General features: G+C 38.2%; 3 protein-coding genes and 2 non-coding genes across 7 annotated transcripts; 3 read left to right on the top strand and 2 right to left on the bottom strand.

The window, feature by feature from the left end:
* Positions 1 to 14,333: 14,333 nt before the first annotated feature.
* LOC136234555 (small nucleolar RNA R71) lies at positions 14,334 to 14,440 on the top strand. Its single transcript, XR_010691425.1, has one exon. It is a non-coding gene; the product is annotated as a small nucleolar RNA R71 (small nucleolar RNA).
* A 10,868-nt stretch (positions 14,441 to 25,308) lies between these two features.
* On the bottom strand, positions 25,309 to 26,060 carry LOC136233646 (UDP-glycosyltransferase 71E1-like). The gene is made up of 2 exons (XM_066023369.1): positions 25,570 to 26,060; positions 25,309 to 25,525 (listed from the first exon to the last, which is right to left on the bottom strand). The coding sequence occupies exons 1-2, from the start codon at positions 26,058 to 26,060 to the stop codon at positions 25,309 to 25,311; spliced, it is 708 nt and encodes a 235-aa protein (XP_065879441.1).
* A 656-nt stretch (positions 26,061 to 26,716) lies between these two features.
* On the top strand, positions 26,717 to 30,535 carry LOC136233911 (thymidine kinase a-like). Of its 2 annotated transcripts, XM_066023638.1 has the most exons (4): positions 26,717 to 27,174; positions 29,108 to 29,252; positions 29,595 to 29,716; positions 30,188 to 30,535. In XM_066023638.1, exons 1-4 carry the CDS (start codon positions 26,885 to 26,887, stop codon positions 30,435 to 30,437), a joined length of 807 nt encoding a protein of 268 aa, XP_065879710.1. In that variant the 5' UTR covers positions 26,717 to 26,884; the 3' UTR covers positions 30,438 to 30,535. The 2 variants fall into 2 exon arrangements, 1 of the variants encoding a protein (XP_065879710.1); XR_010690985.1 differs by lacking the exons at positions 26,717 to 27,174; positions 29,595 to 29,716; positions 30,188 to 30,535 and adding exons at positions 27,181 to 27,775; positions 28,145 to 28,776 and having other exon boundaries at positions 29,108 to 29,242.
* A 10,455-nt stretch (positions 30,536 to 40,990) lies between these two features.
* LOC136234115 (uncharacterized) lies at positions 40,991 to 45,112 on the bottom strand. Of its 2 annotated transcripts, XM_066023881.1 has the most exons (15): positions 44,967 to 45,112; positions 44,768 to 44,855; positions 44,611 to 44,657; positions 44,053 to 44,142; positions 43,873 to 43,926; positions 43,683 to 43,760; positions 43,520 to 43,588; positions 43,279 to 43,434; positions 43,076 to 43,202; positions 42,906 to 42,943; positions 42,580 to 42,669; positions 42,383 to 42,487; positions 41,625 to 41,807; positions 41,353 to 41,462; positions 40,991 to 41,252 (listed from the first exon to the last, which is right to left on the bottom strand). In XM_066023881.1, exons 1-15 carry the CDS (start codon positions 45,000 to 45,002, stop codon positions 41,177 to 41,179), a joined length of 1,347 nt encoding a protein of 448 aa, XP_065879953.1. In that variant the 5' UTR covers positions 45,003 to 45,112; the 3' UTR covers positions 40,991 to 41,176. The 2 variants fall into 2 exon arrangements, with proteins under 2 accessions (XP_065879953.1, XP_065879955.1); XM_066023883.1 differs by lacking the exon at positions 44,967 to 45,112 and having other exon boundaries at positions 44,752 to 44,855.
* A 75-nt stretch (positions 45,113 to 45,187) lies between these two features.
* TRNAV-CAC (transfer RNA valine (anticodon CAC)) lies at positions 45,188 to 45,261 on the top strand. Its single transcript has one exon. It is a non-coding gene; the product is annotated as a tRNA-Val (tRNA).
* Positions 45,262 to 72,089: the final 26,828 nt, after the last annotated feature.

Raw genomic sequence — 72,089 nt, 5'->3', positions numbered from 1 at the left:
GTTGGAGCCATTTGATTATAGGTAAGGGGTTTTGTAAAAATATCGGCTAACTACTGTTTCGAAGGGACAAAAGGAGTATACAATAAACCGTTTTGTAAATGCTCCATCACAATGTGACAATCAATATCAAGATGTTTTGTTTTTTCATGGAACATCGGATTCTCGGCAATATGAATTGCTGATTTGTTGTCACAATAGAGTGGAATTGGCTTAAGAATGTGAATTTTGAATCCTTCAACAAGTAAGTCAGCCACTTAACTTCACAAGACATAGTTACCATGGACCTATACTCAGATTCTGTTGAGGATTTGCTAACAGTAGCCTGTTTCTTCACCTTCCACGAAATTAAAGAATTCCCAAGAAAATACAGTATCCACCAACAGACCTCCTAGTTTGCTGACATCGAGCCCAATCAGCATCACTGTATGCTTTCAATTCGAATGTTGTTTGTTCTTCATTAACTGGGTAGTCACTATCACAATAAGCTCTTAATTGTAAGTCTGTACTGCTGGGATAGAAAATCTATATAGAAGCAGTACCTTTCAAGTACTTGAGAACATGGATTGTTGTATCCATATGAATTTGAGTAGGAGCTTGCAAAAATTGACTCAATTGTTGAGTTACATAGCATATATTCGGCCTAGTAAACCCAAGATAGAGTAACTTACCTATAATTCTGCGATATTGTTCACAATTTTGAATAATATGATTGTTCATGTGAAAATTAATGCCATTTGGAAACGGACTATTGACAGGATTAGCATCTTGCAACCCTGACTCCTTTATCATATCTTGTGTGTACTTATGATGTGTAAGTACCAATCCTTATCTTGACCTTGATAATTCTATTCCCAGAAAATACTTCGCCAAGCCTAAATCTTTGATTGTGAATGCATTATGTAATGATGTCTCGGCATTTTCTATCATCTATTTAGAAGTTCATGTCAGTAATATGTCATCAATATACACAATAAGAGCAATAAAATCATATCCATCTTCCTTGGTCAAAAGACAATAATCGTGAATGGATCAAGTAAAACCAAGAACAATCAATGTAGCAGTGAATTCCTTATTCCACTGTCGACCTGCTTGTTTTAAGCCATAGATAGATTTGATTAATCGACAAACTTGACCCTTTGCTGCTTTATGATAGCCTTCAGGCGGACTCATATACAACTCCTCCTCGATGTAACCATGCAAAAATGCATTGTTAACATCGATCTGATATATTTCCCACCTTCGATGTGCTGCAATCGCCAAGAATAATCTCACAGTTACCACTTTAGCTACTAGAGCGAAGCTATCATGGTAATCAACACCCCATTCCTAGTTATATCCTCGTGCTACCAACCTTGCTTTGTATTTGTCAAGACTACCATCAGCCTTATATTTAACCTTGAAAACCCATCGGGAAGAAATAGCTTTTTTGCACTTAGGCAAAGTAGTTAATTTCCATGTACCATTACTTTCTAAAGCCTTCAACTCAAGCTGCATAGCCTTGATCCAGTTTGGATCCTTACATGCTGTTTTATATGTAGTAGGTTCTGGCATTTGTGCAACATTACTAAGAAAAGCACAATGATGTGATGTAAAAGAAGGTAAAACTGGTACACTAATTTGAATAAAAGTGCTCACATCATTGATAATAAAATCACGTGTCCAAGTTGGTGGGTGGGCCGATCGAGTGGATCTGCGCAAAATTAGAGGTTGAATAGGTGAAGGACTGGTTTCTAGTTCTGTGAAACACTGAGATTCATATTGGTAGAAGGAGATGAAGACAATGTAACTTTTGTATTATCTGTGGATAACAGAGGAGAAGACATTGATTGTATCTGTGTTGAAGCAGTCTGCATCCTATCTGTGGATGAATTCAGATGGGACACATGTGGTTGTTGCAAAATTAATTCTCCACCACTTGTATTAGTCTCAAGGAAAGGAGAAAAATTAGTAGAAGGATTAATAGGTTGCAAAACTGTATTTTCCTTAAAAGGAAAGCATTCCTCATGAAAGATGACATCTCTTGACACCTTAATTTGCTTATTCTCCCAATCATACATCTTGTAGCCTTTCTGTCCCACAACATATCCTAGAAACACTCCTTTAAAAGCCCTAGGATTGAACTTATCTTTCTGTGCCAACGTATTCTTATAATACCCCAAACATCTAAACACTTTAAGACGACTCAAGTCTGGTTGCTTTTTGTACAAAACTGTATATGGACTCTACCACTTCAAAACCTTAGTAGGTAACAAATTTATAATGTGTGTAACTTGTAAAATTGCCTCACCCCAGAATTTTTTTGGTATTTTAGATTGAAACAACAACGCCTTTGCTACTTCATGCAAGTGTTTATGCTTACGTTCTACCACACCGTTTGTTGTGGGGAATAAGCACAACTTTTCTGGTGTAAAATGCCCTTGTTTTGGAACAATTTATGACACACTGAATTAACAAACTCAGTTCCATTATCAGTTCGGATGATTTTCACCCTTGTGTTGAACTGGTTTTCAATAAAAGCCTAAAACTGAGCAATATTGTCAGCCACTTGTGCTTTAGATTTCAATAAAAATGTCCAAGTACTCCTCGAGAAATCATCAACTATTGCCAAAAAAACAAGAAGCACCAGAAATAGAAGCATGTCTATAAGGACCCCAATATCCATGTGAAACAACTCAAAAATTTTATTGCTCCTAATATCACTTACAGGAAAAGACAATCTTTGTTGTTTGGCTAAAGGATAGATTTCACAGTTGTTGTTACAATTTTGTCCATGAACTATATCTTCTATATGGTTTAACTTTTGTTATGAAGCATGACCAAAACATAAATGCCACAAATTATTAGACAAAGCTACATCAACATGATTTGTTGTTACATATAAAATCCTATCTGGACTACAATATGTTGCTTTCCACTTCTGAATAGTTGCCAATGAGAAAGATCCCTTATTCAACTTGTAGAGACCCTTGACCAACTTTCCTATAGCTACAATCTGTTTAGACTCCCGGTCCTGTAAAACGCAACATTGTTGATAGAATACCACATATAAATTGCAGTCCTGCAAAGCAAGTTGAACTGAAACTGTGGTAAATACAACTCATCTTTTAATTGTACTTGTGGCTGCAATATTACCGTTCCAATACTATGAATTCTTTTTCAAGCGCCATCTGGTAAATATACAGATCTTATAGCTGTTAAATCTTGAATTTCTGAGAACATGTGTTGTTGCCCCCAGAATCTATTACCCAATCTTTGCATGTAAAGAAATTCAAAACAGGATATAATGAAGTCTTACCGGCAAATCCTCCGAAGGCTGTAAAGTCCTCTGTTGTTCCTGAAGTGCTGCCATCAAAGGATTTTTGTTGCTTCATGATTTTGTTAACTTCATGTTGAATCAAAAAAATTAAAAAATTTAGGAACTTTATCAAAACAACCATATGACTCCACCTACTCATTGTTGAGCGATTTCCGCAAGTGCACGGTATACGCTTGTAGTAATAAAAGATATCGATCCCACAGGAAACGTTTTTCAACAAAAACTTATTTTGAATCGGTTAAATTTACTTTTAGGTTTGTAACATGGAAAAATCGTTTAATCGGTTTTTGGTTTTGAAATTGCTAGAATAAGAATTAGATTAGAATATGAAGATGTTAGAAAGTATCTGATTAAAAATGAATTTGCAAAACAGGAACGTTTTAGTATTTTAGAAAAGTAAACAAGTATATTTGTTTGCATTAAGCAAAGAAAACAACTTTAAACTTTGTACGAATTATAAAAATGAAATAAATGACGGAACCTCTAATTAATTGGCTTTGAACGCGACAAAACCCTTTCGGGATAGTTGCCCTTAATAAAATTAAAACTCTTTCGAGATAATAATTTGCCTAAGTGTTCAACAAAGTTTCCTTGTAAAGATTTTGGATTAAATACGTTTTAATAAAAACACCAGCAGTCACTTTAGTGGATTGGTTACCATAAGTGCTGCATAAAAATCTATCGAATAGAACGGACTTTATTAGATGAAATATAAATTGATACAAGTTTACAGAGAACATGGAGCATTGAATTCTTCGACGGCGTGCAAGTGAACAGGTTGTCAATCCTTTCCTTGGGTTTCGTTAGAGTTTGTCAGGATCAGGGGCGAATCCTCTACTCAATCTTCTCGTTGAATCTTCGTAATAGAGACTGGGTCGGTCTACTACCAAAATGAAAACTAAACTGGAACAATGTCTAAACGTTACTGAGTTTGTTATTATTTAGTAAACAATGTGTGTACATCATATTGCTTTTGAACATAATCTAAATCTAACTTCTGAATCACTTGACTCGGAATTTCTGCATAAATTCTACACTAATCTCTTTCTTCTACACATATAACATTATATTTCAACTCTCCATCAACTCTTTATTTATAGATGTTGAAGAGTCTTGATTGAAGTGTCGTGTCCGTTGTGAAGGATCGTGTCCGCTGCGAAAGGACGTCTTTATCCACCCGAACGATCGCGTTTCATCGAAAACGAAAGTGTGTAACTAGGCTTCTAAAATCTCTTGCTCGTACCGAGAATATTAAATTCTCTACCGAGAATGGGGGAGCAACAATTTGTACTTCGGACGAAGGGAAGGAGGGCTGAGGGACGCGTGTCGCGACCGTGAATATTGGGGGCCGCGGTCGCGGCATGGAGCGTTTTTCACCTCTTCGGCTCTCGTTCGTGTCCTCGACTTGGCGTTATTAATTTTCGTCGTCTTCGACTCCTTTTGTAGGGCTTTTCTTCTATTTTTGAGCTCTTTTTACTTCTATTTGGATTTTACCAAATATTTATGTACCTTGCAAGAAAGAAACATATTCGGGAGTAAAAGTATTCTAAATAGGTATAAATAGCATAAATTCGTAGCAATATTGATGTAATTATTGATGATATTTTAGGTATATTTTTGGCTTAACAAATCTCCACACTTAATCTTTTGCTAGTCCCGAGCAAAATTTCACTGAATTTATTCTTTAACTAATCTTTTTATGAAAATAAAACATATATCTCTGTATTACCTTTTAAATTAGTTAAGCCGAAAAGACTAACTTCGCATGTCAAATTTATACGCAAAATATCAAACTAACTTCGTATAATATACGATATATCACTCGTCTTGTATTTCCAATTTTTTAATTGAAGCATTCGGGACGATATAAGCACGCATGTTATTGAGTTTTTCATCTCAAAGCATTTCAAAGCACTAAATTTCCTTTCCCAAACCTAAACTAATATATAAGATATATTAAATGAATAAGTTCTTAATTTAAAATTTTTTTGCTTGGTTACGCCCGAAATAAGGGTGGTTTCAACCGTAACCTTATACGTATTTTATTGTTTTGTGTTTGCTTAAGAGGTACCGACCATGCCATGGGTGGACGCAATCGTTACTTTAAACTTAAACACGCTTTATTTTTCTTTAAACGTTCCTTCCATACCTCGATTGTGATAAGGTTGGTCTCAATCGTGGCCAAAAGTAAACGGTACTTAATTTTCTTCCCTTTCATACCTTGATTGTGATAAGGTTGGTCTCAATCGTGGCCAAAAGTTAAGAATTCAACTAATTGATTAATTAATATGAATTATAAAATTGAAATTGGGAAAAAGAAAGATAGCACATTCATCCTATATTGACTTAAAATTCAACATGTATTATGGCTAAAGTTTCCTTAAAAACTTCAATTGGTGTTAATGTAAGACGAAATCAAACCGAGCTAAAAATTGTTAGTTCAATTTAATGCTTATAAACCTAATTGAAAACTTAAAAATAAGATTTATTGTATCATGAATTGCATGATATAAAATAGAGATTAAAAATAAAGAATTTATTTAACTAAAATACATTTACTAGAGACAATTTTACTTAAAATCGTAACGGAGATTTGTGAAAAAATTTGAAAAATATTACCCGTATAGAAATATATTATTTCTATTGATAAAGATAACATAAAAATAATCATATTAACTTATGGTTAATTTATAAACATATGAAAAATGTAAAGTTAATAAAAATAGCGTTTTAAACAAGTTTATGTTGCAAAATACGTTGCATTTGCATATAAATGATTCGTTGCATTTGTTATTTGTTTTGCAAAATAATATCTTTGTTGCATTTATTCGTATACGTATAGAAATTGATATATGTATGTCTCCTCCCACACTTAAATTGGACCATGTCCTCATTGGTGCAAAAATAATGGAGAAAACATAAAAAATAAATACGAAATAAGGCATATGAAACAAAGATTGAAATTGTAGCAAATTAAACATTCAACATAAAATGAAAAATGGAAAATTGTACCAAACATAGGAAAATTAAAATTGTACCAAATATAACAAGATAAAAATAAAATGAAAGGGAAACAACCTATGCTTGAGGTGGGGAATCGGGAGGTGTAGGTGACGTCTCCACATTGCGGCGTCGGAAAAAGGAAAGCATCCGATGCCGAGTCGATCGATGTTCACGCCTCAAAAGGTTGAGGTTGTCATTCATCACCATATTGTTTTCAACCAAATCATCAATTCTCAAGTTCATTTGACGATTGTTGGAATTGATTTGGTTCAAAATCCTCCGCAAATCTACCGGATCATCCTCCGTTTAAGGTGCTTGGGGTTGTGCTTGAGCCGGTGGTTCATCCTCCTCGCCTTCCGCCTCTCCGTTGCCGTCGGTACCTACAAATTGAGAACTTGAAGCGCCACCACCCATAGTGCCACAAAGATGGGCAATACGGGAGGCATACAAAATAAAGACGGGAGGTCCTTGTGGAAGCAATAAATGAGCTCGCTCAAGAGCCGAGATATCCAAAAGTGGAACATTCCCATATTCGGCCAACTCACCCCGTGCTCCCAACACAATAGAGGTGATAAAATTACAAAGAGGGATCTGAATGGTACTAGCCCTCGAAGCACAGAACAAATTATCAATTAAAATACCAATGCTATCAATCCGCAAGCCTTTAAGCAAGCTATCCAAAATGTACAAATCCCGAACCTGAATCTTGGAACTCTCAACACGACCAAACAAGGAGAAACTCAAATACTTATGAAAGAAGAACACACAATTGTCCTTAATCAACTTGCTTGAAGTGTTTTTCGAATTAAAATAATCTTGGTCCGAAAGAGTTTGCCAAACCGCATCATTATCAAAATCTTTAGGCTTATCATAAAAATTAGAAGTAGGGAAACCAAACATATTTCCCATTGCTTCATAATCAATGGTGTATGTGAGGTTTGTGTAAGAGGTAGGTTTATATAGGGTTGTATAGGTAGGTGAATAGGTAGAATAGGAATAGGAATAGGCAAAATTTGGTGTCAAAATCGGATTGAAATGGACATATAATACGCGTGTCGCGATCGCGAATGGAAAAGCCGCGGCCGCGGCACGCGAACTTCAGGCAATTTTCGCCCTGAAAATTGGCCGAACTTGCTGCTCATACCGAGAATAATTAATTCTCGGTAGAGAATTGGTCAAAATGGCCAATTTGGGTACCTAATGACTTGGTTTGTGCATTTTTGTTGGTGGAATGGTTCCTGAATGTAATATTAAGTGTTCCTGCACTTAAAAACTAAAATAAATGACATTAATTGCAAGGAAAACCAAAGGTTTTACCTTAATAAATTGAATTAAAGTATAATAAATTGGTTATGAAGAATTAATGAAACGTAAATGTGCATTTATGCATATAAGTTAAGAGAACCATATTAAATGCATAATAAGTGCATGTTAATACATATGAATTGAAATGATAAAAAGATAACTTAATTCATTGGAAATAAATTGAGTTATAAATAGAATTAAATGTGGATATATGTGTGGAAAAATAGAAAACCATATTAGTTCATGTGAATCCTTTTTATCTTAATTTGAGTAAGAATAATTAGAATCGACCCATATGAAATATGCTAAGTATAGATAATGGATCAAATGGATAAGTCTAATAAAATTAAGAATTGAACTAAATAAGATCTTTATTATATTAACATACGTACAAATAACGAAAACAAACCAATAATTAATACAAAACAAAATATATACAAAAATAAAATGAAAAACATAAACTATTCTACATATTCATCCCTATCAAACGGGATATTTATGGCCTTAATACGATCAATTTGAAACTGCACGAAAGTTTCACGTTCCGGTGCAGACAAAAATTGAGGCCCTGCTCGAAAGACACGTTTTACAAGTCCTTCGTGCTCGAGAAACTCATAGTCAATTGTCGGGAAGAATTCATCATCACTCCAGGGAACATCAATGGTACCCTTTGAACCGAGAATTATTCCACAGATTATATTGCCGAACCCAATCTTCTTATCTTTGGATCGAGAAGCGGCGACAAGACCCTCCATCAGAATCTTTGAAGAATCTACTGCATTTCCCTGGAATATATCTCCAAGGACATAAAGATCTGTGTCACGGACCACACTACTGAATGTGCGACCGAATAAACTGTGACACAGGAATTTGTGCAGATACAGCATGGAGTTGGAGCGAAAAGAGTGATTATAGGCGAGTTTTGAATTGAATCGCCAGAATCCAGTGAGCATTCTCCAAACATCTGTGGATGTCATGTCTCTTCCAGGATGACGTTTGATTGTATCCCTCGGGGGAAAACCAAACCAAGCATGCAACTCGGGATAGCCGAAAGTAAAGATTTCTCCTTCCCGATGAAACCTGAGACGTACTCGTCGTTTATTAGTGAAACGCACGGTACAAAAGAATTCGAGTATCAAGTCACCTATTATTGGAAATCGCATTTGGGCGAATTTTGTCCACCCTAAGCGCTCCATATAGCGGCTCATGTCATCACTAATTTCAAGTTGGTTGTTAAGGAATTCATCCATATACAACATTCCGGTGAAGAATTTGTAACGGAGATTCCAATAACGCCTACCTTCATCGTGGTTGAAGATAGGAAAAGGCGCCCCATATCGCTTGGATAAGTCTGGGCGTTTGTTGATTGAGGCAGCATTGTGCTTAGATGGTTTGTATTTGGTAGGCATGGTGCAAAGTTTGTGTTACTTTAGCAAGAACGGTGTTTGCGAAGAAAATCAGAATTCTGACAAAAATGAAAAGAATTGTAACAGAACTTGAATCTCCTAGGATTAATTTATAAGAGTTGAAGATGAAAAGAGGTGTTGTTTTAATTATGAAAAGGTATAAAATTACACCTTTCGGGAATGAAGAAACTTAATGTTTCATTTGCCAAGAGGTTCGCGGAAAGGTTAGAGTGTTTCAGACCTGATAGTGTAGGAAACACGCGTGTCGCGACCGTGAATGTCAAAGCCGCGGTCGCGACACGCTGATTTCCTTGCGGAAATCAGGCATCGAAGCTACCTCCCGATTCACGGTAGAGAATTTAAAATTCTCGGTATGAACAGAGAAATCCGAACCTGTTTGGACTATTCTTAAAAAGGGGATTCTCGGCAGGGATTTCTAAATTCTCGGTAGAGAATTGCCTGAAACTTCAAATTCATCTTAATTTCCTAAAAATTAAATCTAAAATCATAAAATAGAAATATTTTATGCATTTAAATCATAACATAAAGTCATCTAATCATAAAAATGGCATTTTGGAAAAAATAAAATAAAAATAAAATAAAATAAAATAAATGAAGAAAAATATAAAAACAATAAAACAAAATAAACTGTGTAAGATAAACTGAGTAATTTATACGTCAGATAATCTTGTTACGAATGGAATTTCAATTTGTGAAATATTTTCGTAATAGATTTTACATCAATTACCATTAACTTTGAATCGAACTCCGGTAGGACCTTCCAGTTCTAAAGAACCATAATCGAATGTTTTGACGACTAAATATGGTCCTAACCATCTGGACTTAAGTTTTCCTGGAAATAAACGAAGTCGTGAATTAAATAACAACACTTTATCCCCAACATTAAAGTGTTTGACTTTAATTTTGGCATCGTGCCATTTTTTCACTTTTTCTTTATAAATCTTTGCATTTTCGTAAGATAGATGACGTAACTCATCTAACTCATTCAAATTGAGCAAACGTTTCTTACCTGCTTGTTGTAAATCAAAGTTAAGTTCTCTAATAGCCCAATAGGCTTTAAGTTCTAATTCGACTGGCAAATGACATGCCTTCCCATACACTAAGCGGTACGGAGTCATTCCTATTGGTGTTTTAAATGCAGTACGGTATGCCCATAATGCATTATTGAGTTTAGAAGACCAATCTTTTCTAGAAGATGAAACTATTTTCTCAAGAATCCATTTGAGTTCTCGATTTGATATCTCCGCCTGACCATTTGACTGAGGATGGTACGGCGTTGATACGCGGTGGCGTACTCCATATTTTTTCATAAGCGTTTCAAAACTCTTGTTTATAAAATGAGTACCGCCATCACTAACGATAACTCTTGGACAACCAAATCTACAAAATATATCGTCAAGAAAATTAACGACAACTTTAGAATCATTCGTCGGGGTTGCAATTGCTTCAACCCACTTTGAAACATAATCAACGGCAACTAATATGTAAGTTTTACCATTGGAAGGGGGAAAAGGTCCCATGAAATCTATTCCCCACATATCGAAGACTTCAACTTCTAATATGGTTGTGAGGGGCATCTCATCTTTCCTTCCTAGATTTCCTGTTCTTTGGCACTTATCACAACGAGTAATAAATGAACGGACGTCTTTAAACATCGTAGGCCAAAAAAAACCGCTTTCAAATATTCTAGCTGTTGTCTTGTTAACTCCATTATGTCCTCCATAAGAGCTAGAATGGCATTCCGACATTATGGATTCATATTCATTTTCACCAACGCATCTCCTAATTATCCCGTCACCAGAAGTTTTGAACAAAAAAGGATCTTCCCAAAAATATTGTTTAATATCGAAGAAAAATTTCTTCTTTTGTTGGAAATCTAATCCTTCCGGAACAATATTGGCTGCAAGATAATTAGCAATATCTGCATACCAAGGTGACATGACACTTTTTATTTGATAGAGGTGTTCATCAGGGAAATCATCTCGTATACCGATAGTTTCACCTATAGGACCGTTTTCATCTTCAAGTCTCGATAGATGATCGGCGACAAGGTTTTCTACTCCCTTTTTATCTTTGATTTCTATATCAAATTCTTGCAATAATAAAACCCATCTAATTAGACGTGGTTTTGCATCCTTTTTAGCAAATAAATATCTTAATGCTGCATGATCAGTATAAATAATAACTTTTGAACCTAATAAATATGACCTAAACTTGTCACATGCAAAAACTACGGCTAACATTTCTTTTTCTGTTGTGGTGTAGTTTAATTGTGCATCAGACAGTGTGTGACTTGCATAATAAATTACATGAAGTTTCTTATCTTTCTTTTGACCTAGAACACATCCGACAGCTAAATCACTTGCATCACATATAATTTCAAATGGTAAATCCCAATCGGGTTTAGCAATAATAGGTGCACTGACTAAAGCAGTTTTCAATGTTTCGAAAGCTTTAACGCATTCTTCATTAAAATCAAAGGTTGAATCTTTCATGAGTAGATTAGTGAGTGGTTTGGAAATTACAGAAAAATTCTTAATAAATCTTCTGTAAAAACCGGCATGTCCTAAAAATGATCTTACTCCCTTAACAGTAGTTGGAGGGGGTAGTTTCTCTATTACTGAGGTTTTTGCTCTATCTACTTCTAATCCTTTTTCAGATATTTTGTGACCTAAAACAATTCCTTCGTCAACCATGAAATGACATTTTTCCCAATTTAATACCAAATTTGTTTCTTCACACCTAGACAAAACTTTATCCAAATTTTCTAGGCACGAATCAAAAGAATCTCCATAAACTGAAAAATCGTCCATAAAAACTTCCATGATATCTTCAATGAAATTATTAAAAATCACAGTCATACAACGTTGAAATGTTGCAGGTGCGTTATATAGACCAAAGGGCATTCTTCTATATGCAAATGTTCCGTAAGGACATGTGAAGGTTGTTTTATCTTGGTCATCCGGGTAAATGTATATTTGAAAGAATCCGGAGTAACCATCAAGAAAACAGTATAAAGCATGACCAGCTATCCTTTCGATCATTTGATCAATGAAAGGAAGAGGAAAATGATCTTTCCTAGTTGCTTTATTTAAATTTCTATAATCTATACAAACCCTCCAACCAGTGGTGGTTCGCGTAGGTATTAATTCACCTTCTTCATTCCTTACAACTGTTATGCCGCCCTTTTTAGGAACACAATGGATTGGACTAACCCATTCACTATCCGAGATAGGGTAGATGATTCCATTGTCCAGAAGTTTAGTAATCTCATTTTTTACTACTTCTTTCATATTCGGATTTAGGCGTCTTTGCCTATCCTCTTTAGGTGGCTTATCTTCTTCTAAGTGAATTCTGTGCATTACGATGCTCGGATTAATACCTTTTAAGTCTGAAATTTGCCAACCCATACTTCCTATCCTATTTCTAACAACTTCTTTCAATTTCTCTTCTTGGACTTGTGTTAATTTGTTAGAGATAATAATAGGTAGAGAATCGCCTTCGCCTAAGAAAGCGTACCTCAAATGAATTCTTTAAGTTCTAATTTAGGTGGAACTATAATTGAAGGCGGAACTGGTCCATCTTCTCGAATCAAAGGTTCTGGGTCCTTATCTTCTAGTTCCTCACTCATTATAGGTTCTATTATTTCTTCTTTTTGAACAATGTCATTTACACATTCTTCAATTAAATCAAGTTTCATACAAGCGAAATCCTCCATAGGATATTTCATCGCTTGGTTCATATCAAACTCAATCTTATCATCTCCTATTCGTAAAACTACTTTCCCTTCCGACACATCAACTAGAGCACGTCCCGTGTTCAGGAACGGTCTACCAAAGATTAGCGGACAATTTACATCATAAGCAAAATCTAAAATAACGAAATCGGTAGGAAAAATAAATTTGTCAACTTTAACTAAAACATCCTCAATTATACCGTATGGCCTTTTAGTGGTTTGATCCGCTAATTGCAAAACCATATTGGTACGTTTGATATCTTCTTCTAAGCCTAACTTATTAAAAATAGATAATGGCATCAAGTTAATGCTTGCTCCTAAATCACAAAGACAACTTGGGAATTCAATATCTCCCAATTTACATGGAATGGTAAAACATCCGGGATCCTTGAGTTTTGTGGGCAAATTACTTGACACAATCGAACTACAATCTTCAGTTAGTGAAATGGATGAAATTCCTTCCCAACTGATTTTCTTTGAAATTAAATCTTTGAGGAATTTACCATAATTTGGAATTTGCGTAATCGCATCTATAAACGTTAAATTAATATGCAAATTCTTAAGTTTGTCTAAAAATGTTAAAAGTTGTTTGTCATAGTCCTTATTGCGGACTTTGTGTGGAAAAGGTGGTTTGGGTACAAAAGTTTTTGTACTAGAGTCAATCGGTGCATCTTTTTGTTTTAATTTATCTTCTTTGGGCTTCGATAAATCAGTTCCAGGTAAGGTCGAATTTCCGGACATTTCCGGGCCTAAGTAATTTTTCCCTGAACGGAGAGTGATAGCCTTAACATGCTCTTTCGGATTTTATTCCGTATGGCTTGGAAGACTTCCCTCTTTGCGGGATGGAATTGATTTAGCGAGTTGTCCAATTTGAATCTCCAAATTATGGATGCTGGATGATTGGTTTTTAATAGGCTGATCGAATTTATTCTCGATCCGTTTAAAACCATCGTCGTGATTACTTATTTTTCCGCTCATAGCATCAATAAATTTGTCGATTTTAGAAGATAAAGTGCTAATCGTGTCTCTGGATTGATTTTGATAATTTGTAATACGATTTTGATTAGCATTAACATTATTATTGTCTCTCCAGTTAAAGTTAGGATGATTTCTCCATCCAGGATTATATGTATTGGAATAAGGGTTATTATTTTGGTTTTGCCCTTGGACAAAATTTACCTGTTCAATTTCACTCATACCTTCGTAGTCCACATCTGTTTGGATTGGTTGACCATTAGGATCACACGGTGCCATAAACCTATCAATTTTGTGCGATAAGGCAGAAAATTGGGCTTGCAACATCGCTACTGGATCAAGATTCATTGTACCTTTAACTAATGAAGTAGTTGAGGATGATGGTTTCGCTGATGGTACGTGTCCACGTTCCGCGGGCCACATACTGCTGTTGATTGCCATTTCCTCCAAAAGTTCTCTTGCTTGGGCAGATGTTTTCTTCATGAATAACCCTCCAGACATAGCGTCCAATGAACCTCTAGTTGTAGGATTTAGTCCATTATAAAATGTTTGCATTAAAAGTTCAGCTGGAAATTGGTGGTGTGGGCATAAACGTTGAAGTTCTTTAAAACGTTCCCAAGCCTCATAAAGAGTTTCACTATCATTTTGAGAAAAAGATGTTAACTCTTTAATGACTCTTGCGGTTTTTGCTAAAGGAAATTTTTTTGATAAAAATGCTTGGGCTAATTGCTCCCAAGTCTCAATTGATGCGGCTGTCATAGAAGTTAACCATTCTTTGGCTCGATCCTTCAAAGTAAAAGGAAAAAGGTGAAGTTTGATTGCTTCTGCAGTTACATCAGTAATTTTAAAAGTGTCACAAATTTCTAAGAAATTTGTCAAATGGGTATTAGGATTTTCGTTAGGTAACCCGTAAAACGTTACATTATTTTGCAACATATTAAGCAATGCAGGTTTAATTTCAAAATGATGTGCATTAATTTGGGGTCTAACTATACTGTTTGTTACACCGGCCACTCTTGGCCTAGCGTAATCCATAAGTGTGGCCATAACTTCTGGCTCGGTAATTTTAGTTTTTATTGGGGTTTTGTTTTTCTTTTTCTTTTCTTTCTTGTTCTTTTTAAGAGTTCTTTCAATTTCTGGGTCAATAGGATCTGGTGGCGTGCCTGAACTTCGAGAACTGCGCATGAACTTGAAATTTCGCACGAACCGAAACTACCTACAAAACAGAACTTGAAAAATAAATATGTTAGTAATTGAAAATAAATAAAATGTAAAAGTTTGAATAAGTATGAATAAACCTAGATTCGTAATAAAACACGAAAAATTTCAAATTTTGTCAAAAATTTTGGCGTTCCCCGGCAACGGCGCCAAAAACTTGTTGAGCGATTTCCGCAAGTGCACGGTATACGCTTGTAGTAATAAAAGATATCGATCCCACAGGGAACGTTTTTCAACAAAAACTTATTTTGAATCGGTTAAATTTACTTTTAGGTTTGTAACATGGAAAAATCGTTTAATCGGTTTTTGGTTTTGAAATTGCTAGAATAAGAATTAGATTAGAATATGAAGATGTTAGAAAGTATCTGATTAAAAATGAATTGGCAAAACAGGAACGTTTTAGTACTTTAGAAAAGTAAACAAGTATATTTGTTTGCATTAAGCAAAGAAAACAACTTTAAACTTTGTACGAATTATAAAAATGAAATAAATGACGGAACCTCTAATTAATTGGCTTTGAACGCGACAAAACCCTTTCGGGATAGTTGCCCTTAATCAAATTAAAACTCTTTCGAGATAATAATTTGCCTAAGTGTTCAACAAAGTTTCCTTGTAAAGATTTTGGATTAAATACGTTTTAATGAAAACACCAGCAGTCACTTTAGTGGATTGGTTACCATAAGTGCTGCATAAAAATCTATCGAATAGAATGGACTTTATTAGATGAAATATAAATTGATACAAGTTTACAGAGAACATGGAGCATTGAATTCTTCGACGGCGTGCAAGTGAACAGGTTGTCAATCCTTTCCTTGGGTTTCGTTAGAGTTTGTCAGGATCAGGGGCGAATCCTCTACTCAATCTTCTCGTTGAATCTTCGTAATAGAGACTGGGTCGGTCTACTACCAAAATGAAAACTAAACTAGAACAATGTCTAAACATTACTGAGTTTGTTATTATTTAGTAAACAATGTGTGTACATCATATTGCTTTTGAACATAATCTAAATCTAACTTCTGAATCACTTGACTCGGAATTTCTGCATAAATTCTACACTAATCTCTTTCTTCTACACATATAACATTATATTTCAACTCTCCATCAACTCTTTATTTATAGATGTTGAAGAGTCTTGATTGAAGTGTCGTGTCCGTTGTGAAGGATCGTGTCCACTGCGAAAGGACGTCTTTATCCACCCAAACGATCGCGTTTCGTCGAAAACGAAAGTGTGTAACTAGGCTTCTAAAATCTCCTGCTCGTACCGAGAATATTAAATCCTCTACCGAGAATGGGGGAGCAACAATTTGTACTTCAGACGAAGGGAAGGAGGGCTGAGGGACGCGTGTCGCGACCGTGAATATTGGGGGCCGCGGTCGCGGCACAGAGCGTTTTTCACCTCTTCGGCTCTCGTTCGTGTCCTCGACTTGGCGTTATTAATTTTCGTCGTCTTCGACTCCTTTTGTAGGGCTTTTCTTCTATTTTTGAGCTCTTTTTACTCCTATTTGGATTTTACCAAATATTTATGTACCTTGCAAGAAAGAAACATATTCGGGAGTAAAAGTATTCTAAATAGGTATAAATAGCATAAATTCGTAGCAATATTGATGTAATTATTGATGATATTTTAGGTATATTTTTGGCTTAACACTCATCTCCACTCAAGTCTAAAGGATTGTCTATAACATCCTGAACCAAATTTGCATTCTGTTGAACTTCATATTTTTTTTATCATTCTTAGGGTCCCTTGGGCCTTTATACCAATCTGGATATCCCTTGAGTTTCAAACAAGTGTCCCTCGTATGACCAGAATTTCTACAATACACACAATATTTATCTTCTTTCACCCACTTTTTCTTGCCTTTGTATGAACTGTCTTTTCCGTTGTCTTTATTATAAGAAACTACATGAGAAAATTCTGGTTGAACACCATCATAATGGATCTCTCTTTATTTTGCTACTCGTTGTATCATAGCAAAGACTTTCTTTATGGTAGGAATGGGATCCATGATTAAAATTTGTGATTTCACACCTTTATACTTCTCATTCAATCCCATTAGGAATTGAATCACCTGATCCTCATCATTAAAAGTTTGGGCTTTTTTAACAGCATTACAACTGCACACATGTGCTACATTGCAACAACAAACTAGTAGAGGTCTAAGAAAAGATAATTCCTCCCATAATTTTCTCAGTTTATTTTAATATAGCAAAACAGAAGAATCTCCATGCACTAATACACCAATTTCACGCTTAATCTGATATAGCAATGAACCATTATTTTCACCAAAATGATCCTCAATATCTAACTATGGATTCCAAGCAGATTTAGCATATATAAAAGATTCCACTAAATCACGTGAAATTGTGTTTAAAATCCAGGAAATCACAAGACTATCGATCTTCTTCCATTTTGTATAATCAATAGACGATCTGTCTGGAACTTCATCACTATTTATGACTTCAAGTTTATCTTTAACTTCTAGGACAAGAATCATACCTCAACTCCAAGATAAGTAGTTGTTGACAGTTAATGGCGTACTTACAAGTACCAGTCCTGGGTTTTCAGGCTGTGTAAAAGTCATATTAAGAAAATCATTGAAATTGCAATTGTTGTTCTCGCGATCGTTGGAATTGCGATTGTTGTTCTCACGATTACGATCGGAATTTGAGTTAGTTTCCTGCTCTGGATGATTTCCTGAACCTTCCTTGTTTCTCTGTCCATCATCTTCTCCAGTTTGTAATGCATGTACATAGGTTCCTCTCACCATTAAAATGAACTTAACAAAGCTCTGATACTATGTAAAATCAGTAGATCTACTGATTAATGAAGGAGAGAAGAATACGAGAGAAAGGAAATAATGGAAACAAAACAAAATTTCATATTTACTGAAACCGTAAAAAATACAGTTTGTACTACTTTACTATTTATACATTGTATTGTTGAATAACAGCAAAAGCCAGCTAAGCTATAACAGAAAATATCTTCTAACTAACAAATACATTCTTCAACAGTTTTGCATCACGTGTATATTTCCAACAATTACCAACAAACTTTTCTTCTTCTTCCATTTCTTTCCTTTTCATCCTTTCTCCGGATGAGGACTAACTTTTTGTAATTTTTTTATATCAAAATGAAGCTATCTAAACTCTAACATAACTTTTGGAGTGAGATTTTACATTTTTTAATAACCATAGAAAATTCATAATTCTTGCTGCCCTTCTCGTTTATCTGTATTTTGATCATTATTTTGCAAAATAGACTCTAGAAAATGGATTTGAAGTCTAAAGATTGATGAGCTACACCAAAAAAACAAATGTGCGAAATCCATCGAATTTTCAACTTTCCAACGGAATATTGTAAGAAATACAGGTGTTATAAATGGTTTCTCTCAAGAACAAAAATTTTGTTGGCAAGACAGTTATTTCGGTAATAAAGGGAATTTTTCTCGTAGTACAAAATACTACAAAAAATTATTTCAATATATATTGTTTTGAGCAACTTTAGTTATTAAACTTTGATCAATTAATCTGGTGAGAAATTGATCAAAGTACCCCAAAAAAAACTTTGATCAATTTCTCACCAGATTAATTTCTATAAATTATAGAAGTGTACTAATTGTATAAAATTTATAAAATTAAATTGAGCCATATCTATACTATATATAATAGCGGAAGTAGAGAGAATTTAGAATAAATGTTTAGAAACTTTTTGGATGAGTTAGCACCCTAAGCAAAGAAAATAAATTAGTTAATAAATGAGTCAATGAGTTTTAATTATCTCTTTTTTTTTTGGTAGGATAGGAAAAGAAAAACAAACAAATAAAAACGCTCAATTCGGGATCAGCCTAGGAAAACTGACCCCCACCACATCCTCCAAGATCATAGAAGAGATGAAAACCGGAAGAGAAGAAAGGATAGATAGACCCAACATTCCAGAATGCCCTTCCATCACAAGACGGTCTGCAACGCGATTTTGTTCCCTATAAATATGAGCAAAGCTAATAGAATCAAAGGATGAGCCAATCCTTCTAATGCCTTTGATTAAGTTAAGGTTATTTAGGCAAATAACATTGCCCACATAAATCATTTTAATCGCTTTTAGGTTATCTAACTCCACAAGAAGCTTTTTCACTCCCAGATTCTTTGCTAACTTCAGGCCGGAGAAAATCCCCCAAAGCTCTGCAGAAAAGGACGAACCTATACCCAAATTCTGAGAGAAACCAGAAACCCACCTGCCACCATCATCTCTAAGAACTTCTCCTGCGGCAATTCTGTCGTCTCTAAGACAAGAACCATCAGTGTTGAGCTTAATCATACCTACACTCGGCCTACACCAGCCTAAAAGATGGACCTCCTTCCTTTGAGACACCCTAGTCAATGGATCTTCAACAAAGCTCTCAACCAAAGTACTAATCTTTTTGGAGAAGAAGTCTAAGACGTTTGGCTGAGAAACCACTTTCCCCCAAAAAATCTCCTCATTCCTCCATCTCCAAATCTGATGGCAAACCACCACAAATAAAAGAACACCCTGAATCAGATCAGGCAGAAGAATTCCTTTAATCATATCTATAAATCAATCAATCTCTGAGTGGGCTAAAAAAGAAGAGAGCACCTCCCTAGGAAGAATACTCCTCCAAACCTCTTTACTTTTCTCACAGTCCCTGAGAGCATGGCACAAAGTCTCTTCATACCCTCTGCATCTGCAACAAGCTCCAGACTCCACTAGATGCCTCCTTTTTCTATCCGAATTAGTAAGCAATCTATTCCTAGCCCTAAGCCAAAGGAAACTTCTAATACGGTACGACACTTTTAAGGCCCAAATCGTCTTCCACACCCCAGGGGACGAAGAATCCAAATCCTGATAGAAAGCCTGAAAAGCAGATTTACAAGAATAGGCCCCATTGTTTGTCAAAGACCAACAGTAACTATCTTTATCCTCAATTTGACTACTAATCTGAACACCTCTAATAGTAAGGAGCGATTCCAGACTGAGGTAGGAATCAAATTTTGCCCAAATCCACTCACCCTCAGAATCCACCACATCTAAAATCCTCTAGTCCTGAATGTCCAACGAAGGCAAAGAAGTACAAACCTCCAATAAAGGCTTCTTACCTATCCAAATATCCTTCCAGAATCTGATGGACCTACCATTACCCATATTCCACCCAATCCCTGAACAAAATTCAGCAAAAACCGCACTAATGCCTTTCCAAAGAAAGGAACAATTAACCACTTTATCCTTAGGACCCCCAAACACCTTATCCTTCCGATATTTACCACATAAAAGCTGAACCCACAGAGTTGAAGGAAGCTGCCACATTCGCCACAGGAGCTTCATTAATAAGACTTTATTATTATCTTTGGATTTCCTAATGCCCAGACCTCCCTTATCTTTTGGTTGACAAACCTCATTCCAAGGAACAAGGTGGATCTTCTTTCCCTCCTCAGCTTCCCCCCACAAGAACCTGCGATTAATTTTATCTAGATCCTTAAGCACGGGCTCGGAAAGATGACAAGCCTGCATAATGTGATTGGGAGTCGCACAATTGACAGATTGAATCAACGTAAGACGGCAAACGAGAGAGAAAGAGTCTTAGATTTCCACGTGGCGCACTTCATATTAGCTTTATCCAAATTATCTTTAAAAGACACTTTAGACACTCTCTCACTATGGAGGGGGATACCCAGATACTTCCCGAGAGAGCAAGTTAGAGGAATTCCCGATAGATCACTCAACCTTTTACAAACTCTCTGGTTCATATTCTTAGATCACATCATCCTGGACTTCTGGACATTTAGCTTCTGACTAGAGGCCGAGCAAAAACAATCAAGAATATCCATAATAATACTTAACTGCTCCTCATTACCTTCCATAAAGATCAGAACATCATATGCAAAGAACAAGTGAGTAACCTGGGGACAGAACTTATTGATAGCCACCGGGTGGAATTTCCCACTCTCAACAGCATCATGGATCAGGTGAGACAGTCTTTCCATTGCAATAACAAATAAGAAAGGGCTCATTGGGTCCCCTTGACGGATACCCCGGCCAGGAGAGAATTCCTCCGACATATCCCTATTAATCAACACTTGAAAAACAGGAGAAGAGATACAAACCTTTATTAACCTTCTCCAATTATCTGGGATCCTAGCTCTTTCCAGACTCTCCATCAGAAAGCTCTAGTTAATGCGACCATAGGCTTTCTCAAGATCCAACTTAAGAGCCACAATACCTTTCTTTCCCTTCTTGATCTTCACAGTGTGAACCATCTCCTGGGAAATCACCACATTATCCATTATTTGTCTTCCAGGCACAAAGCTTCCCTGATTCTGACTAATGATCTCAGGAAAAATGCAACGGATTCTATTAGCCACAATCTTTGTAATAGTTTTATAGAGAACATTACAAATACTGATAGGCCTCATATGTAAGAAAGAAGAAGGCTTCTCAACTTTAGGGATAAACACAAGAAGGGTTCTGTTAACCAGCCCAATATCCTGAGAACCATTAAAAACACCTTTGATGAAGTTATAAATACCTTCCTTCACAACCTCCCAGTGCTTATAGTAAAAACCAGCAGGCAGACCATCAATCCCAGGAGCTTTAGTAGCCCCAATACTAAAAATGGCTTGGTCAATTTCTTTCAGGGAAATAGGGTGGAAGGCTTCCAGACTTCTATCCTCTCCAACCATAGGAAAAGTAGCAACAGATTGAGCCTTCTCCAGATCAACAGGTTCCTCTTTAAACAGGTCCTTATAGAACTCCAGGGCCAAGCTCCGAATGTCTTCGTCCTCATAAACCCAATCACCATTAGAGTTCTTAATAGCATCAATCCTATTCCTCTGCCTTCTAATGATGGTAGAGAGATGAAAATACCTGGTATTTCGATCCCCATCTCTGATCCAGGCTTTCCTAGATTTTTGAAACCAAAGAAGCTCCTCCTACCTCAGCACAGCTTCCAACTCCTTCTGAAGGGTTTTGAGAAAACCATCCAAACTATGATCGAATCTAACCTCCAACCTACGCTGAATGCCCTCAATTCTAATTAATAATTTATTCTTCCTCCTAATAATATGCCCAAAGACATTTTTATTCCACCCCAGCACATTCTTTCTGAATCCTTCAGCAGCTTGAAGGACATTCGAGTCAGGCTTCCAATTATCTTGAACGAATTCCTTAAACTTAGGATGAGACTCCCAAGCCACCTGATAACGGAAAGGTCTCTCCCCCCTAGGACGATTGCCTCTCATCAGCCTGAATAAGATAGGACAGTGATCCGAATGACGGAACGGAAGATTTAACACAGAACCTTCAGGGAAAGTGGATTGAGCTGAAACATTAGCATAAACTTTATCCAGACGAACAAAGGTACTGTTGCGCTTCCAGGTGAACTTATGACCAGAGGCCCCTAGATCAGAAAGCCCACATAAATCCATACTCTTCTTATGGTTAAGGCAACGGTTAACATAATGATGTGAACCCCCTCTCTGATCACTCATAAAAGCAATATCATTAAAGTCACCAGCCACAAACCAAGACTCAGAAATGTTAACACTCATAGAGTAAAGAACCTCCCAAAGCCGTTTCCGATTGGCCAGGATAGGGTCAGCATACACCAGAGTAACAAAAAAGGAGTTATTACCAGAAACACTCACTTTACTATGAATAAACTGCTTATCCATGCTAATAATATCGAAATGAACACGATCTGGCTTCCAGAAAAGCCAAATCCCACCAGCTCGGCCAGTAGCCTCCGATCTAACACAATTCCAGTTCCTAAACTTTTTAACCACCTCATCTGCTTTATCTCCACTAACCTTAGTTTCAATTAAAGCAAAACAAGAAGGATTAAATTGTTTAATTAAATCATTAACATAGATACGGGTAGCCTTGCTAGCCGCACCTCTAACATTCCAAATTAACAAATCCATAGATTGGAGGATAACTGACCGCATCAACAAACCTAAGCCAGGTATTTATTAGGGGCTCCTGAGAGCCTAGCCGAGGTACCCGCATGCCCTCTCTTATCTGGAAAAACCATAGTGTTCTGGACACTTTTTTGCTTTCCCTTTAACTTTTTCATACTAGTTTTGTTAACTCCCATAGTTTTCCCAATACCAGGATCACCATAATGACTAGGAATACTAACCTCATTAATCTTCTTATTCCTTTGTGAATCCAGAGCCAGGGACCTCACCTGGGCTTCACCTTTGGAGACAAAAAGAGGGTTAACAGTTTCAACCACCTTATTAGATGGTTCAACAGATTCCAACCCTGGCATGCTTTGATCAATATGCTCGTCAACCTGGTCAGAGTCTTGGGTTTCCTCAATAGTCAGGCCCCAAATCTGGATCCTGAAGTGAAACCTGAAGCAGCTCCAGAATCCTCCCGCAATTTGGGGATAGGCTTCTCCTTGACACTTGGACTAGCAATAGGATTTGGCAAGGTAGACTTCATATTCCTGTTAATATCAGGAGGATGATTTTGAACAACTGACGAATTTGTCCTTCGTCTAGCAGACCTCTTTGCCACCATCCAGGGCCCAAAATTTCCCCCATCACCTTGGATCCCTTTAGTTCTCCTAGTAACACCCTCAACTACCTCTTCTAATACCTTTTCCCTCTTAGGGCACCCCTCCTGAGTATGACCATACATACCACAATCATAGCATATATTATGTAAACCTTTATACTCAATAAAGTACACCTTGTTATGAACACAGAACTTTGACAACAAAGGTTTTGCAAGATTAATATCAATACAAACCCTTGCAAACTTGCCTCTAATGGCTCCAACTGTAGTTTTGTCCACATGGTGGACCTTCCCAACCAGACCTCCTATTAAGTAGTTAAAGCTAATTCTCTTCCCAAGCACTGTTACAATTAAAGAAACCTTCCACTTCTCCCTTAGCTCCCGCTTATCTGCTGAGGAGAGCCTAATCACAGGATAAAGAGGATCGTCTTGTTCACCATCCTCTTCATCAGATTCAGAGTACACTTCATCAGACTCCCCTTCCATCAACACTTCCTCCATACAAGGCTCCTCCTCAACCACCCCCATTACCGTATCTCTCCAAGAACTTTTCCCTATCCCATTCATATCAACCCTAGAACTGGGGGAAACCGCGTTCCCCTGAACCTGAGTCCCACACTCCTCACCAAACCTACCCGACACCCCTTTATTAAACTGGATCTGTCCCGAGGCAGCCTGCACCACTGCCACCGCCCCAATCTACACAGCACCATTCCTGCCCGGAGAGTTGCTGCCCGCGCCGGCACTCAATCCGCAGTGCCTAGCAGCGCCGCCGACGCTCAATCCGCAGTGCCCAGCAGCACTACCGGCGCACAACCCGAATTGCCCATCATCACCGGCGTATGGCTCGGAACGCCCAACATCACCCCCCGACAGGGGAGGCGCCTTACCCCAGCGTCGGCCACTATTCCAGATCCAGCCGCCCTTGCGTCCCCCCCTAGCCGCACATCCTGAGCACTCGGTGCCACCCTAACCCCCATCATGCCCTCCCGCCCATCAATCCCTAGCCTCCCTGTCGTGCCGCCCAACACCTCACCCGACACCCTCCCCTTCTCACACCCCACATCCTCCTTCAACCCATCACCCCTAGCGCCCCTCTCCTCCAACCCGCCCTTCCCATCCCCGCCAATCCCCTCTACCCGATCCGCCCAAGCCGCTACCGACACCACCCCCTCACCGCCAGTCGCCCCCCTTTCCATAGATCTCTCCCTTACCCTTTTCACCATAAACCCTAGCAGAGAGAGAGAGAGAGAAAATTGAAGTCTGTCTCACTTCTTAAATTAGTTTTAATCATCTCTACATTAATATAATATTTATTGTCAATTGCTAGCTTATTAATTAAAGTAATAATATAAAAAAAGTAAGAGTTAGGTGAATATGAAAAAACACAAAGTCAATAAAATTCAAAAGTTAGAAATAAACTTATATATAAAACATGGGTAAATTTCATCAATGATGTACAACATTTGCCTTATTTCACACTTTGGTATAAGGTAATCACGACCTTCAATTTGTCTCACTAGTGTATACGAACTTATAGATGACCTCTCACTATGGTGTACAGCCGGTAAAAATGACCGGTCAACGCTCGATCAACACGCCACCTCACTATTTTTGTTCAAATAATTAGTAAAGTGGGACCCACAAATTTAAAAATAAATCAATTTTATCATTTTCCTCTTTTACCCTTATCTCTCCATATCTTTTATTATGTTTTCTCACTTTCTTTCTCACTCTTCAAATTTATTTATCTCTCTAACCCCTCTCTCTCTCTAAATTTCATTCCCTCTCTAGCTCACCTCTCTCTCTCTAACATCTTGGCAAGTTTTAACATATCTTTCACCTTGTTTCTCTCATTTTCACTATCCATTACACTTCTAACACCCTTTTCAACCTCTTCCTTTCTAATCTCACCATTTCTCCTGTAATCCAATTTTAGCTCCACCACGATTTCCCATTCCTTCACCAAATTGAAAGCATTAAGCTGCTGCTCTGCATATATAGGCAAGGTCGCAATTTTAGCTCCACCGCCATTTCCAATTGCTTTTCCGCTGACGGAAATCGTATACACCACAAGAATTTATGACTGCTCTCCTCTAACCCCATAGCTATTTCTTTCGGTTGTTTTTCATCAAACGACCCTGCACTTCTGAAACATAAGAACACAACAGATGATTCCGGCTGATCATCTAGCCATTTCATTATCTTATCCCATTCGGATTTATCCATCTCCGGGTTTGGATGACCCGTCAGGTTTAGCACCGGTCCAATCGGGTAAACCTTTGGGTAATTGCCCTTCTTATATGACTCAATTGCATAAGATTCAAGGTCGGTAAATGTATTAACTATTATACCTTTAACTCGGTGAAATCCTTCAGCGATTTGAATATAAGCTTTATAACCGCCATCCTTGTTAAACGCAACAGGAGGCAAAACTTTCGACGGAACAGGATTGCGAAACCCTGGAATTGAGATTTCAGAGTCGGAGATGCTAAACTCTTTGGCGATATATTGATGATGAGAAGGGGGATAGAACATTAGATTCATTTTTATTTTGAAGAGAGAGAGAGAGAGAGAGAGAGAGAGAGAGAGAGAGGAGGAGGTGAGGTAGAGAGAGAAAGAAATTTAAAGAGAAATAAATTGGAAGAGTGGGAAAAAAAGAGAAAAAAAGGGATAAGGGTAAAAGAGAGAAATGATAAAATTGATTTATTTTTTTTAATTTGTGGGTTCCATTTTACTAATTATTTGAATGAAAATGATGATGTGGTGCGCTGACCGGACGTTGACCGGTCATTTTTACCGGCTGTACACACAGTGGGAGGTCACCTATAAGTTCGTATATATTAGTGAGACAAATTCAAGGTTGTACCAAAGTGTGAAATGAGGCAAATATTGTACACTATTGATGAAATTTACCCTATAAAACATAATAGATAATATTTCACTATTATATTTATTGGTCACCAAAAATCGAAGTCATCATTAACCTTTAATTTTGATTATATATTAGTTTTGTTTTTCCTACTCTTATAATATAATTTTATAATTTTATTTTTACTTTAATGTAACCCCTAAATAGTGTGTAATTATAAATTATTTTGTTAAAAGTGTTTTATAGTTGGAAGGTGTTTTTTGTTTTTTGTGATGAGGTGCCATGGTGGTTGAAAATTATAGATGGTCTAATGAAGTGTAGTAGACAGTAAATCATAACAAGCTGTTGGTCTTTAGAAACCCTTAAACCCTTCCTTTCTCTGTCTTATTAGTCTTACCCCTAAACCCTAAATTTAGCAACCATGCCAAAAAATTCCTTCCGAATCCGTTAATCAAAGCCCATAAATCTCTATTTTCTCTCTGATTCACTCCATCTCTCAATGTTAGGTGCTATTTCAAGGATGAAGTCTCTGATAGCCCCACCCTTTTCCCCCTTCTTTTCTTTGGCATCCAAACTTTCCCCGCTTCCAACAATTCGCAGAAATCCTATTGCTCTTCCACTTAAAACTCCTGCTATGCTTTCTATCCTTCCATTTCAGAACCGATGTCTCCAGTCTAAATCTTTTCCCTCTTCCTCTTCCGGGGAGATTCATGTCATAATTGGCCCCATGTTTGCCGGAAAGACCACCACGCTTCTCCGCCGTATGCAGTCCGAAAGCGAAGATGGCAGGTTTTTATATCTCCTAGCTATTTTCTGCTGATTTACGATTTGGGTTAGGATAAAGACTTGGTTTCTATTTTTGTTTTTGTTACTCTGTGAGCTTGGCTTATGTGAACGCTATTATATGCCTGAATTTCTAATGTGACAGTATCATTTGTATCTCTTCTTCATTGCATTTAGTTTAATGAGTGATAATTTGACACTTTTTAATGGGATTATCACTGGTTGAGAGATATTGCCAGCTTTCAGGTTAACCGTTTCCTTCAATTGGATAAGATGTTAAAATGTCTTTGTTTATGGGGGAGAATGAGAGAAGCTGTGGGGTTATTATGGCGCATGGGGTCAGAAGTTGACCATGGGACCTATGCCCTTTTGTTGCAAGAATCTATATTCAGGAAACAATATAGGAACGGAAGAAGAATCCATGGGCAAATGGTCATCGTTGGGCATGTTCCCAATGAATACTTGAAGACTAAGTTGTTGATATTGTATGCAAAATCTGGGGATTTGAAGTCTGCACATGTATTGTTTGATATGTTGATTGATAAAAGCTTGATCTCATGGAACGCATTGATTGCTGGATATGTACAAAACGAACTTGAAGAAATAGGTATTGATCTTTATTACAAAATGAGACGATCTGGTTTAACTCCAGATCAATATACCTTTGCATCATGTTTTAGAGCATGTGCTACATTGGCAATGCTAGAACATGGTAAGAAGGCCCATGCTACCCTGATTAAATGCCATTTAAGAGATAATGTTGTAGTCAGTAGTGCCCTCATAGATATGTACTTCAAGTGCAGCAGTCTCTCTGAAGGGCATAAAGTCTTTAATAATTCATATCAAAGAAACGTTATTACCTGGACTTCGTTAATATCTGGTTACGGCCAACATGGAAGAGTTGCAGAGGTTTTAGAATTGTTCAGTAGGATGAAAGATGAAGGTTTCAGACCTAATTATGTTACTTTTCTTGCAGTCATTTCTGCTTGTAGTCATGGAGGTTTGATTAATGAAGGTTGGGATTATTTCACATCAATGAAAAGAGATTATGGAATATGCCCTAGGGGGCAACACTATGCAGCCATGGTTGATCTTCTAGGTCGTGCAGGGAGATTGCAAGAGGCTTATGAGTTTGTTTTGCATGCACCTTGTAAAGAACACTCAGTTATATGGGGTGCTTTGCTTGGGGCTTGTAGGATTCATGGAGACATGAATCTTGTAAAGATTGCTGCAAAAAAGTACTTTGAATTGGATCCAGAAAATGCTGGTAAGTATGTGGTTTTGTCAAACACCTATGCTAGTTTTGGGTCTTGGGACAATGTGGCAAAGGTTAGGAGTATGATGAAAGATTCAAGAATACTGAAAGAGCCGGCTTATAGCAGGATTGATGTTCAAGGAGAGTTGCACTGCTTCCTAATGGGTGATAAATCTCATAAAAAACACGAGGAGATATGTCAGACAATTAGTAGAATGATGCGGATTTTAAGGGATTCTGGCTATGTTCTTGATATAGACGAACATTAATTAGTCAAGAATATTCATGTTCTTTACATTTTAGGTGTCAAATCTCAGCTGTTGAATGAGCTTCCATGTGATGCGTGGAATTAGGTTGGTAATTTTGCACTCCCATGTACATTATTTGCGTGTTCTTTGTTTGACCCTTTCTTTCCAACCTTAGATAAAGGCATTGCCATTAGGTTTTGCTCGACCGTAATTTATGTAATTTCTCAGTTGGGTGTTGTCTTTTGCCTGTACTTTAGTGGGCACTTCAAAGATTCCATAGTAGCACCATATAAGTCTGGCTTTAAGCAATTCCAGCAAGAAACATTATGACTTAAACTTGCCTTTTATTAGAATTTGGAAGACATAAGATTGTATTCCAATTTATTACCTTAGTGTTCATTTTTCTTTTCTTAGATTCCCCACCTTTTCTTTGCAGAAATGTCGCAATCATAAAATCTAGCAAGGACACAAGATACTGTTTGGATTCAATAGTGACACATGATGGGGTGAAGTTGCCATGTGTACCACTATCCAAGCTGTCATCATTTAGACAAACAATTGGCAATGATGCATATGAAGAGGTATGTCAATGCCAAATTATGTGTAGAGAATGATATTCAATTGCAGATAGCATGCACTAGTTACTATCTGAATATTCACTTTCCCTTTTCTTTCCCTGTTTCTAGGTTGTAATTTCTGTAGGCCATTGTTTGGTATTGTCATAAATTTCAATTCGAATTCACATGTTTGAAATAAATACACGAGGATATAGAATCCATTTTTTAGTTGGAGTTAGTTATTTCAAGTAAAAGCCAATGTGACTAAGGTTTGATTTTAGTGAACTCATTGGAATATTTTTCTTGCTAATTTCCCGAGTTTGATTGGTAATCTAATCTCGACTCACAAGTAACATATTGTGACAGCTAGATGTGATTGGCATCGACGAAGCACAATTTTTTGAAGACCTTTATGACTTCTGTCAAGAAGCTGCTGATCATGACGGGAAAAGTGTAGTAGTTGCTGGTCTGGATGGTGACTATTTGAGGTGCACTTATTTTGTTTCTTGGTTGTTTGTTACTTTAAATCACCAGAAGAATTTCTACTCATGACATGATCAGTCAACTGCTTGTTGCTTAATGTCGCTTCCTGAAGTCTGTTTTAAGGCCCGTTTGTTTTACCTACTGTTTACTTTTGCTGTTTGCTGTTACGGTTTGCTGTTGCCATTTGCTATTACGGTTTGCTGTTTGCTGTTACGGTTTGCTGTTTGCTTTTAGAAAAAGCTGCTTTTCCAAAAAGCAGAGATTCTCTGCTTTTGTAAAAGGCTGCTTTTCAGGTGTGAAAGGCAAACAGGATGTCACTAACCAAACACCTAATGCTGTTTTTCAGATTTAAAAGGCAAACATGAGATAACTAACCAAACACCTAAAACTCTCCATTTTGAAATGAAAAGGCAAACAGGAGCATGAAAAGTAGCAACCAAACGGCCTCTTAATGATGGATTTGGTATTATTTGCAGAAGGAGCTTCGGTTGTGTGCTCGACATAATTCCCCTTGCAGACTCTGTGACTAAGCTAACAGCACGGTGCGAATTTTGCGGAAAACGTGCTTTCTTCACCTTGAGAAAGACAGAGGAATCACAGGTTGAACTCATTGGCGGGGCTGACGTTTACATGCCTGTATGTCGACAGCACTATGTGAGTGGACATGTAGTTGTTGAGGCTGCAAGAATTGTCCTGGAATCTTCAAAGATTGAGTCATGTGTGTAACTCAGTTTGGTTGTACTAGCCTGGATAGGATATTATCTGCTGATTGTAAGATGCTCATTTCCTTGTATGTATGTATGTCAGTGTTGCATTGCATTGCATGTATATTTTTATCAGTTAATATACACTCCTTAACGTATAAGTTAGTTACTGTTATTTGACCTGTTATATAATTATCATTTCGAACTTTTCAAACATCAATTATGTATGAAAGTGCTTCAGTTTAGCGAAGAACTTGTTTGAAAGGTTCGATGCGGTGGTCAAATAACGGTGAAATCATCACTTCCTAATTTTCCGTTAGGTAGGAATAAAATTGATATTGTTTAAAAACGTTAGTAGTATATTTTACCTTTTTATATGTTGGGGATAAATCTGCACTAAGATAAAAAAAAATGATAGAGATAAATTTGGATCTTATCCTTCATTTTGATGAGTTTAATTTCTGTTAGATTCTGAAATTCTAATACAAGTGAAATTCTAATACAAATTGATTTTTCATACTATGGTGCATTTTCATTTTCTAACTTTAATGAAATAGGAATATATTTTATCCTACTTTCTCTAGGAACTTTTCTTTTAAAGAAGAAATTCTGTTAAAGTGGTTTAAACAGACATGTTCGTCGTAAACAGAATTGCTGTCCAATTACATACATTTTGCCAGAAATATATAGTGTTAGGGTAGAGAGAAGCAAACGAATTAAAAAATAAATGAAATGAACAAAAAAAAGTATAGGCCTAAAATATACGTGGCCCTCTGAACTTGTCCACTTTAGTCATTTTGCCCCCTGAACTTAAGGGATGTCCTATTAACCCCATCAACTTAAAAAAAAAATGATATCATTGGCCCCTTATTTAGACACAACGGAACCAACCTTGACTACGTGAAATGCACGTGCAAGCAGGTTGACTTATTGACTGACACATGGCATTTTGATCGATATAAAAGCCCTCCATGTCACTAGTTGGTGGTAAAAGACGAAATTAACCTCAAAATATTTGATAACAACTTACCGATCATTCACTTCCCTTGTAGTCTCTTCGTATTCTTCTTCTACTTCGATCATCCACAGCTGAAAGGAAATGGCGTAAGTTAAAAACTCAAAGTTGCATTTTGATCGCACTTTGCGTTCACGGTAGACGATTTAGGGCTTATCTCATTTCGTTGCATAAGTTGATAGAGAATTCCGGTGGTTAGAGAGTTTACGATGATCAACTGCTTTATACCGAAAGAAATTTTGGGTTGCTAGAAGTTCTTTGACGCCGGAAGAGGTTAGTGAGCATCTGGTTTTCAATTTATGTATTTTATAAGTTTTTTTCCGTTTTAATCTTATTGCTATTGCATGCTCTGTTTTTATCAGTGATTAAAATGGGTGATGGTTATGTGACTGTTAGACTGCATCATGGTGGTAGGGTTGTAAAGGATGGGTCGGGATTGAAATTTTCCGGTGGTACTGTACACGATGAAGAGTATGTTAATGAGGATAAGTTCAGTCGGCTTGATTTGTTATGGGTAATTAGGGGGCTGGGATACGAGACATGTGGTTCAATATATTACAGAAATGGGAAGACTGGGGAGTTGCTTGTGTTGTTGAATGACATTGATCTTCTAACAATGTTCAGTTGTAAGGGCTCAGCTGATAGTGTAGATGTTTTTGTTGATAAAACTGTTAATGCCAAAACATGTGGGGCCCAAGATGGGGATGGCATGGAGGGAGATGACAGCCTGGCAAGTGTAGCAAATATGTGCATTATTACAAGACCTACTTCACTAGAACATACTAATGAAGAAACCGCAGCTTCATTGAATGAAACTGTTCATTCAGATCCAGTTGAGATACAACCGCCTGCTGAAGAAGATGGTGAGTTCGAGTTGAGTTCAGAATCAGCTACAGAAGGAAACTCAGATGGAAGTGAAGACTCAGAAGAAGACCCAGATTTTGACAAAGAGAACATTGATGATTCTGATGACAGTGAGTGTGATGAAGAACTAGCACAAGTCAGAGAACACGTTGCGGAACAGAAAAGGGACAGATCCAATAGAAAACGGCCAAAGCCTCCTATTGAAGTTCAATTAGGACCTCTAGGCACTGATAAAGGGGTGGATGGTGGTGAATCTAGTCTGCATAAGAAGGACAAGGATAACCTTCTAGGAGGAGATGAAGACTACATTGGATCCTCTGATGTAGATAGCTTTGATTCAAATTCTGAAGATGAGGATGGGCCAAAAAGAAGGAAAAGGACAAGGGTGCGTTATGATCCACATTCTGATATGCCAGTGTTTGAGACCGGGATGGTTTTCAAAAGTGTTTATGAGTTTAGAGAGGCAGTGGGTAAGTATGCTGTAAAGAGGGGTGCACGTCTGAAGTTCAAACCAAATGATTATCATAGGGTCAGAGCTCGATGTCGGGAATGTCCATGGCAACTCTTCGCTAGTGAAGACAAAAGAACGAAGAACTTTGTGGTGAAGACTTACTATCCTACTCACACATGTCAAAGGACAAATAGGAACAAGCATTGTCACTCAAAGTTTATTGCGAAGTTCTTTAAAGAGAAAATTACAGACAATCCAAGCATTAGAATATGGAGACTGCAAGAGTTGGTTAAGGAGAAGCTGGAACTTTATGTGGGGAAAACAGTTTGCAGGAGAGCCCAGTTCAAGGTCATACAACAATTCATGGGGGATTATAGAGAAGAATTTAGGAGGCTATATGACTATAGAGATGAGCTTCTTAGGTCCAATCCGGGGTCTACTTGTGTGGTGCATGTGGATATCAAGGACATTCCTCAAAGACATATATTCCGGGGCTTTTATGTGTGTTTTAATGCGATGAAGCAAGGTTTCAAGGAAGGATGCAGGAGAACTATTGGCATGGATGGGTGTTTTTTAAAGGGCATATGCAAGGGACAGTTATTGTCTTGTATTGCTAAAGATGGTAACTCGCAAATGTTTCCTATCGCATGGGTAGTAGTTGACAGTGAAACGAAGGACACGTGGAAATGGTTCATAAAGTTGGTGCAAGAAGACTTGGCTATGAGTGAAGGTGCAAACTTCACAGTTGTAACTGATATGCAAAAGGTACGCTGATTTCATGCAATGGTTTAACTGTGTTGAGTATATGTTGATATATTGCTTTGATTTAATGTGTTAATTTCATACTTTGATTAATTTGTTGAGTTCATGCTTTGATTTCATGCAATGGTTTAATTGTGTTGAGTATATGTTGATATATAACTTTGATTTAATGTGTTAATTTCATGCTTTGATTAATGTGTTGAGTTCATGCTTTGATTTCATGTTTTGATTTAATGTATTGGTTTAATGTATTGGACATATGTTGTTCATGTGTTGATATACATGTGGTTTAACTAGGGGCTGATTCCTGCAATTCAAGAGGTATTGCCAGAGGCCAGACATAGGATGTGTGTTAGGCACATCTTGTCAAATTGGGCTAAAGAATGGAGGGGGTTGAAAGAAGGCAGTGTTTTTGGCGTGTTTGTAAATCAACCTTTGAGGCTGAATTGAAGGACAATCTAGATGAGTTGAGCAAGCTAGGGGGCAATAAAATTGTTGCGGATTTACTCAATTACGATAAGGAAAAGTTTTGCAGGGTTTATTTTCCAACAGGAAACAGTTGTGATGTTGTGGACAACAACATGTCAGAAACCTTTAACAGTTGGATCCTAGCTGCTAGGCACAAGACAATAATCACAATGTTGGAAGAGATTAGAATTCAGTGCATGCATAGGCACATTGATATGAGAGAATTTCTAATTAAGCAGTGGATATATGACATTTCGCCTATGGCCTTGGAAATATTGACTAAGAACACAAGTGCTTCAATGAGGTGTAAAATTGAATGGAATGGCGATGCAGGTTATGAGGTAATTGATGGAGAGTATAGGCATGTTGTTGATATTAGGAAGGAGACTTGTACCTGTAGGAAGTGGGGATTAAAAGGAATACCCTGCCCTCATGCCATTGCTGCTCTACACAAGCAGGAATTAGATCCTATCAAGTATGTTAGCAATTGGTACATGAAAGACACATATCGTAAGACATATTGCCACTATATTCAACCAGTACTCAACATGAAGATGTGGCCTTCAAGCATGCATCCTTCAATAGAGCCTCTAGTGATAAAGGTCATGCCTGGGAGACCGAAGAAAAATAGAAGAAGAGACAAAAGTGAAGTGAAAAAGATTGGTAAGTATACAAGGAAGGGGACAATCATGACATGTTCACATTGCAAACAGCAAGGTCATAACAAGAAAGGATGTGCACAACTGAAAAATGTTGCAAATCAGGTTTGTTTCGACATCAAATTTGTTGTTATTGCAAAAAGATACGACTATTCTAACATGTCTGAATATATGCAGGATGGTACAAGCACTCCTATTAGCATGAGTAGGTGTAGTAATGTAGGAACTTCGGCTGCAGCAGATCAATCGGCAAATGAAGTAAGCAAAAAACTAGTAGTTGTTAACAGTTTGTTGTAATTTGTTGATAACATGTATAATTGTGTATGCACAGGTTGCCAATCAAGCAGGACAACCACAAGCTGAAGACTTAGGCAACGATACAATTGGTTATATGTTTAGGGTAACATGTCATGATTATGAGTGAATATGGGTTCAATTTGTTGTTGAGAAATGTTGTGTTTAAGCGAATTACTGTTTAATGTATAGGAAAAACATGTTTATCAAAAGAGTGGATCTCAACAAGCATTCAAGAAGCCACGGTTTGCTGGAGCTGGAGTTTTCATTAGTGAGCGGACTGGTTGGACATGTGCTCAAGTAAATACACCAGAACTTATGTTAGTATCTATTCTTGTTGTATTATCTAACTGTAACTTTCTTGTTTTCATGTTTAGAACCTCATGGGTGAAAGAACCGTGCTTTCTACTGGGTCGCATAAGTTGAAGAATTCAGCCGAAGTTACAGGTGATATAGGATTTGAACCTAGTAAGCTAAAATGGAAAGGAAAAGAAGCAATGACTTCAAAACAATTGCAGCAACAGAAAGTGAACAAGGGCAGACAAGTCAGGGCTAGAACAGCATCAGCAAGAACAGCAGCAGCAACAAGCCAATCACAACCTCATGCAAGGCAGGCACTAACTGCATTTAACCAGTCACTCACTCAAGCAAGCCAATCACAGACTCAAGCAAGCCAGGGACAACATGCAGTTAGCCAGGCACAAACTCAAGCAAGCCAAGCACAAACTCAAGCAAGCCAAGCACAAACTCAAGAAAAACAGGGACATCATGGGGCAGGAAAGGCTCAAAAACTTCAACCAGTGCGAAGATCAACAAGGATGCCTCCTGCAAGCACACAAGCTGCATCCAATTCTAAATCGCAGGCTACTATAGTTAGGTGGATGCCTTAGCTTTCGGTTTAGGTTATATGCACCCATTTTTGGGATTTTTTTTGTGGTTGTTGACAGTTTATGGCAAATACTTTGGTACATGGTACCTTTTTGTCCATTTTGGGTTATTTTTTGGCAAATGTTTATGCCAATGTACTGTTTCTGCAATGTTGGTACATATTTTGGTTTGTTATGACCAATTGGGTGCATATTTTGGTTTGTTGTAAGAACGCAAGTGTGAATTTGCATTGGTTTATCAATGGCATGAACGTCTATTTGTATGCACAATCCAGGATTTGATTTATGCTATTACAACATTGTATACTATTTACACAATTTATGCAAATATATATGCAAATGGGAAATATGATTACAAACTTGTAACTATTCGTTTAAATTAATCCGTGCCAAAATACATCACTGATTAGAAACACCAAATTTATCCCTAAATACAACCCAAAATGTGTGAAACAAGTACATTAACTACTCAGACACACTCCTAAGACAAACCCCAAAATGAAACATATTAGGCATTTTATCCATCTATATTGCTTTTGGACTCAACAATCTTCGTACTTCGGCTTTGATAGACACTCGATTTTTCATTCTCTTTCAACTTCTTCAACAGCCCCGTGATGACATTCTTATTGTGTTCACTAACTGGAGCATCAAACCATTTCATATATCCACAATAATATGGCCCTTGCATCAAACATAACATGATTACAATTTTTTCCACTAATATATACAAATAGATCAATACCAGTTAAAACCAACAATGTTGACTCACCCCATAGTTACGGCAATCATAAAATCGTCTTCCGGGATTTGCAGGCTTCCATGAAATTTTCACCACGGCACTCTCCCCACAACGGTAAACTTCCATTTTGTCCGTAACACCGGCCAACACAAAAACAGGGTATCAAAATACAGTCAATCGAACGCAGGAGCACGAAATCAAAGAAGATGATTCCCACTTTCTTCCCCAAGAACATACGAACGCAGGAGCACGAAAACACAGCGATCAAACACAGTGGATTCTCTAATTCAAATCGCACGATTCCTTTCTCTGGGGAATATGATGAAGATGACTTTGGAAGATTGAGAAGACGGTAATGGGTAAGAAGCAGAAATTAAACCCGCATGAGCGGGAGGAAGAAGATGAACTGGAATCACAAAGAGAAGAATGGAGATTTTGATATTTAAGGGATTTCAGTTGAAGATAATTGAAAAAAATACGACCGTTGTCCATTTATTTTTTGGGTCTTAGCTTGCTTCACGCGCCTATGTTGTACTGTTACAACAACACATGACATGTCAGCAAATAAGGGGCCAATGATATCATTTTTTTTAAGTTGAGGGGGTTAATAGGACGTCCCTTAAGTTCAGGGGGCAAAATGACTAAAGTGGACAAGTTCAGGGGCCACGTATGGTTTAGGCCAAAAGTATATGTTTCCTTATTTTTCAAGAAAAAAAAATGGTATATATCTTTTTTCTTTTTTTTAACTAACAGAAAAATATAGTGTTTGCTTGTAAAGAAAAATTTCAATCCTCAATATTTCAAATCAGTGTAACAACAATATTCTTTTTTCTTTCTTGTAATTAGTTCTTTTTCTATATAAGGAAATTTTGTTAAACTTCATAGTTATTCAATAACTCCGCCTGTGAGGGTCACTTGGTGGCCTTTACAGCCGGTCCCAAGCCCGGACAAAGGAGGAGGGTTGCGGTAGGTTTGTGGCGGCCAGCGTAAAACTTAGCCACATCTTATGACATGAACCATAATATAAATACCGTTGGGGCGTTCCCTACTCAGCGACGCGCTGCACTTCCTAGACCCGGGTGTAGTGATAAATGTGCAAGGGTTGCTAGGTCGTCGCCCCGAAGCGGCGCGCCACCCCAGGACCCGGGGGTGGTGTCAAATATGCAAGGGTTGCGGGTAAATAAGCTAGTCCACGGTAATGGTAGGGGTAGGGGTAAGGGTAGTAAGTTACGCTTTGGGACATGGAACATAGGTTCTTTGACAGGAAGATTAGCTGAAATTGTAGATGTTATGAAGAGGAGGAGAATAAATATATTATGCCTACAAGAAACCAAGTGGGTTGGAGCCAAGGCTAGAGAGATAGCTCCTTGGGGTTATAAGCTTTGGTACTCAGGAAAGGATAAGGGTAGAAATGGAGTAGGTATTCTTATTGATAGGGAGTATATTGATGAGGTAGTAGCGGTGTCTAGGAAGAGCGATAGAATTATGAGTGTTAAGCTAGTGATAGGGGATGAGGTTGTGAATGTCATTAGTGCATATGCGCCACAAATAGGATTAGATGTGTCTATAAGACAAGCTTTTTGGGATGACTTAGAGGAAGTGGTGCAACAGGTTCCTAGGGATGAAAAAATGGTACTAGGGGGTGATCTCAATGGACACGTGGGTTCTAGGCGAGATGGGTTTGAGAGTGTTCATGGAGGGTATGGTTTTGGAGATAAGAATGAAGCAGGAAATGATATTTTGGAATTCGCATCAGCCTATGACTTGAGTATCATGAACACATGGTTTATGAAGAGAACATCCCACTTAGTGACTTATCGGAGTGGCGGTAATGCGAGCCAAATTGACTTCTTCTTAGTAAGGAGTGCTTGGAGAAAGAGTTATATTGATTGTAAGGTGATCCCTGGTGAGAGTACGACAACCCAACATAGAGTAGTGGTGCTAGATTTTCGAAGTAGGAAATGTATAAGAAAACAAACACCTCAAGTAGAGACTAAGATTAAGTGGTGGAAATTGCAAGGGGAGAATCAACAAAAATTTGTGGATGAGATGACCAAAAAAGATATTTGGACTTGCAATATGGATTCAGATATAGATTCGATATGGAATAAGATGGAGCATAGTATAAGGGAAGTAGTGAAGGAAGTTCTAGGGGAATCTAAAGGTAGCATGCCACCGGGTAAGGACACATCTTGGTGGACAGAAGAAGTACGACAAGCAGTAAAGAGTAAGAGAGAATCCTATAAACTATTGGGGAAATGTAGGAGTGACGAGAACTACGAAAAATACAAAGAGGCTAAAAGGGAAGTAAAGAAGGTCATACGAGATGCTAGAGCAAAGGTGAATCGGGATCTGTATACAAGATTGGATACGAAAGAAGGGGAAAGAGACATATATAGAATTGCTCGGATGAGAGATAGGAAGACGCGAGATCTCGGAAAAGTTAAATGTGTGAAGGATGTGGACCAGAAAGTCCTAGTTGGAGATAAGGATATCAAGGAACGATGGAGGTCCTATTTTGATGACTTATTTAATGGAGATCGCCAACAAGATGTTGGAGATATAAGTATCCATCACGATATGATAAATCATGAATGCCTGCGGAGAATTCAAAAGGGTGAAGTCAAAATGGCATTAAGTAAGATGAAGTTGAAGAAAGCAGTAGGACCTGATGGCATCCCTATTGAGATTTGGAGATGTTTGGGAGAAAGAGGAATCGAATGGTTGACGACGTTCTTCAACAAAATTTGGAGAAACAATAAGATGCCATCAGAATGGAGGAAAAGTACCTTAATCCCTTTGTATAAGAACAAAGGCGATGTCCAAGATTGTGCCAACTATCGGGGAATCAAATTAATGAGTCACACTATGAAACTTTGGGAGCGAGTGATTGAACAAAGGCTAAGGAGGACGGTGAAGATCTCGGAAAACCAGTTTGGCTTTATGCCGGGAAGATCAACTATGGAAGCCATCCATCTAATGAGACAATTAATGGAGCACTATCGAAATAAGAAGAAAGACTTGCATATGGTTTTCATTGACTTGGAGAAAGCATATGATAAGGTACCAAGGGAAGTACTTTGGTGGGCCTTGATAAGGAAAGGCATTTCGCGGAAATATATTGACATCATAAAGGACATGTATGAGGGAGTATGCACGAGTGTACGTACTAGTGTTGGGAAAACTGAAGAGTTTCCTATTACGATTGGAGTGCATCAAGGTTCCGCACTAAGCCCATTTCTTTTTGCCATCGTTATGGATGAACTAACAAGATCACTTCAAGATGGTATACCATGGTGCATGCTGTTTGCATATGATATTGTGTTGGTTGATGAGACGAAAGAAGGAGTGGAGATGAAGTTGGAACTATGGAGGCAAACTCTAGAATCTAGAGGCTTTAAGTTGAGTCGAAGTAAGACAGAATATTTGGAGTGTAAGTTTAGCGGCCGTAGGAGTAGGGAGGCAGGGACAATCACCCTAGATGGGAGAGTTGTTCAGGCCTCGGATTGCTTCCGGTATTTAGGATCTATTATCCAAACGGATGGAGAAGTAGATGGAGATGTTGCCCATAGGATTAAAGCTGGTTGGTCGAAGTGGAAGAGTGCTACGGGTTTCCTTTGTGATCCCGGCATGCCTAATAGATTGAAGGGAAAATTCTACCGGACGGCAATTAGACCAACATTGTTATATGGTACGGAGTGTTGGGTAGTGAAACACTGCCACATCCATAAGATGTCGGTGGCGGAGATGCGTATGTTGAGATGGATGTGTGGTCACACGAGAAAGGACCGGGTGCGTAATGAAATAATTAGGACAAAAGTAGGGGTTACATCTATTGAGAATAAAATGAGAGAAAACCGACTAAGGTGGTTTGGCCATGTGAGACGTAGAGCGCTTGATGCGCCGGTTAGGAGAACCGAAGAGTGGCAAAGGGATGTAGTGGTGAGGGGTAGGGGAAGACCTAAGCAAACTTGGAGGAGGGTGATCGAGAGTGATATGAGTTTATTGGGAATTGAGGAAAATATGGTAGTGGATAGGACGGAGTGGAGGGAGCGAATCTGTGTCGCTGACACGACTTGATTTTCACGGTTTTATATGATGGTTCATGTTAGCCGACCCCGAATCATTTCGGGACTAAGGATTTGTTGTTGTTGTTGTTGTTGTTCATAGTTATTCAATTTGATCAGTCGAGTTTAAATGCCCAATTGATTTAATTAACCAACCTAATCTAAACATTAGCTAATGTTGATTAAACATTAGTTGCATTTTTATGCTCATCTTTGATCTCATATTCAAAGTATTTAATGATCTCTATTCCTTTGGTTTTATCAAATTTGAAGAGATTAATTTAGAGATGAAAATGACATCACCATTAAATAATTAATTTAGGATTCCTAAAAAACTATGCTTAGCAGTTAATGAACAAATAAATGTAGATAACCAATTGATATTAATAATGCACTACATGGACTTTATGTTCGTATTAATCGGCCAAACACTGGAAAAAAAACGGAACCTACTTGACATCTATCCCGAAACTTGTTCATATGTCGAGCAATTCTCGAGAATGTAACTACACAGACAAAGAATGAGAGATATTACATCAGAGCTGGTGCAGTTCATAGTACAGTCACAGAGCCATCTTGCTTCATTTTGATGAGACTGTTCTCCATATTCCTCAGTACTGGCTTGTATCTGCAATGGCAAATGAATTCAACTTAAGTTTGCAGCTGAATCATCAAACTCGAATTTTAATCATATAATGATAGAGAGGAGGAGAGCAGAAAGAACTCACAGGCGCAAAAGACCAGTATATGATTGTGTGGCTTCTTGGAGTTTCGCTGATAGCTGCAGGACTTCATATGACAACGATTCAGCTCTGTTCTGTTGTATTGCTAGTTCACTCTACAAATAAAACAAAATCATGAATTTGATTGATGTCCATGTCCTAAATATAAGGATCTGTTTGACAGATACGATTGAAGTTTAGCTATGTAATCCTGCATATGACACATCCGATTGGGTTGTTAAAGTTAATAACATATCCTCCTCCCACTAGTTCCTAACCTTGAGTGAAAGAACTTCAGTTGTATGTATCTGTGAACCATTCTCGATTGACCGATTGCTATGGTCTGTTGATGAGCTTCTCACGGCCTCTTTATCACTTGAATAAACCATATTAGCCTGTTCAGTTCTCATCTTTGAGAGAGCTCCACGCAGCTCTTCATTTTGCTTAAGACAGTCCTTCAACTGCAGAAGTTACATGCTATGCAAATTATTTATCTAAATAACAATGCAGTCAACACCCACCAGATACATGCTTAAATATAAAAGAATATGATTCAGTGTACAAGGTAAAGCAAAACAAGCAACCTTAGAGCGATTATGAAGTTAGTCCCATTTGACAAATCGAGAAGGTGTCACACTTGAACTATAACAGGCGACAATGAAAACCAATTTCACAAACTTGAAATTTGTTTGCAAAAGAGCTTGTCCACAGATGTGATGGTGTTCCTTCCATAAACGGCCTAAAGAAGATAGAGATGCTAACTAGTCAACTTACTGGAGATTAGGTTAGGTTGGCCACGATCACTTCGGATATATCATTTGGAAAACATTGTTAAGGTTTCTCTATTTGCTTCAATAACAGATTTCTATTATTTTTGTAGCTTATTTTATGAATTAAACTATACCTCGGATCTCTACTATTAGCTACTGCTAAGCCACGTTATTTGATATAGGCAACTAGTACTTGTAACATAAAAATGGGGCATAAAAATTTCTTACATGCAGTGACTAACAAACTTGATCTGTATATGAATTACCTGATTCTCCCACTGGTTGGCAATGGTTATTGCCTCTTGATAAGAAGAAGAGAGAGTAGAATTTTCCTCAAAAAGCTTCTCTATCTCTGAAGATTGGGAATCAATCTGCAAAACAAATTATGATGCAAGGTCACCGTAAGATGGTTAGTTTCCAATTGGTATTACTACAAGAGAAGACATGTGAGTAAATACAGCACCTCCATTAAAAGTTTCTGTCTACTGCTCTCCAACCTTTCAACTGCTACAGCCATATCATGCAACTGCTTTTCAAGTTTCTCCTTTTCTTCCTGCAAAGTTTTGTAACATGCATCATGACAGTAGTCTGAAATCTCAACCCACAAAACCATTCATCCTTCACACAAGGGATTAAAATGGATCAAGAAAATTATTTTAGAAATGATACTGATGAAAATATGGTGATAAAAAGAGACACCACAGTTATATTAATATGTGATGCCATTAAGCCATAATACACAAATAAAAACCGAACTAAAAACAATGACAACCACAAACATTCCCTTACCACTGAAAATGCTGTATGAGCCCCCTTTTCAGGTTCTTCTGCATTGCACAAGCAAGAGAAAGACTTAGAAAAACCAAAAGAGAAAAAGGAAGAAAGTTATGCACATAAACATTGACCATTAACACCTTCAAGGAAACTAGGTAATGGGAAAGATTGAATTGGTATTATACCAGGGGGCCTTCTGGATAAATCTGCTAGTTTCTCTTCCAACTCTTGCTTTTCAGACACAAGGGTAGAAACCCGAGTTTGCTCCTCTGCTAATCTTTGTCTTTCTTGTTGCCTCAATAGTGACTCTTGCTATAAGTTTTGAATCAGTACAAGAAAACCATAATATAGGTAAGGAACAAAGAATTAGGAAATAAAAATTTCTAACCTGCAATTGAGACTTTAGATTAGCCAACTCCTTTTCTAAACTTGGTACTTGATCCAGGGAAATACCAAAAGAGTTCATTCCCCCAAGTGGATTGCTCATTGCCTGTTGCTGTATCATGTTTAATTCTGCTCTCAAGGCAGCTGCATCTTCCTCAGCCTATTACAAATATAATAATGTGAAAATGCAAACTGAGATGCTACTCTACCTTATATTATAATAGCCAGAGAATCAACTCTCATACCCTGTATTGCTCTTCTTCTGCTTCCTTTAGACGTTTCTTAAGAGTGCGGAGCTGGGCTGAAAGGTCCTCCTATACTACATATCGAACATTATGGGTGAAGAATAAAAATAAAGACTTAACATATATGACGCATGCAGGTAAACTAGAAAGAAACAATTCTTACCCGTGCAACCACCGCTGCATCTTTTTCCATAGCTACATCCTTCAGTGCTTTTCTTAAAGATGGTACAGTATTTTGTTCCTGCAAATGACAAAAGAGAAAACAAGTGGAATCAAACTACAAAGTTCAAGTTGAGAAAGCTCTTTACACATACATGTAAAAAGATTTCGAAAGCGGGGGAGGGTTCCTTTACCAGATCATTTAAGCGCTTCAGCAATGATTCATTCTCAACATCCTTGGTTTGAAACTGAGAAGTGAGGGAAAACAAAAAACCCGTAATAGACAGAATCTAGAACACATTGTGCTTTGTTAAAAAAAAACAATATTAAAAAACATACCATAAAAGATTTTATCAAAAAAAAAAAAAACATACCATAAAAGATAAGTTCCTGTTGTTTTCCTCTAAATCTGCATTCTTTTTTTGCAGATCTTTTAGCTGAGAGACTAATCCACTAACATCTGTCTGCACAAACCATTAAAAGCAATGAAAATCTAGATATATTATATTATTACTACGTGTGTGTATATATACACACACCATAGAAAAATGTTAGCATGGCAGCATCCACAGCTGGCTGCTAAAGATAAATTCATCTGATCCCAGTTCAACAAAATCAAAATCAAACAAAAGAAGATTGTTTTCATTATCATCTCAACATATCTTGATGCCCATAATGGCCGAAGAATTAACCGTGTTACAATAAAACCATGACAGAGAATTGAAACTGCCTGTTTTAATTATTTTCCAATATTCTTGCAGCATGAAAATTACTAACATATTTATGCTCAGCAATATTTTGTCTCTCTACGCAATAAATACCTTTCACAAACAATTAAGCTATACACATTGAAAAGTCAAGAAACATCATTATGAAAAATAATAATAACAAGAATTTTGAAAAAGAAGAACCACAGCAAGCTAAATTCCTACCTCTGAAAGTCGATTTGTGCTTTCTGACTTTCTCATCCCTAAATTATCTGCGGAAACATATTTAACGAAAAAAAAAAATCAAATAAAATTAGAAATAAATGCACGAATCAAAGTGAAATAATCTCCAGAAAAGCAACTAACAAAGAGGGGAAAAGACCATTAGGCATGGGAGCTTTGGTCAGATCAGGTCCAGAAATTGTTTTGCTTAACCTCTCCGCTGCTCTCTTTTGTCTGATCTCTTCCAGCTGCAAAAATCAACACGGCAACAAAAACAATAAATGAAAATAAAAATCAAACGAAGCGAAAATCCAGTGCATACACAGGGAAGATGATTAAATCAAGATGAAGAACAGTACAGTTCGTCGACCAAGCGATGCATGATGGGCGTCCATGACGAAAGAGAAAATGTAATAGCAACAAAAGATTGATCTCCCTTCCTCCTTTCTCTTCAATGGGAAGGGAAGGGAACAGATTTACAATTTGCTTTGCTTTCAAATTTAAATCGTTGCATCAGAGGAGATTTCCTTGCATTGAAAGCTATATGCTATATTAATATTTATTCATTTGGGTAACAATTGTCTGGGTGGTGTAGTCGGTTATCACGCTAGTCTCACACACTAGAGGTCCCCGGTTCGAACCCGGGCTCAGACAAATTTTTATTTTCTCAAAACTCTGAAGTAAAAACAAACCTATTCTTCAAATTTTGTGGCTTTGTGCACCTTTTTTTTTTATCAATTATACGTAGTAAGCTTTTGGCATGGCACGGATTATTTTTTAACATTAGAAATATTAAAAAAAAAACATTTTAAATGGGTAAATTACATCCATTGCGACATTATTAAGTCTTTCTATTTTAAAAATACATTTTAAGATCCCTATTTTTTACCAATATTAACTATTTGGTATTTTTATCTCTTTTTTTAGATTTTTAACCGAACATATCTTAGTTTTTAGAAAAGCTACAACACAATACAAAATAATCATGTTACTTTGTTATTTTATATCTGTCTGTTTATGACAAATATAACGGTTACGAATCTAACTAGATAAAATGACCAAATAGTTAATATTGACAAAAATTAGGAACCTTATAATGCATTATTCAAAATAGAAGGATTAAACAGTGTGTTAGATGAAAAGTGGGAGACTAATAAATTATTTACCCAAATAAAAAACCACATTTTAAATGGATAAATTACATCCATGATCATTAAACTTTACCTATTTTAGTATTATGACCACTGAACTTCAATTTTTAACGGTATGACTATTGAACTTTATATTTTTTAATATCAGTAGCCACTCAACTTTAACTAACTCCTCAAAATGACCATTAGCCATATTTTCTATTTTTCAAAATCACATTTTTTTTTTGAGTTTACTCTCTCTAAAAATTCACTATCTCTCATAACCAAACAACACCTAAATGACCTCAATGAAAATTTTCAAGAATTAAAGTTCTTTATAATATTATTAACTCTTTAAATTTTTTTATTTTAAGGCCGTCAATGATCGTTTTAAGACATTGAGTGGACATCGGTATTAAAAAAAATAAAATTTGTAAAGTTTAGTGAAAACAAACCTATTCTCCAAATTTACGTGTTTGTGGCTTTGTGCGCCTTTTTAATCATTATACTAGCTTTTGGCATGGCAAGGATTATTTTTTAACAAATAAATATTAATACAAAATACCACATTTTAAATGGATAAACTACACACATGGTCACTGAACTTTACCTATTTTAATATTATGGTCACTAAACTTCAATTTTTAACGGTATTACCATTAAACTTTATACTTTTTAATATTGGTGGTCACTCAACTTTAACTAACTCATCAAAATGACCGTTAACGACCTCAAAATAAAATTATTTAGAACGACATTTACTATGAAATCACATTTTCTATTTTCCAAAATCACCTTTTTGGAAACTACTCTCTCTAAAAATTCACCATCTCTCCTAACTAAACAACATCTAAATGACCTCAAAATGAAAAATTTCAAGAACTAAAGTTCCTTAGAATACCATTAACACTTCGAATTTTTTATTTTGAAGCCGTCAACATTCATTTTGAGGCGTTGAGTGACCAACGGTATTAAAAAAACGGTAAAGTTTAGAGGTCATACCGTTAAGAATTAAAGTTCAGTGACCACAACGTTAAAATGGATAAAAGTTCAGTTGCCATGGATGTAAACCCATGCCCACTGAATTTTACCCATTTTAACATTGTTGCTACCGAACTTCAATTCTTAATGATATGACCATTGAATTTTACACTTTTTAACACTAGTGGCCACTCAACTTGAACTAACTCTTCAAAATGACTGTTAACGACCTCAAACTGAAACTGATCAAGAATTAAAGTTGTTCAGAACGGCATTTACCATGAAACCACATTTTTTATTTTCCAAAATCGCATTTTTGGGAGATTTTTCTCTTTAAATATTCATCATCTCTCTCCTAACCAAACAACACCTAAATGACCTAAAAACGAAAATTTTCAAGAATTAAAGTTCCTTATAATATCATTAAATCTTTGAATTTTTTTAATTTGAGGCCGTCAATGGTCGTTTGGAGGTGTTAAGTGACCACAGATGTTAAAAAGTGTAAAGTTCAATGGCCATACATACCGTTAAGAATTTAAGTTCAGTGGCCACAATATTAAAATGGATAAAATTCAGTGGCCATATATGTAATTTATCCTTCTATTTTATATTCTTTTAAATCCTTAACAATTTGATCATTATAGCTCATTTGTTACTTGATGGTGTCGTCAAGTCAAAAGTAACAATTATAAATAACACTTCATTATAATCTTTTGTTACTTTTATATTTCATAGAGTCCATTTATCATAAAATACTATACATTCATTCAATTAATATACAATTGAGGGACTAGAATAAACTTTTGAGGCATTAAAGTATAATTTGAGGAACTAAAAAAGTTTAAAAGAAACAAAAGAGAGAGAAAAACTTTGTTACCAATATTGGTAACATATCTATTTTGGTAATATTTCTTCTAGTGGTTAGTAATGTTGAAACACAATTTTCCAAGAGTTTTTTATTCTGACAAAATTAATTTAAATCTGAACCCCAAAATTATTTAATCAAGAATTCTAAGTTTAAATATGAACACAGATAGCAACAGTTGACTATATCACCATACTTCACTGATTAAGTTATATACAACTAGCATTAAGCATGTTCATACACATACTCAGAGTCAGTTCTATAGCTCCCTAAACAGAACATCAACCATAAGCTTCATAACAATACACATAAACAACACCATGTTGAATGCTTTTCTAAGAATACCAAGCCAATTGACAAGATACATAGTATGGAGATTTAGTTGACCATATGACTATGCCAAGCACAATACTCAATTGACACAAAACATGTTGTATATGTATATTCAAGTGACACAAATAGCAACAGTTGACTATATCACCATACTTCACTGATTAAGTTATATACAACTAGCATTAAGCATGTTCATACACATACTCAGAGTCAGTTCTATAGCTCCCTAAACAGAACATCAACCATAAGCTTCATAACAATACACATTAACAACACCATGTTGAATGCTTTTCTAAGCATACCAAGCCAATTGACAATATGCATAGTATGGAGATTTAGTAAACCATGTGATTATGCCAAACACAATACTCAATTGACACAAAATATGTTGTATATGTATATTCAAGTGACACAGATAGCAACAGTTGACTATATTACCATACTTCACTGATTAAGTTATATACAAGTAGCACTAAGCATGTTCACACACATACTCAGAGTCAGTTCTATAGCTCCCTAAACAGAACATCAACCATAAGCTTCATAGCAATACACATAAACAACACCATGTTGAATGCTTTTCCATAAGCATACCAAACCAAGTGACACGATACATAGTGATGGAGATTTAGATGGCCATATGACTATGCTTCACTATACTCAAGTCATATACAAGTAGCACTAAGCATGTTCATAAACATACTCAAAGTCAGTTCTAGCTCCTTAAACAGAACATCAACCATAAGCTTCATAGCAATACACATACACAACCATAGTTTATCACATACTCATGTCTGACTATTGTATATACAAACGAATTCAGTATATGGCAATTCCTATAGACAACCCTTTATCACATACTCATGTCTGAGTAAGGCATACAACCACATCATACATGCAACCAACATAACAATATATGTACTCAACAAGTTAAAGAAATCTTCCCATATGTTGTAGGCATGAAACCATCTCTTCCATCAGCCGTCCCATATACTTCAGCACTCTTGCGTACTATCCCTGCAAATAAAAAGAGCAATATTTACCTATGTTAGCATCATGAAGTATATATTGCCCTAGGTTAAAAAAGATCTAACCTTTTCAACGATATAATAGATATCGTTTCCACCTGCTGAAATTAACAGACACATGAGTAAATCGGATGAGGAAAAGGAATTGTAAGGAAAAATGAAGCTCTAATACATCCAGGAACGAAGTAATTATGGTTTACCATTACCTTGTTTCGACCCAGTGAGAAAGCAACTGGCCGGAGAGAGCCAATGAGAGGGGTGGGAGAGATGAAGACGAGTTGTGCAAAACCTAGTTAGGGATTTGGAATGAGAGAGGGGTTTATATGTGAGCTGAAATTTCAGTCAAACACATTGAGCGCGATAAGTTTTTGTTCGCCGCGTAAGTGAAAATTTCATTGCCGTTTTTTTTTGTTTTCCGCAAACAATGACAGTTATTTATAACGACTGTCATCTAATGATTATGTAAATTTTGACTTAAACGCGCGCTTTTTATAGATGATAGACTTGTGTCGTTGGAATGCCACAACGAAATTGAGTTGATTTAAACTTATGCTTTAAGATGGCAGAATTTTAATATAATGTCACGAAAAATAACCAGACGACACGAAAACAAATCTCTGTCATGTATATTGTGTCATGTGAAAGGAAAAATGGCATAGTGTATTTGTGTTCTATATCTGATATGTTATATTTGCATAATTGCCTCTATTGTATTACCGTCCATTAAGCATCACATATTTCAACATAAGCTCTGTTAAACTAAACGGAAAACTTAAATACAATATTTAAAATCAGAACCACTCTCCTAAACAGCTTCCTCCGTTTAGTTGAACGAGCCTTTGATATTAATTATTTGCCTCTGTGCTTAAGAAAGTTGTGCATGCTAAGTGAGTAATTTTTAAAAGTGTAACATTACCCAATAGTTCCATCCACCCCCCCTTGGAACTAATATTATCTCACAAGGGACCAACAGGTAACAACTACTTTTCTAAGTAACATGTAAAGAATACCCACTAGAGGTGCTCTAAGCTCAAAGTTCTTAAAAAATTGTATAAAAATAATGTAAATAATTACCTCGTAACAATAAAGCAAATGCATGAGAGAGTATGGGGCCTATGGATTTACCACTCTCAATAGGTAAAAGGCATTCCTCGTAACCAAGAGCAACAAAAGTTGACTCCAAATTTGGAATGTAGCTATCATGAGGAAATTCAACCAATCCAAGTATTCTTTTCTGGAAATCAACATATCTTAGCCCAACAGTGTACTAATTTTCATGGAAGTTTAGAGTGACATCAACACTGACATGAGAATTCTACATTTTATTGTTGGTAAATATAACATTTTCAAAACTAATTAGATTTCCAGTAGTTCCGCTTTTCTATTAGTGAACCCATTACAAAATTGCACTGCACAACCTTAAATTCCCATTAAAGTCTTTTGAATCCATTCCGTGACCTGAGAACGATTGTCGAACACTAAATTACCCTAAAATTCATCAAAAAGCAATTAAATTACACTAAATTACACTAAATTACCCTAAATTTCTATTGCCTTTGGAGGCGGCCTCAAGGGTTTCTTTGGCTGCTTTTATGGCGTTCGTCAGGGTGACCCTCTGTCATCCACGCTTTTTGGTCTTGCTGAAGACTTCTTGGGAAGATGGATGTCCAAATTGGTTAGGGAGGGAAAATTTGATCCAATGACCTACACTGGTAATGTTGCCTTCCCTTCTCACCTTCTATATGCAGATGATATGATGATGTTTGGGAGAGCCTCTCTAAAAAACATGTCCTATGTCAGAGACCTTTTTATTTTATATGCAAGCATCTCGGGCCAGGAGGTCAACTGGGACAAGTCTCAAGTTATTTTTGGCAGCTCGGTCACTGCTGCCCGCAGAACTCGATTGGTTGATGTCCTCGGGATTAGACTGGCCTCCCTCCCGTTCAGCTATCTTGGGGTTCCTCTCTTTCAAAGAGCTCCAAAATTTCGCTACCTGCAGCCTCTACTTGACAGGTTCCTCAACAAATTCAGCATCTGGAGGGGGAAATCTCTATCCTTTGCAGGTAGGTTGATAAAATCATCACTGACAGGGGCTTTAATCCACTCCTTTCTGATTTACAAATGGCCGTACAACCTCATCTCGCGTGTCAATAAAGCAGTTAGAAACTTTCTCTGGACAGGAGATAGAGATAGAAGAAAGCTAATAACAGTTCCGTGGAAAGTTTGTTGTCAGCAGCTTCAGCATGGTGGGTTGGGAATTAAAGACTTCATAACTTTCAATGCCGCTCTGGTTGGAAAACTAAGCTGGGAATTAATTCAGGGCCGGGGTCACATTCCCTCTCTTCTCCGTCATAGATTCCTTGAGAAATCAAGATTAGCCAAGAACTACATCTCAAATTCCTCTATCTGGACTTCCGCGAGGCCCATTTTCAACCAAATTCGACTTAACGTTTCTTGGTGGTTCAGTGAAGGATCAATTCTAAACTTCTGGACAGATAGATGGATTTTACCTTCTGTTGCTGATCAAATTGGGATTGCAAGGAAGCTTCAGAGCAAGCTTTTTAACCCCATTCATGAATACAGATCCAATGGAAGTTGGAATGGTCTGCAGTCGCTCCCAGCTCAAGTTCAAAGCAACATTAATAGCATTCACTGTGTTACTGATATCGCAGATACTTGCATCTGGCAGCCATCGAATTCTGGCAAGCTCTCAGTAAAGCTCCTTTATCTCACTCTCAATCCAGGGACTCCTGTTGATTGGAATAAACTTTTATGGAATCCTCATGTTCCTCCTAGGCATGCGATGACCTGCTGGATGCTTATCCATCGCAAGCTTCCAGTTCAGGATCTGCTGCAATCCCGCGGCCTGTGCTTGGTGCAGCGGTGTGAGCTATATAAGCAGTACGGAGAGAATATTGACCATTTATTCCTTTTTTGCAGCGTAACATGGAGCCTTTGGAGAATGATCTTCCAGCTCTTTGGTGTAGCGTGTTTCACCAGCGCTGATTTTGCCGAATTCTTTGCTAAAATCAGAACTATGCGGATTAGGCGTAACTTGAGAATTGGTTGGAAATGTGCAGTGATTACCTGCATTTGGTATATCTGGACTACCAGGAACAAAGCAATTTTTGACTCAGAGCTCCCCTCAATCCAAATTTTGTGCAGCAGGCTTTTGTTGTTTATTAGAGAGTGCATGCCCTCTTCGCCTAATCGCAGCCAGATCAACGACCTTGATTTTGCAATCGTTAGATGGATCCCGCCTCCTTGTAACTGGCTGAAGGTTAACACAGATGGTGCAGCTGATAACCAATCGGGTAATGTAGGTGCAGGAGGAGTTTTCAGAAACGCTAGAGGCTTCGTGGTTGGCTGCTTTGCGTTTCCTATCCCTAATGCGCAAGCTCATGTGGCAGAGCTCCGGGCAATTATCTATGCAATTGATGCAGCCTGGGATAGGAATTGGAGGAGTTTATGGATAGAATCGGACTCAATTTATGTGGTTCGGCTTCTTAATTGCAACTCTCTCGAGGTTCCTTGGATAGTTAGAAGGGATTGGATCCGCTGCCTCCACAGACTAGCCTCTATGCAATGGAAAATCACACATATTTTTAGAGAGGGAAATCAAGCTGCGGATCGGCTCGCAGGTTTTGGTAAAGCTGCCAACACTTTAACCTGGTGGCACTCGGCTCCTCACTTTTGTCAGGCTTTAGTTTTTTATGACATTTGTAATGTAGCACATATTCGTTTCTTTTAATTTCTCCTCTCTCTCTTTCCTCTTTCTTTTCTTTTCTCTCCCTATCTTTTTGTACAATTTTCCCTTTTTATTAATAATATTCGGGTTGGTGGCCTGCGCTGGGGGTGCCAACCTAGTTGGGATGTCCAGTCGGCCACCGTGTCCCATTCTTTGATTCAAAAAAATTAATTTATAAATCTGAAACTAAGAATTCTAAAAACGTTTAATATGAATCAGAATGGTATTAGCCGCAGGGAACTACTAATAAAACTTGATTATTAAAATTATATAAATGAGGATTTAGTAAACCAGATATAATATTCCATATGATGTATTGTAATCCATAAGCATAGTATATATATAAAAAAACTAACAATTTCTAAAGACATCCTCAAGACATCCTCTTCTTGAGGTTCATTTTGAATTAAGAGCATTGTCAACACAAAAGAAATCGGCCAAGAATCAACCAATCCTCTAAAATCAGTCATCGCACACGATCTATTTGGGTGTGTCTTGGGCTACTTTTGCGTATCACATGAAGTAATCAGAGTGTAGTTGTATGGTATATTGGGCATTCATCGTCCTCGATAGATGAGAGATATATCATAGGCCACGTGTGGTAGAATTACTTTAAACCCTTGCAAAGTGGTAGGTTAAAAGTGGAAATAAAGATTTCATTTGACCTATCTATTCAGAGTGAATTCAACCTGAGCAAGTAAACAAATGTCTTTGTAAGTTTCTATAGTCATGAGTCATTTTGGATATAGTTGATGAATGATTGTATCACACTACATCTATTCACGAAAAGGTTAAAGGTCAAAATTACCTTAACTTCTTATGGTTTCTGGGGGGGTGAGATATTTTTTCTTAGGTGGGAGCACTCGCTCTATTATATGTTAGTTGAATTAATTCTGATAGAATTAATAGATATAAATTAAGGAGTTAATTTGCTATATGATTAAGCGTTAAGTGAATTGCAATAAACATATACGACTAGTTGTGGTAAGAATCTAATGAGTCATACATTATGAATTGAAAACAAAGAGCAAAATTGTGGAATTGTTCCAATAGAAGAGAGAGAGAATGGATGGCCAAAATATATATATTGAATTTAGGTTTTAAACTGTTTATAAACCCTAAATTAATTAAGTCAATTATAATCTTAATTATTTATAAATTAATTAAGTCAATTATAATCATAATAGGAAGTCTGAGTATTCATTGGTTTGAAGAGTGATGGCAAGAGAAGTATTCATTGGTTCGATTGGTCGAAGCTATGTTGTAGGACGGGCCAAGGAAGTTTGAGTTATAAAGACTTACATGCTTTTAAGCTTTCACTCTTTGGCAAACAAGGTTGGGACTGTTGGTCCCGTGTGATTAGTTCCAAGGGGGGGTAGGAACTAATGTAACTTTTTCGCTTAATAAAGCTGACTTAATCAATTCTTTAGATTACTTAACTCAGTTTTGGTCAACACGGTCGAGAGAGATGTAAGACAGCTTTAGTCAGAGGCTGACTAGAACCGTTTTACTTGCGAGTTAGGAATTAACACTTAGGTCAGCTACCAACTCAGCACTCTGATTACTCAGTGTCAGCTTATACAATTTATATCCTGAGTAATTTAAGCAAGCAACACATACATATATATATTGAGAGAAAGGGTTAGAAATTACAAAGCATACTTATCCTCGTTCGGCCTCACCACCTACGTCCAGTCCCCAGAATCCTTCCGGGATTTTTCAATCCAATACTGAGCTCTTTAAAGGTAGAGCACAAACCGTTTACAAAGCAATTGAGTATGCAAGAGTACCGTCCTCTATTCATCTACTCAACCCCACTAAGCGCTATAACCGAACACTTAGATTTTCTCTACCGCTGAGTACTAAAACCGAGTACTCAGCACCACTCTCTCAATTTTTACAATTGATATAAACTTGTTCTTTCTAGATGAAGAAAACTTTAGATGAATACAAATTCAATTTAGACTTTTACACAGAAATAGGAATTTGGTGTAAGATTTTCTTTTCTTGTTTGAATGTGCTTTGTATGTATGCTCTTTTCTTTTTGTACTTCGGCAAAGGATCCAAGAGTTGGACTTGTCCTTTTATAGTGAATTTCTGATGCCTCAATCATTTGAATTCGGATGTATCCGTTGAATTCAAATGGCTCCTTGTGTCATTCACTGGTCAGCATACAGATATTGCAGGCCAATCTCGTTGTCTGAAATTAGCAGGCGTCAGGCTTGTCTTATTCCGCCAGGTTCATCTTCTAGCGCCAGTTTCATCTTTTAGCCAACAGCCAGTTGACTCATGCGTCTCGAAACTGTCTCCTTGCGTAATTCCAACGCTTCTATATTGGCGCAAACAGTTGTCGGATCTTGTCTTTTAGCAAACGGATCATTCGCGATGTCCTGACGAACACTCAGCTTGAACTTATAGACGTTGCCTTTGATCTTTTATCTTTGGCGAGGCTGGGTCATGTTCCACTCAGTTTCTTTGGTCAGCTTCGTCTTCAAGCATTGGTTCTGAAGAAGACTTTTCTTTTATGATGCTGGGTTGTGTTCTACTCAGTTTCTTCGGTCAGCTTCATTTTCAAGCGTTTGTTCTGGAAAAGGCTTTTCTTCTATTATGCTGAGTCGTGTTCTACTCAGCATCTGTGGCTCATGCTGACTTCATTCTGTCGTATCTTTTATTTCTGTTTACTTATAATTATACTCAACATTGAACAAACATATTAGTACAATTAAATCAAAGCACTTAAATTTAATTGCATTAATCATGGATTAACTTAAATAATTTTGTCAAATCAAAATCATGTGGAAAGGTGTTTCAACAAACTCTCCCATTTTGATGTTGGCGAAAATATTTAATTGTGGAATTCAGCATCGACGTTCCCCATGATTGATTTATCTTTTATTCTTTTGAAGTTTCTCCCCCGTAAGGGTTGCATCTATTGACTCAATTTAACTCTAAACCTTCTAAGATTTAATCGAGTGAAATTAAGACATACCTTTACTGACTTAGTTCAATTCTAGACCTTCCAAGATCTAATTCAGATGAGCCTAGGTCAGCTTTCAGAAGAGTTTAACGCTTGGAACATATGGTTATAACTCAGTGTGGCACATAGGTATCAGAGTTAGTGTATATGTATCAGATTTATGTGTGCTGCGTATTTTTTTACTTTTATTTTCCTTATGTTCACAAGATTTTTACTTTGTTCAATGTTTAGTTTAAGTATGACAGATCAGCATAGAATCATAATAGGTAAGCATCACATATAGATAAGTCAGTGTGGAAAAGAAAAGATGCTTATATAGATAGTCAGCAACAAAATAAGACATGCCACATATGAAGTTACAAGTCTAAGGCTATTTTTAATCTATCTCTTTATATTGATTTGAAGTTTGCCTTTGCCTTTGGCAGTTCTTTATTGCTGACTTGGATTTCTTGGGTCAGCAGAAGATGGACCAGGCTTCTACTGAGTTCCGACGGCAGGCTGAGTTATCTCCCTTTGTTTCTGCTGAGTTCCAGCAGCGCGTTCTTTCTCCCCCGTTTTGCCAGCATCGGGATTGGAGGGAGGAGGAAAGAAGATTCCCTGTTGAGCAGCACAAGATAATTTGGATGAGTACAGTTGAAGTTGACTCGTACTTTCCCGAAGACCGTCGAAGACTCCCATGCCATCGGCCATAGTGGAAGCAGGTATCTTAATGTTGGCACTGAGCATACTTAAGAGATACTCTTGAGATTTCCCGATCCAAGTGATAGATTCTGTCAGTTTGGCATACGATTGATGATACATCCTGAGTAGGGTAGTGTCATATTATTGACGTTGAACTTTGGTGTACCGAACCTGCTTAAGGGTAGATTGAGAGCATTGCAGAATCTCATTAGTCTTCACGAGGTCAGTGTCCATTTCCTGTTTATTCAGGTTGAGTAGGCGAACGGCTTCACCAATCTGTTCGATGGAACACTGGGAGGAGGAGGAGATAAGCTCACGAGCTCCGGTCAGCTCAGAGGTCAACTGGGAGAAGTATTGATTTACCTTAGGAGAGGTTGCATATGTTGAGTTCGCAGCTGATAAGGCATTGAGTTGACCTTGGATGGCGTCCATATGAGTTACTATCATCAGCTGGAGTTCAGCCAGCTTTACTATTGACTCTTGTTTGGGCTGTTGAGAAGAAAAAGATGTCATGACACTCATTAAGTCCTTGAGACCCTTGATTTCAGTTAAAAGTTGAGTGACAGAAGAGAGTTGAGTTGGCTCCACATTAACAGACCCAGCAGCATCGACATTAGTTTGATGGATATCCTGAAGTAAGGCTTGAGCTGAGTCAATAATTCTTCGTCCAGACTCAGTAGCATGCAAGTAAGCATAGGATTCATCATTTTGTGGTTCAGAGGCCGGAATATGAGTAGCACCGGATGGAGGAGGTGTTTGGTGCTGTCCAGAAACAGAGGTGCCATCGTGGTCAGCAGCTGGACTTTTATTCAGATCAGCAGCAGGAGCTGACTGGTTATCATTCTGCGTTGAAGGATGAGGAAGAGGTGGATCTGTAGAATTGTTGACTTACTCAGGGTCAGTCTGAAGCTGAGTATTTGCAGAAGGTTGGGGTAGTTCAGAGCTGACTTGAGCAGGATTTTCCTCTGCTAACTCTTTGTCTTGAGTAGCAGGAACCTCGAGCACTTGCTCGGTAGAAATTTGACCCTCAGGAGCTTTGGGATCGGCTTGTTCCTCAGCTTGAGAAATAGAGGCTTGCTTTTTCTTGAGTTGGTCGGGAGTTGGCTCAGTGACTGTGGAGAAGAATTGAAACTGGAGTTTGGTGAGGTCAGTGATTGGTTCCCTTAGTGGAGAATCGTCCAGAAGGTCGATGACTGGAGATTTCTGAGCCTTTCTTTTGAGTCGTTTGCCTGTGTTGTCCTTTTGGGTTTGAGAAGGGGGGGTCAGCAGCAATAGAGTTAAGTGACTCAGAGGCAGAGATAGGACCAAGGTCAGCATCAAGGCCTTCCACAACCTTGTCCTATACTTGTTGCTTAGTTTGATTCTCAGTCTGCTCAGCATCAACTATTTTATTTTGCTCAGCAGCAACTGTCTCACTTGGCTCAGCAGAGCCTGTCTTGTCAGTATGAAACTGACCTCCAATATCACCCAGTTCTTCTTGTTGGTCAGTAGGAGTTTTTTCAAGATCAATTTCTTGAATTCTCACAAAGTGTGAGTCTTCAGAGACTACAAAGTCAATAAGAGGTGCATCAATCGGTTTCAACCCAGAAGTCTTCTTCTTCTTTTTCAAAGGTTGCTCAGGGGTTTCCTCACTTTCTTCCTCGGGCTCAACTTGCCTTTTCTGTTTCTCCACCGACTTAGGTTCCCCTTGAGTTTGCTCAGCAGCAGCTTTCTGTCCACTAGATATTATTCTCAGCTTCCTCGGAGTTGTGTTGACATCCTTTGCGGATTGGTCAGCTTTCCGCTTCTTATCCTGTCTAGTTCGGTCAGTGGGTTCAACCATTACCTTCTTTCCTTTCTTGGTTGGCACATCCTGTGCTGCTTCAACCATATTATCCCCTTCTTCATTTTCTTTTGCACCTTCGCCTTTCTTGGATTTAATCGGCTGGTTATAGGCTAATCCAAATAGCAGTGCCGCTATAATTTCTATTCCCCAAGTCTCAACTTCTTCGACCGTGCTTACTTGATGGTCCTGGAGAATTTTCGTGATGAGGGAGCCCATCCTGAGTTTCCCGGTGCTTCGTTGGAATGCGCCGATAAGAAATACGAGCATGTTGAGCGATTTGTAGGTCAGCATGTGCCAGATGAAGCACTGCTCAAAGTTTGAGGCCAATGAGGAGGAGTTGACTTTTGGGAATAGGAAGTTGGTCAGGATGTAATGAGCCATTTTCCGAGGCTGACCCATGAACGTGCTGGCTATTTCTCCTTTGTGGGTTTTTGGCTTACAGAAGTCAACAGGATAGTCAATTTTGGTGTGGTCGTTTGTGGTCCTGAATTCTGTACCTTTGGCCGGCAGCTTTAGTAGAGTTGCGAGATAGGACGGAGTGATTGCGATATGCTTGCCCTTGACTTTGGTGATCAGGTGGTCAACATTGTCTTCGGCAACTCTGAGATTTGCATAAAATTCTCTGACCAACTGTGGAAAGGTATTGCCGGGGAGAGAGAAGAGTTCGGTCCAGCCATTTTTGGAGATCCATTCACAAAAAGGTTTCTCAGCCGTCACGAAGCTCGGGGAGAACCAACGGCAACGAAGTACCTCACAGTTCCTCATGCTGTTGTATACCGGGAGGAATATCTTCTCCTTAGGTTGTTCGTTCTTCTTTTCGTTCTTCTTTTTCGAAGGTGTTGCTTGGTCAGCTTTAGGGTTTTTGCTCAGAGTGTTGACTTTAGATTGGTCATGCTGACCATCTCCTTGAGACTCACTTGAAGTCTCTTCATAGTCCTGCTGAGCATGAGAGGAAGGATTTTCATCGGAGCGATTGTCGTCGTAATCGGCACCGGAGATGTTTTGAGAATCGTCAGACATGATTCTTGATAGATTTTGAGAGGTTTTGGGATTCTGAGAGTGAGAGAGGGATTTGAATGCCAAAGATTTCAAAAGTAAAGAGAGTTTAGTGGGAATCCGTCCACTATTTATAGAGGTGCCGAGTTGATCTGATAGGTCGGAATGGCGGTTTTACATCGAGATGATCAATCGACAGTTATCCCTGGCATTTATGACACATTCGGCGCATGTGTTTTCTAATTATTGCGCTTACGTCATCCTAGGTGGCTATTTAATGTGCGTGCTAGCATTTATTGTTTTCACTGGCTTTTACTCGGTATCTAGAATATTAATCGTTTTTGTTATTCTGAGTGCCTAGTTTTACGTAGAAGAAGTATTTGTGTGCTTAGTAACTCAGCTTATGATAACCACTCAGTATATATGTCTACTCAGCATAAGGTGATTTTATGTAATTCATATTAGCTCAGCATGCAATAGTTACTAATTTCGCACAAATCACTCAGCATGGTAATCACTCAACATTCATTTAAACATATAATTTTATTGAAGAGGATTAGACATACCAATAGCTTCCCTTAGTATGTTAAATTGCTCATGAGTCAGAGGCTTCGTAAAGATATCCGCAAGCTGTTCATTGGTTGGTACGTAGGTCAGCTTGATCTCACCTTTGAGTACATGGTCTCTAATGAAGTGATGTCGAATGCTGACATGCTTCATCTTGCTGTGTTGGATTGGATTTTTGGATAAGTCAATGGCACTCTTATTGTCGCATTTGACTTCGATTGTTTCAGTTTTTACTCCATAATCCTCCAGATGTTGCTTAATCCATAGGACTTGTGCCACACAGCTTCCAGCAGCAATGTACTCAGCTTCAGTTGTTGACAGGGCCACTGACGATTGCTTCTTGCTGAACCAAGATACTAGACAGTTTCCAAGGAAGTGACACCCTCCTGAAGTACTCTTACGCTCTAGCTTATCTCGTCCATAGTCAGCGTCAGTGTATCCAATGAGTGTGAAGTCATTTGTATTTGGATACCATAAACCTGCATTAACTGAGCTCTGCAAGTATCTAAAAATTCTTTTTACAGCTATAAGGTGAGATTCCCCGGGGTCAACTTGGTATCTTGCGCAATAACATACTGAGTACTGAATGTCATGCCTACTAGCAGTAAGATAAAGTAGAGAGCCAATCATACCTCGATATAACTTACTGTCCACTGACTTACCTTTCTCGTCAGCACAAAGGACAATGTCAGTACCCATTGGGGTAGATATGGGCTTACATTCTTCCATATCGAATTTCTTTAACATTTCTTTGGCATACTTAGACTGACTGATGAAGATGCCGTTCTTCCGTTGCTTAATTTGTAGTCCAAGGAAGAAGTTGAGTTCCCCCATCATTGACATCTTGAACTCAGTTTGCATCTGTTTACTAAATTCTTTGCACATAGATTCATCAGTAGCACCAAAGATTATATCATCTACGTAAATTTGTGCCAGCAGGGTATTTTTACCCTTTTTCTTAATGAATGAAGTTGTGTCAGCTTTGCCTCTAACATAGTTCCTGGTCAGCAGGAAACTGGTCAACCTCTCATACCAAGCACGTGGTGCTTGTTTCAGGCCGTACAAGGCCTTCTTGAGTTTATAAACGTGGTTTGGAAATTTTGGGTCTTCAAATCTTGGAGGCTGACTAACATATACCTCTTCGTTTATAAATCCATTAAGAAAAGCACTTTTGACATCCATTTGACATAGTTTGAAGTTCATGAAACTAGCATATGCACATAATATTCGTATAGCCTCTAACCTAGCAACGGGAGCAAAGGTCTCACCATAGTCAATGCCCTCTTGCTGACTATAGCCTTGGGCTACAAGTCAGGCTTTGTTCTTGACTACATTGCCTTGCTCATCTAGTTTGTTTCTAAAGACCCACTTAGTTCCTATGGTCTTTTGATTCCTAGGTTTTGGTACTAAATCCCATACCTCATTTCTCTTGAATTGATCAAGCTCTTCTTACATAACATTGATCCAGAATTCGTCGTGCTCAGCTTCAGTGAAATTTTTTGGTTCATGGACTGAGACGAACGCAACATTGCTAAGATATCTCCTGAGTTGATTTCTTGTCATTAGGTTGTTCTCAGCAGCATCAAGAATGGACTTCTCCGAGTGTCCTCTTGGAATTTTGATATCTTTGGGTAATGTTGAGTTGTCAGCAGCAGGTGTTTCAACAATCTCTGCAGTTTTAGATTGGTCAGCAAAGGTAATTTCAGGTTCGTTTTTACCTTTGATCAGCCCGTGTGGTAATGACTCAGTGGCTCCATTTTGGTCAGAGGAAACTGAGCCTGGGTCATCTTCGGCAGACTGACTTGACTTTCCTGCAGGGTCAGTTTCATCGAACTCTATATGGACAGACTCTTCTACAACTTGAGTTCGTTTATTGAACACCCTGTATGCTTTACTGTTAGTTGATTACCCTAGAAAGATCGATTCGTCAGCTTTAGAATCAAATTTGGCTAGGTTGTCCTTAGTATTGAGTATAAAAAATTTACAACCAAAGGCACGAAAGTATCCAATGTTGGGCTTTCGTCCTTTCCAAAGTTCATAGGGGGTTTTCTTAAGGATAGGTCTAACTAAAGCCCTATTGAGTATATAGCATGCTGTGTTGACAGCTTCTCCCCAGAAATACTTTGGAAGCCTGTTCTCACTCAGCATTGTCCTAGCTATTTCAACTAGTGTTCTGTTCTTCCTTTCAACAACCCCATTTTGTTGAGGAGTTATAGGAGCAGAAAAATTATGGTCAATGCCGCTGACTTCACAGAATTCATCAAACTGTTGGTTTTTGAATTCTCCGCCATTATCACTACGGATGTGAGCTAATTTTAAATCTTTGTCATTTTCAACTTTTCTGATCAGTGTTGAGAACGTCTCAAAAGCTTCATCCTTGCTACTTGGTGGGCGTCGAATCCACCAAATAAATATTTATTTACTGACCGACTACTGATTTGCAGAAATGGTAAGTAAAGATCGTACCCTAAGGATTAATACTGATTGTTTCGTATGATAACTAAATCTAAATGAAAGTAAATGGGGGTGAATGATTGTTTGGTTGGTTATCTCGAGATGAACTTTGTAAAGTTCAATTGTAATTAAAATGAGTTACTCTTACCTGACAAAATTACCGATCAAGGGACAACCGCAGGCTCGACCATTATTTCCTTTTTGATCATTGAAAGTGCGAAAATATCATAATTAACATGACCCGAGTTGGTTATAGTCGTTCCTTATTCATTCCCGACCTAATCCTTCCTTAATTGTAAAGCAAACCCTAGAGCGCCTAAAGATAAGCTCCTATTCGACAGACTGTTCTAGCTTAGCGCTTAGAATTTAATCTGTCGAAAGCATTAGGAATTAGAAGGACCCAACCTAAGTTAACCGAATTCTTAGCGATTCCGATTCAAACCAAATTACATGTTCATACGCTTGATAATAGTTAGGATTCCAGATGATTACAGATCCTTTGGCCTAACATTGTTTTAATGAATGAGAAACCCGAAGTCCGGCCGAACTAAAGACTAAACTCTCATTAAAGATCTGATTTTATAGATTGATAAACATGTAAACGGATCATAAAATTAGATTACTGTAATTAAGAATGACAATCTCACAATTGGAAATAATACTAGCCTTTGATTAATCCCTTAATCAATAAAAGGAAATTAGCTACTCATAGCCATGAATCGACTATGATAGCTTACAAAGATAAAAATTGATCAAAGTAAAAATGAGAATGAGAAATTGTACCAAAAGCTAAAAACCCTAACAATGAAAAACGAAGCTATTCAAAATCAAAAAGTGTCTTCCAAAAGGAAAGGTGGGTTTCTTTTATAGTGTTGATTTTAGAATCTTCAATCTCCTGAGTTCCCTCCTTGATTTCAGGGATTTCCTTCGTTCAAAATATGTTGTTGAAACTGTGGAGATAAGTTAGTTTCTGATTCTGCTGACTTGGCGATCTGAATAAGTCGACCCTCTTAGTCTTGGGCAAGACTAAGCCAGTCACGTCCGCAAAGCTGAACTTTGAGTGAAAAAGATCCAAAACGGCCTTCCAAGCCTTCTTTTCTCCAATTTGATCCCTGAAATCACTTATGCAACAAAACAAGTGAAAAAGGTCCTAAAACGACATAATTAAGAAAGGAATATTCGTAAAATGACATAATAAACTTGTCGTTTTGGACACTTATCAAATTACCTCACACTTGCCAAATGCTTGTCTCTAAGCATGTCTATGTCTAAGTCATTATTCCCCCTTTTTAAACGAGACGTTCTTACTGATTTTTCCAATCCCCCTAGCGTTATGAAGATCACAAACCATCGACTCAAGTAGAAAGGGACTTTTGTTATCCCAAACATGCTTGCTTTATGTATGATAAGGAATAAAGCAGTCAACCTTTAATGAAAAACAGTTTGAAAAACGTACCACCCTCGCTAGATTTCACTCATGTCGCTCAAGTGTTTGGGCAATGATTTATTTTCGGGAGTCACTCAATTCACAATTCTAGAATGAAATTACCATAAGCTTGCCAATATATCAAATCTCCACCACTTAGCATGAATTCAAGACACTAAATCAAAAGGACTTAAAACAGGGTGTAATGTTGGCTTGGGGTAAGGTTTGGAAAGGAAATGAATGAGAAGGGTAATTGACGAAAAATGGAAATGGCCAAAAATTGAAAACCAAAACACAATTGTGTACAAATTACTTACAATTCTCAGACTTCAGAATGAATGAATGAGACGGACTTAATCAACTATAAACAAACTGAAAAACTAAACAAAAATTTGTTTTGTTCTTTTTGCCCCTTTTTTTCTTTTGAGGCCCCTTTTTTTTTTGGTAAAGATAATGCTAGAATAAGAAAGCTACTACTTTTCATGCTAATGTCCATTTAGATACCTTTTGAAGCTCAACCACATATAATTAAAGGACTATTCAATTGAATCCTTATACTTTAACGAACCTGTGGTTTTTGAATATGGACATTGCTCAAAGCAACAACTAAACATAGAAATAAATGAAAGAATATACAGACTCTGATGGCTTGAACGTCCCTGGCCAAGGGACTTAAACAGGGGTTTGCCAAGAATGGGGGAAAGGCTCAAGTGTGGTTAACTAAGGGCTGGTACTGTTACTTTCGTTAGTCTTGGGCAAGACTAAGGGTTCAAAATTTATCTGGAGTGGCTGAAAGAAAGAAAACCTACTGCCTTTATCATGTTTAATACTTGGATTCATCAATGTGGTCTCGAAATGCATAACATGGCAAGTTCTAGAATTCCAAACTATAATTGGTCAACACTCAGAAAAAACAGAGCAAAGTGTAATGTTTTTGCTCTGGCAATTTGGCTCAAAATAACTTTCCATAAATTGGGGTGATAGTGGTGGTACAGATTTCAAAACGTTTTTCAAGTCCGGGTTGAAAGACTTCATAAGCTTTTAAACAATCAAACAAGGCATGACGGGTTATCTACTCATCCTTGACTTTTTCAAACCAAAGGTTGTGAACTTTCATAAAACAAGGGGGCCTGTACTAAACTAGCTTCGGTTGTCAGCAATTTCAAGTGTGGAATAGGGACGACAAAGATAGTTAGGAACATGCATTTGAGTGCCCACCTCACACTTAGTCAAAACTCTGTTGATGCACAAAATTTGGTGGGCACCTCACATTTAGTCAAAAACAAAAATCTGCACAAGTTTAGCATACAAAATTCGCAAGACTAAAAAAAAACAAAAAGAACAAAGAACAAGATCCTAAAAAAAAATAGCAAACCCTTTCTGTAAGACTCAATTGTCCCTCCCCCACTAATATCATGCATCGTCTCGATGTATAAAACAGAACTATGAAGAACTAAGGGCATCAATGAAAATGAAGTGGCAAAAGTGTAAGAAGAACTGCCCTGTGGAGGAGAGAAACAACTGAATCAAGGGGCGAAGGGATGTGGAGGAGTGAATCCAACTTCCTTGAAGTAGGCAGCCTGGTTCTGGAAAAGTTTTTGAATGGTCTCTGCCATAGTGCCAACAACGGCGGCCAAGGAGACTAGTTGCTCGGCTGGGTCACCAGGTTGCTGGTTGGGATTTGAAGTTTGTCCCTGTTCGGGGGGAGGTGCGGCTGAAGATGCAAATTTCCTTGGAATCTGTCCTTCGTGTGGGGGTAAGTCTCCTGCAGGGATAAAAGAAACAGAACCTCCTTCCTCGGTCTGGATTAGCTTCATAGCTTTCAACAGATGTAAATCGAAAGGTAGCATGCGACAAGCAATATGCAAAGGGGACTCATCCACATTAAGTGCACAGAGGTTAACAGCCAAGCAAGTGATGATGTGCCCTAAGTGAAATTTAGCTACCTTTTTCATCATTTCAGAAAATTTTAAGGCCAGCCAATAGCCTAAATTGACTTTCCTTTCAGTCAGCATGCACCATAGGAAGAATAATTCTTGCTTTGACACAACAGTTGGGTCCTCATTCCTAGCCGAGTAATTAATAGCCAAGAATCGATGCATAAAACGTAAAGGTTCACTCAAAATTAAGTTTGCCTTAGACTTGGAGGGGCTAAAAACAACATTAGCTAAACCAGTCAACTCAGAATAGATGCTCACGGCATTAAACTCAGCAGGATAATCACAAAGCATGGAAGAATAGGCATCAGTGTAGCAAAACCCTCGATCAAACAGGCCCAAAGCTACATTAAACTCAGCCACAGACAGGTTATGCAATCTATCACATAATTGAAATTGAATACATGAGGCCTGTGATTTCTTCATTTTCTTCTTATCTATAGTGAATGTGCTAAAGAACTCATGCATCAAACAGTTATAAACAGGATAATTAAGCAGCAAGAATGGCTTCCAGCCAATGTTATCCATCAAATCATGCATATCAGACTTGATATTCAGAGCAACTAAAGTGGGCTCATGCAACCAACGACCAGCAACAAAAGTTTTAAGTTTCAAAGAATTGTACCTCTGTTGATGCGTCGGTGAGTCGAAAGTCATCTCTGTGTCGATGATGACGGGTTTGGAACGTTGTGGTCCTTACTCCAAGCGGACCCTGGTCGTTTTCTTTGGTCGGGTGGAGCAAGTGGGAGCTGCGGAAGTTGCGGGGGGATCACTATGAGTGTCTGAATCTTCCGATTCAGCTCGCTCAAATGAGGCATTGTGGGAGCTAGAATCGGTTTCCATAGAATCGGTAGAGCTCGACTCGGAGAGTTCAATGGAAATGGTCCTCTTTGGAGGAGGCGGAGGCGGGGGAACAAGTCGCTGGGACTTCCGAGTCGGGGCCGGTTTCCTGGACGGCGGGGGTTTCCTTTTCCTCTGGATTTTTGGTGGTGGAGGATGGTGGTCAGAGACCTGAGGTGAGAGTGCCGGATTAGTGGAAATTGGGGGATTGTGACTCGTCGTTGGTGCTGGGGAGTTCGAACCTCCAGGGACTGGTGAGTGATGGTCCACCGTTGGTGAAGAAGGTGACGGGTCTGCTAGAAGTGGTGAACGGTGGCTCGCCGGAGCTGGTGAGTGTTGAGAATCGGTAGGAAGCTGCGAACTCGCAGGAGGTGGTGATTGGTGGATCGCCGCTGGTGTGTCGTAGTCGGAAACGGCTTCCTGAGTCCGTTCAAGAATAGCAGCTATCTCGGAGGCGGAAGGAGAGTGGAACCAGTATGGTGAAGGCGGCACGGGTTCCGTTGGAGGCGGCGACTGGTTGTCGGAGGGCTCTTTTGGCTGAGGAGTTTCGGCTACCATCGGCTCCTTTGGTGAAGAAGTTTCAGCTGCCATCGGAGCCTTACCCTTCCTCTTTCTCGAGTAACTACGAAGGTCTGCCGGCGGTGACGGAGACTCGGTGTCTGTGCGGTACTGGCGGGGAGGAGATGGAGGTTGATGGTGGCAGCTCCGTCTAGGGATGTCACTGAAGTAGCCGTCCATCGAGTTAGGGGGAGATGAGGGGTTTAGGGTTTTGGTGAAGATGAAGGGTTTAGGTAGAATGGGTTAAAGGGGTTTAATCTTAAACGGGAAAAAAGGGAGAGTGAATGTATCAATTTTTTTCTTTTTTATGTTTTTACCTCTCACTTAATTTTTTTTACCCTTTTGGGCCCATTGTGCCTATCTTGTTTAATTCCTTAGCCCAACCTCATGAAAAACCATCACTGCTACCTGCAAACATCAAAACAAAACCCAGAAATCATCCAAGGAAGGGATGATGTTAGTTAAGTTAGTTGAAGGTTAAAAACAGTGAAAAAAAAAACTGAATTGAAAAGAGTGACTGGTCTTGGGCAAGACTAGTCTCAGGGTTGCCTCCCTGTAGCGCTGCTATTTTACGTCTGTAGCCAGACGTAACTGAACGTCAGTATTCAGTTTTTGGGAAGTTCGAGGCAAACTTCTTCAGTCCCTTGAGCTTGGAATCCCTCGTAAAACGGCTTAAGGCGATGCCCGTTTACTTTGAAACAACTGTTATTCTTCAAACTTTCAATTTCCACCGCACCATGTGGGAACACATGTTTCACTACGAAAGGGCCAATCCATTTGGTGCGTAGTTTTCCTGCAAAAATCTTGAGTCGTGAGTGGTACAAAAGGACTTTTTGCCCGACTTGGAACTGCTTTCGTGTGAGTAGGCTGTCGTGGTAATTTTTGGACTTCTGTTTATAGATTCTTGAACTCTCGTAGGCTTCGGTTCTCAGCTCCTCTAACTCCTGTAGCTGTAACTTCCTTTCTTCCCCTGCTTTATCATAGGCCATGTTGCATTTTTTAACCGCCCAAAATGCTCTATGCTCCAATTCTATGGGAAGGTGACATGGTTTTCCGTAAACCATCCGGTAGGGAGACATCCCAATAGGAGTTTTGTACGCTGTCCTGTATGCCCATAGGGCATCCTCAAGCCTGATGCTCCAATCTTTTCTTGTGACGTTTACCGTTTTCTCCAGTATAGATTTGATTTCACGGTTCGAGACTTCAGCCTGACCATTGGTCTGTGGGTGATAAGCTGTGGATGTACGGTGGTTAACTCCATATTTTTTAAGCAGGGACACCATTATTCGGTTGCAGAAATGAGTTCCTCTATCACTGATTAACACCCTGGGCATGCCAAACCTGCTGAATATGTTTCCCTGCAAAAACTTAACAACTGTTTGGGCATCGTCAGTCTTGGTGGCAATGGCTTCCACCCATTTCGACACATAATCAACTTCCAATAAAATGTACAGGTAACCAAAAGAGCTTGGAAATGGGCCCATGAAGTCAATGCCCCATACGTCGAAAATTTCGCAAGTTAAAATTGACGTAAGTGGCATTTGACTCCGATGGCTTAAATTTCCAGTTCTCTGACAATTGGCACAAGATTTGCAAAACAAATATGAATCACGAAAAATATTGGGCCAAAACAAACCACATTCGAGTACTTTTCGTGCTGTTCGCTTGGGTCCAAAATTGCCTCCGCAGGCACTCGAGTGGCTGAACTGGAGTATGGACTCGACTTCGGTTTCTGGAACGCATCGCCGAATCATTTGATCAGAACAGTGTTTCCACAAATAGGGTTCATCCCAGACGTAATATTTGGCTTCCTTTCTCAATTTATCTTTTTCGTTCCTGGTGAAGTCTTCCCGCATTACCCCTGTAACCATATAATTAACCAAGTCAGCATACCAAGGCTCAATTGTATTGATGCTAAACAAGTGTTCATCGGGAAATTCGTCTTTGAGCTCTCCATTGTCATTGTCCGATGAGAGGAGTCGGCTAAGATGATCTGCCACTAAGTTTTCAGACCCTATTTGTCACGTATTTCAAGGTCGAATTCCTGTAGCAGAAGTATCCACCGAATTAAGCGAGGTTTCGCGTCTTTCTTCTTCATTAGGTATCGCAACGCTGCATGGTCAGAAAACACAATGACTTTAGTACCAAGTAAATAGGAACGGAATTTTTCTAAGGCAAAGACAATAGCTAAAAGTTCTCTTTCAGTGGTCGAATAGTTGCTTTGTGCATTGTCAAGCGTTCTCGATGCATAATAGATAACGTGAGGTAGCTTATCCATCCGCTGTCCCAGAACAGCGCCGATTGCGTAGTTGCTAGCGTCACAGATAATCTCGAAGGGGTAATTCTAATTTGGTGGTTGGATGATAGGCGCTGACACTAGCTTTTCCTTCAATTCATCAAATGCATCCTTACAAGTCTGATCGAACTCAAATACGACCTCTTTTTGCAGCAATTTACACATGGGCTGTGTTATCTTGGAGAAGTCTTTAATGAAATGCCGGTAAAAACCTGCATGGCCAAGAAAAGAACGAACTTCCCGGACACTTCCGGGGTAAGGTAAAGACTGAATTACATCTATCTTTGCTCTATCTACCTCAATTCCCCTTGCTGAAACCACATGTCCTAGAATTATACTCTGATTTACCATAAAATGACATTTTTCATAATTTAGGACCAGATTAAACTTTAAGCATCGTTTCAGTATTTTACCAAGGTTGATTAAGCATTCATCAAAGGAGTCACCGTAAACAGTGAAATCATCCATGAATACTTCGATAATTTGCTCGACATAATCAGAAAAAATACTTACCATACACCGTTGAAATGTCGCCGGTGCGTTGCATAATCCAAACGGCATTCGTCGGTAGGCAAATGTACCGAAGGGACATGTGAACGTCGTCTTTTCCTGATCTTCGGGTGCCACCGGAATTTGGTAAAAACCTGAATAACCATCCATGTTGCAATAAAATTTCTTCCCGGCCAATCTTTCCAACATCTGATCAATAAAGGGGAGTGGAAAATGGTCTTTCCTCGTAGAGGCATTTAGCTTCCTGTAGTCTATACAGACGCCCCATCCATTTTGCACACGAGTCGGAACCATCTCACCCTTCTCATTTTGAACCACCGTAATCCCGGTTTTCTTTAGTACCACGTGGACCGGGCTTACCCATTTGCTGTCCGAAATTGCAAATATTATGTTGGCGTCTAACATTTTTTGGACTTCTTTCTTCACTACTTCCATCATGGGCGGATTCAGTCGTCGTTGAGCCTCACGTTTTGGTGTCGCTCCTTCTTCAAGGTGAATTTTATGCATGCACGTTGATGGGCTCAGACCTTCCATATCAGCTATTGTCCATCCTATGGCTTTTTTGTGCTGCCGTAACACTTCGATTAACTGTCCTTCTTCCTCCGGGTTTAGCATGTTCAAAATTATTACCGGCAATGTCTCTTCAGCCCCCAAGTAAGCATATTTCAGATGTTTGGGCAGTTCTTTTAACTCCAATTGAGGTGCCTGCACAATGGATGGTAAAGGGGGCTGATTAGCTTTAATTTTTGGAACATGTAGAACATTCCCTACCTGCTGGTCGGATTTTTTCAAGGCTTCGACAATTTCTTTTATGCTTTCCTCCATGTATTCGCTGTCCGTGGTCAGGCTCTCACTTAGCGCCACCTGCAACTTATCTTTTCCACTCATATTAAACATATTTTGGGTCACAGGTTCAATTATGTCAATTCCACACACAAATGATACATCAATTGGGTATTTCATGGCATCATACACATTGAATTGGACAACCTTACCGTCAAATTCCATGGTCAGTATGCCCTTATGGACGTCAATTTTAGTTCTCGCCGTGGTTAGGAAGGGTCTTCCAAGCAATATCTCAGAAGATTCCAAGGTATTGTCATCGTTTTGCATATCTAACACATAAAAATCGGCTGGGAAAACTAAATCATTGACCTGCACTAAAACATCCTCTAAAACTCCCTTTGGGTAAACTAAGGCTCTGTTTGCTAGTTGTATTACTACGCCTGTTTCTGTTAGTGGACCAGCGTTCAAGGCAGAGTAAATAGACATAGGCATAACATTAATTGATGCACCTAAATCGCACATTGCTCTCTTGATACTAGTGTTACCAATTAAACACGAAATAGCAAACATACCCTTATCTTTGCATTTTTGGGGAATTTTTCTTTGTAATACAGCAGAGACATTTTCTCCTACAATTACCTTCTCATGTCCGGCTAGCTTAGTCTTATTCACACATAATTCTTTCAGAAACTTTGCATATCGAGGTATTTGCTTAATTGCATCAAGTAAAGGGATGTTTACCTCTACCTTTCGAAAGGTTTCGAAGATGTCCCTTTCTTCCTTCTCCCTCTTTGATTTGGCTAGTCGGCTAGGGAACGGTGGTCTGATCACCAAAGGTGGGTCCTGGTCCTCAACTTCTTTTTTTGGAAGTTTGTCATTTGTTGAGCTATCAGTCTCTTTTCCAGTCACCTCGTTTTCTTTCGCAGTGGCCTGCTGCTGGACGCAGGGTTGCTTAGTCTTGGGCAAGACCAAGTCCTTTCCGCTGCGCAATGTGACTGCACTGGCATTCTATCTGGGGTTTGTTTCAGTTTGTGAAGGCATTTTTCCCTGTGTCTGAATTGCACTCAACGAGGTCGCAATCTGTCCCATCTGTTTTTCTAGGTTCTGTAAGTTTGCTTGAAGGCTGGCGTTCACCTTGCTTTGTTCTTCCTGAAACTTAACCAAATTAGCAATGACAGAATGATCATTAGAACTAGATGCCATACCTGAGTTTGGGTCGGACTGGGGAGGTCTGTACTATTGGGGCCTGTGGTACTGTTGTGGAGGATTTGGTTGCGGAACATTGTTTTGCTGTTTATAACTTAGGTTCGGGTGATCACGCAATCCGGGGTTGTATGTGTTCGAGTATGGATCATACCTCCGCTGGGGTTGTCCTTGATACCCGAGAGCATTAAGCTGTTCTGGAGTGTCTTCCTGCAACGTAGGGCACTCATCCGTAGCATGTCCGGTCATCATGCATATCCCGCATGCCTTTACCTGGACTGCTTTCCCTAAAACCAAATTCTGAACAAGAGAGGTCAGAGAATTAAGTTTTTCTTCAATTG

The sequence above is a fragment of the Euphorbia lathyris genome, chromosome 6 (assembly GCF_963576675.1).
Source record: "Euphorbia lathyris chromosome 6, ddEupLath1.1, whole genome shotgun sequence".
In the NCBI taxonomy this organism is placed as follows: domain Eukaryota; kingdom Viridiplantae; phylum Streptophyta; class Magnoliopsida; order Malpighiales; family Euphorbiaceae; genus Euphorbia; species Euphorbia lathyris.
This window is presented reverse-complemented; position numbering and strand designations above follow the sequence as displayed.

Excerpts from the sequence above, each read along its gene's own strand:
- LOC136234115 (XM_066023881.1), bottom strand. The coding sequence starts at position 45,002 with ATGGACGCCCATCATGCATCGCTTGGTCGACGAACT. Across the intron at positions 44,143-44,610 it reads GCACAAATCGACTTTCAGAG|ACAGATGTTAGTGGATTAGT; the intron begins GTAGGAATTTAG and ends TGGTTTGTGCAG. Across the intron at positions 43,435-43,519 it reads CAGAAGAAGAGCAATACAGG|GCTGAGGAAGATGCAGCTGC; the intron begins GTATGAGAGTTG and ends TATTTGTAATAG.
- LOC136233646 (XM_066023369.1), bottom strand. The coding sequence starts at position 26,060 with ATGAATCTAATGTTCTATCCCCCTTCTCATCATCAATATATCGCCAAA. Across the intron at positions 25,526-25,569 it reads TTGTGGTGTATACGATTTCC|GACCTTGCCTATATATGCAG; the intron begins GTCAGCGGAAAA and ends AGCTAAAATTGC.
- LOC136233911 (XM_066023638.1), top strand. The coding sequence starts at position 26,885 with ATGTTAGGTGCTATTTCAAGGATGAAGTCTCTGATAGCCCCACCCTTT. Across the intron at positions 27,175-29,107 it reads TCCGAAAGCGAAGATGGCAG|AAATGTCGCAATCATAAAAT; the intron begins GTTTTTATATCT and ends TTTTCTTTGCAG. Across the intron at positions 29,717-30,187 it reads CTGGATGGTGACTATTTGAG|AAGGAGCTTCGGTTGTGTGC; the intron begins GTGCACTTATTT and ends TATTATTTGCAG.